Source organism: Chaetodon trifascialis, chromosome 11 (genome assembly GCF_039877785.1).
Source record: "Chaetodon trifascialis isolate fChaTrf1 chromosome 11, fChaTrf1.hap1, whole genome shotgun sequence".
Lineage (NCBI taxonomy): Eukaryota > Metazoa > Chordata > Actinopteri > Chaetodontiformes > Chaetodontidae > Chaetodon > Chaetodon trifascialis.
The window spans coordinates 795510-867598 of NC_092066.1; the positions used below are offsets into that span (position 1 = coordinate 795510).

General features: G+C 41.2%; 3 protein-coding genes across 6 annotated transcripts in view; 1 reads left to right on the top strand and 2 right to left on the bottom strand.

The window, feature by feature from the left end:
- Positions 1 to 1242: 1242 nt before the first annotated feature.
- Positions 1243 to 15353, bottom strand: LOC139338398 (M1-specific T cell receptor alpha chain-like). Its single transcript, XM_070973348.1, has 5 exons — positions 15307 to 15353; positions 2308 to 2514; positions 2041 to 2079; positions 1831 to 1938; positions 1243 to 1469 (listed from the first exon to the last, which is right to left on the bottom strand). Coding segments are annotated over exons 1-5 (396 nt in total). The 5' UTR covers positions 15347 to 15353; the 3' UTR covers positions 1243 to 1467.
- A 37260-nt stretch (positions 15354 to 52613) lies between these two features.
- On the bottom strand, positions 52614 to 69530 carry smg7 (SMG7 nonsense mediated mRNA decay factor). Of its 4 annotated transcripts, none has more exons than XM_070974075.1 (23): positions 69430 to 69530; positions 68451 to 68482; positions 65845 to 65962; positions 65598 to 65730; positions 64725 to 64896; positions 64564 to 64635; positions 64035 to 64185; positions 63682 to 63817; positions 63433 to 63598; positions 62971 to 63130; positions 62812 to 62882; positions 62269 to 62329; positions 62050 to 62169; positions 60752 to 61175; positions 60519 to 60660; positions 59760 to 60178; positions 58873 to 59235; positions 58086 to 58235; positions 56865 to 56951; positions 56384 to 56534; positions 56121 to 56291; positions 55862 to 56022; positions 52614 to 55682 (listed from the first exon to the last, which is right to left on the bottom strand). In XM_070974075.1, exons 1-23 carry the CDS (start codon positions 69453 to 69455, stop codon positions 55569 to 55571), a joined length of 3600 nt encoding a protein of 1199 aa, XP_070830176.1. In that variant the 5' UTR covers positions 69456 to 69530; the 3' UTR covers positions 52614 to 55568. The 4 variants fall into 4 exon arrangements, with proteins under 4 accessions (XP_070830176.1, XP_070830175.1, XP_070830178.1 ...); XM_070974074.1 differs by having other exon boundaries at positions 58873 to 59238; XM_070974077.1 differs by lacking the exon at positions 58086 to 58235.
- Positions 69531 to 71618: 2088 nt separating this feature from the next.
- nmnat2 (nicotinamide nucleotide adenylyltransferase 2) overlaps positions 71619 to 72089 on the top strand; it is a 16624-nt gene continuing 16153 nt past the window's right edge. The window contains exon 1 of the mRNA XM_070973346.1: positions 71619 to 71872. Coding sequence (XP_070829447.1) covers positions 71788 to 71872 — 85 coding nt within the window. The 5' untranslated portion in view covers positions 71619 to 71787. The remainder of the gene's footprint in view (positions 71873 to 72089) is intronic.

Here is a 72089-nt window from a genome sequence, read left to right on the forward strand (position 1 = left end):
TAAACAACATCTTAAGACGCATGAAGGGTCTTTTCTTTTCACCTAAACGCTGTTAACTTTGTCTTATCCGGCCGTTTAAACTCTACTTTGTTCATTTGTTTTGCTTTTATTTTGTTTTGTCACACGTGTTATGACTCAGCACTTTGTGTTGCATTTCCTGCATGAATTGTCCTATAGACATTATTATTATTAGAAGTGATCTCATCATTAATGATATTATTATCTATATTAGTTCCCTCTCTGTGTTTCCTGCTGTGAAAAGTCAAATAAATGTTTGAATCCACAGAGTCAAACAGATAAAATATGACAAACTCTAATCTGCTGCACCAGTGCGACCTTTAATGGTTTCACTGGGGCCTGCAGAGTCTGCTGTAATGAACTGCTTTGTGATTACAGAGGTTTGAGGGTGAGAGGTCCGTCTCTTTGAGGCCGTGACAGCAGCACATTCAGTCACGTCGAGTTTGGGCAGATTACCAGATTACGGGCCTCTGGACAAAGATGCCCGATTGGCCCCTCACTGTGTTAAATCTTCAATCAGAGGAGTTTAGGAGGAACCTGAAATCCACTCTGTGAAACGGTCCAGTGAATCAGTCACCTCACCTTGTCTTTGTTCAGACCCCTGAGCCTGATCAGTCTGATCTGCTGTGTTTATCAGCAGCATGCGTTCTTCTGTCTGCTTCTGCAGCATTTGATGAATATAATTCACTTTGATAATCGAATAAACTGTCAGTTATTGATGAAGTCAAATGTTCTGTTTCCTCCTTCTTGACAGATCCAAAAACATCCTGAACATTGTTTTACAATCTATATGAACTCCTGTTTGGGGTCCTTGGCCGTGAAACTGAACCGTCTCCAGCCCCAAATCATGTGACTAATCTTTTATTTTATCTTCAGAGGTATGTTTTAAATACATTTAGCATCATTTTAATTTCACGGTTTCCTCTCTGTGAAAGACTCTGAGAAAGAAAATGGATCTGTTCAAGCACAGACGTGAAATATTTCCCTTATTTGGTGAGATAATATTTTAAGTTCATTTATGTTCACGTCAGTTTGTTTTCAGTTTTCAGAGCAAAGGTTTGCCTCTTCAGCACGTCTCTACGTGTTGAATCAGGTCAGACGGCTGAATTAAAAAGTTTTACAGATACAGCAGTGAAGCCTCGTCAAACAACGAGGACATAAAGTCAAACGCGAGAGCTGAAGGAGGAATTCTGAAGAAAAACACGAGTCGCTCAGTCTGCTTTTCTGTCTTTACTGTCACACACAGCAGTTTTCACTGGAAGCATCAAAACGAACCAAAAAGCATTACAGGCGTTACAGGACGGTGCAGGTGATATGACATTTACACACATTAATATACAGGATGCAGACGTCTGATGAAAGACGAGGCGATGTTTTATCAGTTCAATCAGAAAATCGTCGTTTGAATCCGTCGTCTTGGACTTTTCTTCTGATGAAGGTCTGCAGAGTTTCTACAAGATAAAAAATGAAGAAATGTTGAATGAATCTGACACGAAACAGCTTCAACAAACTGGACGAAGATCTGCTGACGCCACACTAGAACTGCACGTCTCTAAATTCTAAAACACGACGTCACAAAAACGATGACATAAAATGTGTTTCAGTTGTTTTTAATCAAGATGTACAGAGTCAAAGCAGAGCCGAAAAACACCAAGAAAAAACTGGACAAGAAAAAGGTGAACGCGTCAAGTTAAGGGATTTTAGAAATGAATGAATGAATGAGTTCTGAATCGTAATAATTCCTGTATGAGCGGTCAGTCATCTGTAGTCTTATCTTATCTTATCTTATCTTAAATCAGCTGGTGTACTCACACTGACTGATCCACAGCCGGAAGGTCATCAAGACATTGAAGACGATGGTCTTGAGGAAGAGCAGTCTGAGGCCCAGCACGGTCAGAGACATGAAGTTCACCGTTGGATCTGCAGAGAAGAAGATGATGAAGATGAAGATGAAGATGAAGATGAAGCGGAACACAAAGAGACATTCTGAGCCTCAGACGGCCGTTCAGGTTTCATACCCACCTGGTTTAAAAGTATCGCCACACTGACCGGATTCGCCATCTGTAGAAAGATGTCAGACACGACACGTCATCGTTAGTTTGCACAGACATGAATAAAGAAGACATTCAGTCCAACTGGAGCTCATCGAGGAGCCTCACCAAAGAGCTGAGGTCCAAACTGGGAGACAGGATTTCAGCTGCTCCTGAACTGAGACTGAACTCCACACACGGCTTCACTTTTCTGTCTGACTTTTCCATTTCATTTATGAATGAGGACGCTCACTCTCACCTTTCTCACACTGCCCGTCATCCTCAGAGGATAGCCAGGCCACCTGGTTGTACAGGGAGTCCCCAGAGATCAGGGTAGCCTTGGTCTCGATGAACAGGTTCTTATAGCTCTCCTCCTCGGTTGCGTTGTGTCTGCTGAATCCAGTGGCCAAGCACACCTTGGTGTCACCACTTTCCAGTTTGTAGAAGGACGGCTTGTACTCCTCACCTGAAACACACAGCGGCAGCTCATCAACACGCCGTTCAATAACAGTCCAACATCGTCGACCATGGGTCCAGTTTCTGACTGCTGCCACGTGGTCGGCACAGAAACTGAGACATCAGCTTGACATCAGACGACTGCTGGGAAAGATTTCATCTTTCGCCTTTAATCCAGTCAGACACATTCTCACAGCCTGAGGGACTCAGACACCAGACTGCTGCTATCAGGCCGCCACAACAACACGAGTTCAGTCTGTGGTGAAACAGCGAGGGACCGCACAAAGACAGTCGCTGTCCAATGATGAAGACATGGTGCCGTCTGTTTCATTTTCAGGGTGTTTAAACAAAAATAAGAGAAGCATAACGATGTCTGAACGGAGACGATCCAAACACTGACGCCACACGTGAAGCACTTCATTCACACAGGAAGTAAACCAGTTACAAAAACCAGTATTCAGTCCAGAGTCCTTCAAGAAACTGTTGGCCTGATCATTTATGACGCCGTGACTCTTCTCTTTGTTGACAAAGAGTCATCAGTCGTCTCATTCAGTTTAGAGACGTCTGCCGTTGATTTGGGATCATATCATCTGATCGTATGTGGTCTATTTTACATCCGCTGACAGACTCAGAGAGAAGCTTCGTGTTATTTTACTGTATGTTTTCATGATTGAACCTGGTTTCACAGATTTGATGGTGTGAAATTTTAAAGGTGCTGCAGAGACCTTCACCTGCATTCTGTTCACCTGTGAGATACAAAAAAACTTAAGAAAAATGAGACCCGAAAGAAAACCTCCACCGTCATTGAAAGATTTGTATTGAATATTTGTTAAAACTCTTTTTTTTGGCTGAAGTTTCATTTCAGCACCGGATATAAATTTGGTGCATCACACATTGTTTCCACTCGTTTGGGTTCTTTAAGGAAAAACTGATGTTTGTACAGCTAATCTTCTCCACGAGGACGATCATCGTTTTGTATCCTGTAAGACTTTTCCTCCTCTGATGTGAGACACAAGAATTCAGTTTTGTTTTAATCAGAACGGCTGATCAGATCAGATCAGATCAATAACTGTCCATCATAGATTTAATCTAAAGTGAATAAACGCAGACGACGTGATGACGACTTTAACGGCAGACTGTGAAAACGTGCCGTGTTGCACAACGTTAAAAAATGAACGAAATGCTGACTTCAGTTCCACTCACTTGTCACGATGAGAAGTTTAATTCCAGATCCAAACACAGTCCTGATGTTGTCATTCACACACAGATTTACCTCTCAGCACAAACAGCAGCAGACTGAGCGCCGGGAACGTTTCTCTCTGCGCTTTATTTTCCAAATGTTCGTTCTGTTAAATGTCTTATTTTAGCTGCATGAACACCAAAATGACAAAATTCTGGTCTGAAGTCAAACTGGAAGACAAATTTAAAGAATTCATTTTGAGGTAAATCATGAAGAAAAGACAACAAGTCTGAAATGTTTAATTACTAAAGGAGGCATAACGATTCTTATTATTAGTAATTACTGTTCTGAATGGAACAAGAAGGATAAGAATCAGCAATGTCTTAAAAACGACTCACGTGACGATGAACTAACTTTGACTCCGGTTCCAAACACGAGCTTGTCGTTACGATTCACACAGCGAGTTCACAGCATCCAAAAAAAACAGTGACGAGTGACAAATCCACTTCTTTCCTGATCGACATTAACTTTACATTAACTTCAAAACTCTGAGCTGCATGCACCCAAAACCAAACCAACGAGAACAATACGAACTGTTTGTTATTCAGAGTGATGAAACAGTGATTTAAGAGTATTTCACAGGAGCACAAACTGTCAGCCAGTTTTACAGAAACCGTGATTTCAATGAATGAATGAATGAATGAATGAAGGTAAACATGTTGTGTTTGTCGTTGAGTCAGTTTGAAATCAAATAAATGAGCAGCTGGTTTGTTATCAAGTCAAACTTTGAGCAGTACGTTACAGCCGATGCTAACATTTAGACATTTACAAATTCAGGTAAGAGCAACAATACGACACGTTATCTCTCCTCTTCAGTGTTTTTGTAACATTCTTTTTTTTTAACGTTCGTGTTTTGTGTGTGATGAACAAACATTTTATCGTCTCAATAAAGTTGCCAGTTTGTGCTTTAATTCCTGCCAAAGTTCAAGTTAACGTTCACCAGACAAATCTTCTTGACTGTAACGTTTCCACTGATCACATCTTCGACTTCGCTACAAACTGACTGATCGCTTTCTTATTACGTCACCATGGCAACCATTAAATGCATTTTTGATAGATACAGAAGAACTTACGAGCGAGGACGTGCAGCTCGACGCCGCTGCCAAAAGTTAATTTGTAGCCGACATTCACACATTCATCGAATCCAGAACAAAAAAGCATGAGACACTGATGGGAACGCTCGCCGTCCTCACAGTGTATAACACGCTGTCGTTGGTTTATAGCTTTGGCGCAATGTTCAGTCCCACTGACGGACAGATGAGCCTCCAGGTCCAGTTCTGAACAGACCTGAACAGCAACTTCAGTTCATCTGCTGGTTCATTCACGTGTCCTGTTGACGTGTAACACTGGAACCACTTTGTTCCTTAAATGGTTTGTTGGGGTCACGAGAGGATGATTAAACTATTGTCAGATATTTTAAGGTGAATGTTTGATGAATTTTGAAATGTGACACAAAAGCAGATCGGACCTCTGTGGTCCCGTCGTCTGTCCAGAGGTCATACGTCAACGTAACACAAACTTCCTTTTTAAGCAGCTTTTTGTCGACGTTTCTACTCACGCGTCTGAATTTTCAGCTGAATTCCTGAACCAAAAATCATCTTCACGTTGTTGCTGTTCACACTGTGTATGGAAGCTCAACAATAACCTGTTAACGGGACGCTGAGGAAACCACCGAGGGTAGACCTGATCTTAACTTGGACCTTCATAAAACTCACCGTAAAAAGGCTGGAGGCCTTTGTGAGGCATTGAAAGTGACCATTGAACCACTGAACGGCTGAACCATGAACCATTAAATGATTGAACCAATGAATCATTAAACTACTGAACCATTGAAACAATGAAAAATTGAACCATTGAAACATTGAACCACTGAAACAATGAATTATTGAAACATTGAGGCGTTGAACCATAGAAACATTGAAAAACTAAACCACTGAACTATTGAAACACTAAACCATTGAATAATTAAGCCATTGAACATGGCTGATCAGCTTATGGAATGAAACAGGACTCACTTGTTTCTACAAAGATGTGGATACCTGATCCAAACAGGATCTTCTGGATTCCAGTTTGAGTCCCACATCAAAGAGAGCTTTAACAAGAACTGCAAACTGATCAACACTCACTGTGAATACTGCTGAACACTCTAACTGTGTGTATCGGTCATACTGTTTAATACTACAGTCATGCCAGATGACATGATTTATACTCCGTCCATGTCTTCATTAAAGTCTGACCTGGAGGCTGTTTGCAACTCTCATGGATGATTATTCATTTAAGTTCATTTGAGTCACAAACTGAAAAATTAACAGAACTTCCCTTTGAAAACTTCATTATTACTATTAAAACAGAAATCTTAGATATGAGACTCTGTCATGAGACCTTTATAGCTTCAGTGACTATTGGTGTGAATATAAAGTGTGATATTTAGAATTACTGCAGAAGACAGTTTTTTACTAGTTTCACTCGCCAACAATCAAAACACTGAACCAATGATTTTGTCACTGAACGAAAGGTCAGTAATGAAGTGGGTTTGAGCACAGATAAATTTAACATAAAATGTGCCATTGTTGAATCCTGATGTCATAAAAGTTCATTAGTTCACTCTCCATTAGTGAAGTAACACCCAGAGATTTGGTCGATAAAATCTTACGGTTTTGTATTTTCAGCTCAGTTCCTCGTCCAAAGATCAGCCGACGTGTCCCGTCATTCACACACTGAGACGCTTCATGGCGTGAACTCGGCGAGCGACTTTTTTCATTTTAATGCTAATTTACACGAGCTGCATGTCTGACTTTCATTGAAATATTTAGTGTTGAATGTTCATGTGAAGAGCTGCTGATCGGTTTGTTCAGATGCGTCAAGTCAAAGCTGATCCTTTTTAATCTTTTAGATTTTCAGTGGTTGAATTGAGCTGCTGTCCTGTTCAAACTCAGTGTTAACTGTTAACAGGTGAAATACGTATCAGACGTTAAAGATAACATTTCATATAAGGTTTTAGCTTTGAAGGGAACAAACGTCTGTTTCAAGTGAATCAAATCAGCTTCTACTTTTTAAAATAAATCTGTAAACATGCTTTTAATTTCTATCTCTATTCTTTGTACTAACTATATTAAAGTTTGCTTAACTTTACTGCCGCACATTTTTTCTTGTGTCATGCACAGTTTGATGTATTTTATCAAGCTCTCATTCACACATTTAAAAGCAAAGTGAAAGAAAAGCACCATTAAAAGACAAAAGGTGATAATGTGCTCGTTTTGTTCTTACTGGATTGTACGAAGAGTTTAGTTCCTTTCCCAAAGATGAGTTTGCGTGCAGCGTCATTCACACTGTATGTGTCCTCAACTCCAAAACCTCTGAACTTCTAAACTCTTACTGTTTTAATGAGAATAAAACATCCAATACTCTCATACAGATGACGAACACAATAATCTACTGTTATCGTCCACTTTGTTTCCTCGTGAAGTCAAACTTCAACATGCATGTCACCCACGTAACGTAATTACAGCCTTTACATTCATGTCAAATGTTCTGTGTTGATTTTACTTATGAAATAAACAAAAAAAGAGTAACTGTACTGATAAATGTTCTTATTCTATGAACAAATAATAATCACATATGAAATTTTACAATGCGTAAAACCTGTTTTAACAGAGTGTTTAAAGGGACTTACTGGTGTGAACTGTCAGCTTTGTTCCAGGCCCAAAAGTCAGTTTGTTGGCTCCATAGTTCACACAGTGTCACACTTCAGTGCAAATATGCCAAAGAATAAAATGTCCTCACTTCAAACCGTCAAAACATCCCCCAAACTTCAAATGAACAGCAAAGAAACGAGAGATTATTCCAGAGTAAAACAGCTGAACTTATCGGACCAAACTGAAGCTCTAGATGTTGAATTTTCTTGCCTGGTCTCATCGATTAAAAAGGTTTAAGTCCTGACTGACTGAATGGACGGTTCATTTCATTGCTCTGAGTCTAATAAGGTGAAATGGGGGATGGACAAATTTCAGTGATTCAACTAATGTATTAAAGTCTACTTGCTCAAGTGGAAGCCAATGGTTCCCTATCAAAACTTAGGGCCTCATTTCCCACAGGAATCTTTACTGATTGCATGGAAAAACTCACTGAAGAAAACAGATAAATGAGACTGGAACAGGAGTAATGCTAGGGTAGAAATGTCGGAATAAACATTCACACTGTACGCTGACGACACGAGTGTCTCTAAGTTACAGTATCGTTAAGGGACATTTGTCACAGAGTAACCCATCAGCTTGCTTTACTGTGAATCGTTTCTGAGGAAACGTAGATTTGTTGGTTACGATAAAAGTGGTTTCTTCACGTTTCCGTGGAAATAAACAGGTTTTACTCACTGTCATGAACGATGAGTTTAATTCCTGATCCAAACTGGAGTTTTCCGTAACCACTTGTAGTCACACAGTTCAGTATGGCTGAGCAAAAACTCAAAGGTTTCAAAGACTTCACAACTGAAAGGTTTCTAAATGATGAACATCAACACTGAGAGAATTATGGGGCTGTTTGTATTATGCTTTAACAGAAAATCTTCCATCAATAACTACAGTTACTACTGTTAAAGAACATCTTGTTCTCATAGGATTAAAGACTTTAGAGGTCAGTTAAAAGGAGAAATGTGTTTATTATCACTGCAGGCAAGTTTTTTACTCACTGTCATGAACGATGAGTTTAATTCTGGATCCAAACTGGATTTTATCCAAACCAGCTCCAGTCACACAGTTCAGGAAGGTGGATCAATAACTCAGATACTCAATCACAAACTTTCTTTATCCATCTCCTGTTTTCGCCAAGTATTGACTTTTATTAGAAATAATTTTGAATAAAAGTTGAATTCATGGATGAATCAACTATCATGTGATCAAAACATGGAAGATGGGCTCATGAACAAAAATTGCATCTTACTGCAGCGTTTAAGCACAAGCCCTGCAATCATTTAGATTCTTATTTAAACTGCCATTTATCTCTAGCGTCAATCATTGAGACAAATGTCCAGCAGGTTTGCCGAACTTGAAGGAATAATCTAAACTTCTCTTAAACTCCATAAAGCTAAAGGTGTTCAGTTGACGTTACTAAATGCTGATAACAGCACAGAAAAACACAAAAATCTGTACAACATTAATTCATCACCAATCATTTCTTGTCAATCAGGAAGATCCATATCTTTACAGTGTTTCAGCCTTTTTAAAGTGACTCACATGTTTTCTGCTTCATGAATAGAAAATCTTACTGTTTTCTATCTTCAGCTCAGTTCCTCGTCCAAAAATTAGCCTTCCACTTGCGCCTTTCACACTCTGAGATGCTTCACAACAGAAACTCACTGAGCAGCTGAATCCGATTATTCATAGTTTGCTTTTGTTTTTTTTTTACATTTTCAAAGGAAAAAAACTTAAAATGTTAATTTTAAAACATGAATCACCTGCTAAATGTTTTAAGTAAGTATGTTTAAAGTACAGATTTTTACTCAGGTCTTTAGATTTTAGTGAAATATTGAATTGGTTCTACTCTCACTGTACGTTGACGATGTCCTTTTATACATCACTTACTGAATTAATGAAAGCTATTAAAGTTTGACAGGGACCGCACGGGAAATGAAATGAGGACAAAAAACAAGTGTCTCTAAGTTAAAGTATCGTTAAGGGACATTTTTGACTGATCAGCTTCCTTTAGTGCCATTTTTTTTAAATCAAGTGCAGTGTTGGACTTTGTTTCATCAGACTGAACATTTGATCACGTTACACTTCATTTAGTTGAAAAGGATTTTGTGTGTTTCAGTTTTGTTCACATTGAACTGTTGCATCTGTGTTTGATCAATGACAAAATCAATTCACTCTTTCTTAACTGATAAGCAGGTCTACAGTGTTTCTGTCAGCTCACTACACATTTATTTATCTTTACGATTCACTTTCTGTTAAAGTTGTTTACTCACTGTCATGAACGATGAGTTTAATTCCTGATCCAAACTGGAGTTTTTGGTAACCACCTGTAGTCACACAGTTCAGGACGGCTGAGCAAAAACTCAAAGGTTTCAAAGATTTCACAACTGAAAGGTTTCTAAATGACGAACATTAACACTGAGAGAATTATGGAGCTCCCAAAGTAAATTATGATGTTTGTATTGAAAACATGAATCACCTGCTGAATGTTTTAAAAGTGCAGCTGTTGAATCGGTTCTGAGGAAACAGAGATTTTTTATATAAAAAGTCGGTTTCTCCACGTTTCCGTGGTAATAAACATGTTTTACTCACTGTCTCGAATGATGAGTTTAATTCCTGATCCAAACTGGAGTTTTTGAAAGTTGTTTGAAGTCACACAGTTCAGAATGGCTGAGCGAAAACTCACAAACTCTCAGATACTTCATAAATGCTCAAGAATCATCCAATGAAACCTCTGAAGCTCCAGTATTTTTATACTGATGTTTGTATTGTATTAACTTAATGAGAACCTATTTCTATGTACTACGTTACCTTTGCTTTTCATGTTATATGTAATTTAGTTTAAAGGGTTCTGTGTGTTTCCACTGACTGTAGATTTGTCTTAGTGTTAAATCTGTTTTTCACTTCAGTCATTTTTCATTTTATTTTTTATTTTTGCCATTTTTGGGTGAGATATGTCAAACTGACCCCCAGCACATGAAGCTGTGCTCACAATATTTTGTGCAGCCGTGTGTTCTGTATCGATCTGATGGAAATTATGATCACAGCCACAATAAGTTTCTGTGAAACAAGGAAAGACAGCAAGAAAACTGAGTTTAGAAACTGAATTCTGACACAGATATTAATATTAAATACTAACTAAATGAATTTATACTACAAATCTGAAGAAAGAGTTCAGTGAAAACAGGCAGTTTGTGTCTGTGGAATGAAGTCAATGTGACGACTTTACAAGTTCAACAAAAGTTTAAAAGAAACTTTTTTGTTATAAGATAAATGAGATTTGACTCACTGGTCTCAATGATTAGTTTGGTTCCTCTTCCAAAGGAGAGTTTTCTGAGTCCAGATTCAGTCACACAGTCATCAGCTTCAACCCCAAAAACTCAAACTGTGTTTTCTTAGTATCAGGATAGTACTAGTACGGTATACTATAGTACTGTTTGGAAATCCTTTCCTTTTACAATGTTGGATTGTTTTTCTTTTCTTCTTTCAGTGCTGAAAAAATAAAGTTTCCACTGAAATTTTTTTGTTGTTTCTTGAGATAAAATTTTTAGAGGATTAAAGAGATGTGACAACAAATGACCAAGTAAAATAATCAGATTTTTCTCTTCAGATAATCTTAAAGAAAATTATTTTCTTACTGATTTGCACAAACAGACTCGTTCCGCTGCTGAAGGAAAGTTTGGCTCCTCCGAAATTCACACAGCAACAACAGCAAGCACAAAAACTTTCAACGAAGGATCCAAACTTTACTTCACTGCTGATGAAGACAACATTTGAGAGGAGTTAAACGGTTACCAGCGGTTGAGCAGTGAGAAAATATAATAATAAACAAGATATTTTGTGTCCGGGGCAGATAAATGTCCTGAAGGCACTTATTAATGGTGGTGGACAGAAAATCATTTGACATTTCTGAGACGACCTCAACAAACCATTAAGGACTGACTGCTCACTTTGTTAGAATGACACAATCTGACATAAAAAAAAAAAACATTTTCATCTAAAAACATTTCAACTTATTTTCAAGTTTAAATGTTGATTATAAGACTTAATGTCATTGTCATTAAAGGCATGATTTGTCTCAAGTTAAAAGTTGAGAATTTGTCCATGAACCCAATGATAAGTCCTTTAAAAGAAACAGATTACTCTCACAGTTTGAATATTCTTGATTTGGTCTCTTTAAGTAATAAATTAGCATGTTTCCGTTCATACTTACTCATATTTGAGACTTTGAGAAAAACATTCAAACTACATTAAAGTGCCTGCAGACATGAGATCAACATAGGTGTTCAGGAGATGACAGGAATAAGACAAACTTACTGGGTTCAACTGTCAGTTTAGTGCCAGAACCAAAGTAGATCTGATAAAGTCCAGATCCAGTCACACCGTGACAACGACAGCTACAGAAACACTGAGACTGATCTCAGCTCAGTGTGACGCTGACGGACAGCTGCTGCTCTCAATCTAACATCTACAATGATTGAACTTAGAAATCCAAAACCAAAAGAATTAAATAAAACGAACTGTCACGAAAAATGAAGGACTGGAAAATGTACAAATATGTTTTCTATGTAAAGTAAAATTAAGTTTTACTGTGTCACAGATTAGTGTTTCCTTACGTGTTTGGACACACAGTTTGGTTCCAGTGCTGAAGAGCAGCTTCAGTCCAGCGTTCACACACCAGAAACAGACTGAACAAAAACAACTGCAGCCTTTCAGAAAGCACAAAGAAGAAACCAGCAGAGATCCATCACAGCCTGAGGTCTGCACTCATGAGGCTGGACGTTCATTAAGTTATGAAAGGGCAGAGTAAATAAAACTAACACATAAAACACATTTTTAGATGTTCCTGTGAAATCTGTTGAGTAAAGCGAAAAAAGACAAGATGTGCTAATATGAGAAAGGACACTACTGAAAAATTCAGTATGTTTTTAGATAATTCAAGCGTATGTTGTCCAGTGAACCAAAGATTATTCCACCAGGTCTTCAGTGAAACATGAACACTGACTTACTTGAACCAACAATCAGTTTCGTTCCACCAGCGAAGATGCTTTTGGAAAGCCCAGCGTCAGTCACACACTCCAAAACTCTCATACAAAAGACACAGACATCCACTGAAATCACACAGCTGCATGCATTTTAGGGAGTCTGAAGCGAGAACAATAAGTTAGATGTGCATCTTTAAAAGGGAAACAAATCTTCATCTATAGTTTAATATTTTCAGGCCGTAAATTACGATTTAATACCTACTCTACCCAGCAGGCCTAACAGCTCCAAACTTAGCCTTCATTTTGATTATTTTGATTAAGTGTTTTTAATGTAATCATGGATGTAAATATTTGCGTATTTGCTGTGTTCTTTTATATTTTAAAGTGTGTATCACCTTTGCTGTTTCATCTGTATTCATCTGTAATAAGCACACTATATTGTTCTTGTGTATGAAATGTGATGTGAAACAGATGAAGTGGCCTCTCCTTGGTGAAGAGCCATAATGTATTACAGTTTGTAGGTTGTGTAACCATCAAGGTAAGTTTGATCTATTGTTTAATCTGTTTTATGTCAACTAACCACACATGGGGTTCAACCCCATATGTTGAAAACCTTGTAGGTGGTTGAACGTTGTTCAGTGCAGACAATGTAGCATTGATCATTCATCAGGATAAGATCATGCTTTTTTTTTTTTTTTAGCTTCATTTTTTCTAAAAATTGTAAAGAAACGTAACATCATCCTAAATGTGCCACAATGTACTAATAAAGGGGCAGTACTCACTGGGTTCGATAGTCAGCCGGACTCCTTCACCAAAAGTGAATTTCAGGTTTGTCTTCACACATTGTTTCTGTCTTTAACAAAAACTGCTGTGCAAAGTTTCTCACATCGTCTGCAAACATTAACTTTTTCTGCTGTTATGTCTTAAGGTCGGTGCTTTCTATTAATGAAAAACACTTCCTAAAAATCAGTTCTTCTTCATGTCTTCACTGACTTCACAGCATTAATAACAGCATCTAATGCAGAAGTTCATTTTGGTGGAAATGTTTGAAAATGTTGAAATTTAAAAGATGACTGATCACTGATCAGTTTGTTAAGAACATAATTCATAAACGATAACAGGTATGATACTTCTCCGCGTTATGTAATCCAACATGTTGCTTCGTCAGAACAAAGATTAATTTACTTATTGAGTATTTGAGTATTTCTACTCACTGCTTTCGACAGTCACTTTGGTTCCTTCTCCAAAGACAAGTCTCCAGTTTGACCCAGAAGCAGTCACACAGTGGATCACATCTCAACATTAACGACAAACTGTTTCCTCTAAAGCTTCCAAAACACGAACAACTGACAAGATTTAACAGTCAGCTGTCAAAGTGTCTGATCCCCACCAATCAACCAATCAATCACTTTGATCCCTCTCCCATCAAAAACGAGCTCTGTTGAGGAATCAGTCTTATCTTTTTCTTTCAGGGCTAAAAGTTTAAATCTGTGACGTATGAAATCACATCATCTGCAAACAAGCGTATGTGAATACTGGATTTAACTGTATTTCTCAGCAGAATTTTCATCTGCCTAAATTATCTTATTCACCGATTTCCATTAAGATTTCTGTTACCTGCTCAGCCCATTTTTTAATCTTACTTTCTCATCAGTAAACAGTAAACTAAATCAAACTGGGTGAAAAATAGCATTGTTTCCAGATCGTTTGATCCTTTAATCGTTTTCCTCATGAACTTTTAAACTACTGTATTCGTGATTTCTATTCTCTGCTGTTGCTTAAAGATAAACAGTTAAACACAGGAATCATCATAATAATATTTGATATCTATTGAGAAGCTGCTCATGAACTTTTCAACAACTGTACAACCAGCTAAAAACTGCTGAATTCAGAGTGTGACACGAGATCAACTTACTTGATTCAATGTTCAGTTTTGTGCCAGAACCAAAGATTAGCTTTGTATTTGTGTAGTCAGTCACACAACACAAAACGCAAGCACAGAAACACTGGGATCAGCAATCAGTGGCATGGACCATTTCCCTGATCTGAATCAGTTTTAAGAGCAAATTCTGTCAGGAATAAATAATCTAAATTGAAATAAATGTTAATCTAGTGTTTTCTTTTGTATATGAGCTGTTGGTGGACATTTCAGCCACTGAGGAGTCTTGTGAAAAAAAAAAAAAAATCGGGTAAATTACATCAAACAGTTCAGTAACTTACTTGATTCAATACTCAGTTTTGTTCCAGAACCAAAGATGAGTTTGTTATTTGAAAAGCCAGACACACAATACGAAAGCCAACTGCATAAACCCCGAGGTCAGAGATGTGGACTGTGAGAAACATGAAGCTACTTGACTTATATTTAAACAAGTGATAGGCAAAATAATTCCGGTATGTACATTGTACATTTGTATAACATTTCAGCAATGAAACATGTACAAAAGCTGCTTGTGCACATTTGAGTAACAGCAGGTTAAAATGCTGAATTCAGTTGCATTAGTTCAAACAGCCGTCCAAACCAACCACCAAATTAAGAGGATACCTTACCGGATTCAACTATAAGTTTGGTGCCAGAACCAAAGACGAGTTTCGTACTTGAGCTGCCAGACACACAATAAGAAATGCAACTGCACAAACCCCGAGATCAGTGATCCTGACTCTTTTCTCATTAGGCACTTTATATGTAACAGATATAAACATCTTATTTAATTAAAATAAATTGGAATGAAACAGCTTTTCGGAGATTAAATCATTGCTGGAGTTTTAAAAGCTTAAAAGTCTCAACTAGGTTTATCTAGAGGTTTCTATTTTCCATTTTACTGAATATTTAAGATATTCAGATGAAAATGTTGAGTTTAGAAAGTTGCTTTAGGTCAAATAAAATAACTTACTTGATATGATTCTCAGCTTTGTGCCAGAGCCAAAGACCATTTTTGAGTTTCCATAACCAGTCACACAATGAGAAAAGCAGCTGCATAAACCCAATGTAAAGAGATCAATGATCAACTATTACAACTATTACACTGATTCCTCATGAAACTGCTTGATTTATAGTGAAAAGGTGACTAACATAGTCCTAGTTATTCTTATTTGGCTTAAAGGGAGGTTAATTTAAGGATGAGCACAGCTAAGTATGACAATGTGCCACCATAGTTGTGTACACAAAAAAACATGAATGTGCACACAGGGAACCTTCACAAACGTTAAAAGGACTTTAAAAGCTGCATTTGTGTCTAAAGTAAAGGTAAACTTTGTTACTGAGAAAAAAAAAAACTGAATTCAAAGCTTAAACAACAGTCAGATGAATCAAGTAACTTACTCGTTTCAATTTTCAGTTTGGTGCCGGAGCCAAAGATGATCTTGTCCCCGTAACCATTCACACAGAAAGAAATCTGATGACAGAAACTGCGAGTCGGAGAGAAGAGTCTCTGAGGCATCAAGCAACCAGTTCAGCAGCATAAATACTCTAAAATACTAAATATTTTAGTACGACTTTTTTGTTGTACATAATTTCGATGTCACTCAGTGGTCTGGGAAAAGTCATGGAGGGGTACTGTGAAACAAGCTGACCGATGACTCATAAACCAGGTTTGGGTCACATTTGCAGCCGTGTCCTGCTGATGTCCCCTGTCCTGATATTCTGTCCCTCACTGAGGTTTACAGTGAATGAGGACAGCAGTCACAGATAAATGGATCAGCGTACGAAGTAATAATGTGTGAATATTTGTTCATACTGTACATGGGTCAGTACTTGCTTCTTGTTGTAACCGACCTGTCATAGACAAAAAGTTGAACTTTTGATTTGCTGCACAGTCAATTAAAGAAAGGGTTAAACTGAAACAGCTAAACAGCTGATGGACCAGCAGATATTTATCCTGGATTATTAGCTTACGTCTGAGTCCGCTGTGGAATCATTCCATAAACTGGAGATGATTTACAGCAACAATAACTGAACTTACTGTCCTCCACCATCACTTTGATGCCCTTTGCAAAAGTGATTTTCTTCCAGTTCCCCATCACAGACACACAGTGTTTGTTCTGAAGCATAAAGAGCTCAGCATTAACAAAGAGCATCACATCGTCTGCAAACAGCTGCACCTTCGCTGACCGATAAGTGTGTGGAAACAGGCTTCTGTTAGCCGAAACACATTCATCATCTTCATCAAGATATTCTCATTCATTCTGAGTTTACACGTTGCATTTTAAAAACCCACTGATGTTTCTGTGACTTTGTTTTTTTCCATAATCACAACAATTGTGAAAAGACCAATGTAATGGCAAAGATTTAATGGCACAAACAGTCCAACAGATATCACATGACCAAAGGTTTACATCCATCATACTCACTGATTTCAACTGTTAGTTTGGTTCCTTTTCCAAAAACCTGCCTCGTGTTTCCTCCAGCAGTCACACAGTGGATCTAATCTGAACAATAACTACACGGATGATGGTGTCACTAAACGAGACGAATTAAAACAAACTACTTAAAAAGCTGCTTTTTAACCATTTCAAGTGAGTTTTCATTGGTCTCATCAAATCAAGACAAAAGAAATCACCATCTAAAGATCATCAAGAGGACGACGTCTGCCAATGCAGCACAACGACAAAAAACACTTACGGCTATAAAAAATATGAGACATTTTGGAAATAAAGCCCTGAAAGGGACTTAATGATTAGTTTTTTATTGGTTTGTTTGTGTCTAATTATCTACTACATTCTTCCTGTCAGACAGAAACCATGTATCTGAGCTGATCTCGTCTGATCTACATCAACCCAGCTGGACATCAGTGCAGCTACAGGTTTAAAATTAAAGTGAAATCATCTAAATAAGATCATTTATTTTCACTTACTGGAGCAAACTGTCAGTTTGATGCCGGATGCAAAGATGAGTTTGGATGCTCCAGAGTACTTCACACTCTGAGAAGTCCTACCGCATAAACCCAGATGGGGACTGACTGGATTATTGTTTGTATTATTTCTATGAGTCCTGAAGAACATTGGAGATTCTGGATTTAAAGGGTTTCACACAACTAATAATAAAACTAATTGAATGGACATCAGAGGGACAGTGCTGACAGCTTAACTTAACTATACAAGCTTTGTCAACATGTTTAAATTGGACATGTTGACCTTTGAGGGACATTTCTGATTTTGGGCTATAAGAACATGGACTTGACTTTTGTTGCATCAATATCAAATAATAGTTAGAATAAGCAGTCAATAAAAACACATTTGAGCTCTTTTAAATCCTTTGAAACATGAAATTTAGATACTCACTGATTTCTACAGCTAGTTTGGTTCCTTGTCCAAAAAAGAGTTTAAAGTTTCCTCCTCCAGCAGTCACACAGTGGATCAGATCTGAGCAATTACTAGGAGGACGACTTCATCATGAAGCTACGCAGTTTTTTAAGCTTTGCTGAAAACAATCTGCAGAAAAGATATACTTTCTAATCATTTATATCATGTTACATTGTTTCCTATCTGCAAACATTTTAGCATTTTTGATAACATTATCCAAAGCTGCCGAACAATAATTCATATCATCATTCAGTGTATTTAAAAGTATGAAAATCTCCTAAACTGGTGACATAAGTGATGCAGTATATCACTCTTTTTCATTTAATTCATCACATTTATTTTTTTATTTGTATTTTAGCTTCCAGTGGACATTTAAGTGACTGAAATGAGGCTATAGAGGTTAGCATGTTCAAATTTAATAAGTGATTAACAACGGCAGCATTAGTAGAAATGTGTTTAGTGAACTTTGTGTTTTTTGAGTTGCTGAAAGTCCTTTAAAATGTGAACTTTACCTACCGATTAATAAAATATTCAATAAATATGAGTCAAGTTTTAAGTTTTGTCAACAATCCGTCTTTCATCATATCCAATGAAAATTAAAGCTAAAGCAACACTCACTGTCCTCGACAGTCAGGTGGACTCCTTCTCCAAAGAATATTTGGAGCTGTCCAGCTGTCCCAGCACCAGTCTCACACTGTGTGTCCTCACAACAATAACTGATGTGTCACAAAACAGTGACAGATTTAAGTGCATCATCTGCAAACACTGATATTTGTATCTCAGACATAATTAGCTCGTTCACAGAAAAACACTAACATCAAAATAACATGAAGTTCAGCACTGAAAAATGCTGATAAGCATCATGTTCTCTCAAAATGACACCAAACGAACATGATAACGATCATGTGATGTATAATGATCAAATTCATTTTAGGACGGAGGATTCTTAATACTCACTGGTTTCTACAGTTAGTTTGGTACCTTCTCCAAAAAAGAGTTTCAGGTTTCCTCCAGCTGTCACACAGTGGATGTGATCTGAACAGTAATTGCATGGACTGCTTCTGCTTCATCCCACACCATTTAAACCAGTTAGTAACAGATAACTTAGTTATTACTGATTAAGATATCAGAGCAGTTAACACAGTTTCACTTAAACAGCTCATTTCATAGTCAAACATGATGATGAAGTGCAGAAATGTGTTGGTTAAATAAAATCTAAATTAAATAAATAAAACCTGATATTCAGCTTCTTTTTTCAGACTGTCATAATCTGTCACTAGATTTATGAATGTTGATTTTAACGTGAAAAATGTGTTTTTACTTTGAGTTCTGTCAACACTAAAAGGGTCAAATACCTGAAACTGAATGAAATGTCGATAAATATACTTATATATACTACTATACATACATTTTGATTCTCACTGGTTTCTACAGTTTGATCTTTTGAGTCAATGTTGAATTATTAAGTAACAAATTTACGACAGACATGAAACTTAATTAAGATAATTAATAAAGCTGTTCGGTCAGTGATTTTTACGACCGACATCCTAACAGCTGACGAACAGCAGGAGTACAGGCGATCTGCGTGTCTTTTTTCGTTTGCAATGTTTGTGTTTCGGATACTCACTGCTCTCCACAGTTAGTTTGATTCCGTTTCCAAAAATGATTTTCCAGTTTCCAGATGAAGTCACACAGTCACTCTGATCTGAACAATAACTACATCAACTATGTCCTCCACAGATACACGAGATACAGCCGACAAATCAGAGGTTCATTTAACAAATGACTGCAGAGTGAATGTTGAGAACTTTCACACTTTTAACAAAAGATTAAATGAAAGATTTGATGAAGCAGCTCAGGGTGTTTGGGGTTTTATTTTAATAAAATAAATGTCAGACTTCCATTTCAGGAGGCATCAGAAAAATTTCTAAATGATAATTGATAATCAGATCAACTGCAGAGCCAGATGTTCATGGATAGACCGGACCGGTGATGCAGTAAATACACTGAGGTGTTTGAGGCAAAAACTACATTAAAATCAGTAAAACTGACTTTTTATCATCACAGAAACAAATCTGGGGTTTAACATTCAGTACATGTAGAAATGGAATCAAATATCAGAAATGTACTATTTGTATTTTGGCATGTAAAATCTTGTGTCTGTGCTGTTTAACATCTAAATGCAGCTGAAACACTTTTAAAATAAAGTAATACTCACTGGATTCAACGGTAAACTGTATTCCTTCTCCAAAAAGTAATTTTCTGCTTCCTGTCGTCATCTCACAGTGTTTCTGGCCTCATCAGTAACTACAGAGCTCACACTCATGAACAGAATCACATCATTTGCAAACAGATGGATTTTTAGGATATTTGCTTATTCTCTGTTTTCACTTTTCTAATAAAACCAACAGATTAGTCATCATTATTCCTCATAAGGGAAGTATTCCAGATGTCTTGTGCATAATTTTTACACATCTTTAGAAATGAAAGAAAAATGCTGATAAAATTTAAAATAGTGTGAATCAATGAGATGGAGCCACTTGGTTTAAGAAGGTAAATCTCCTGAAAATCAAACCCTTCCATCACTGCTGTCGTGTTAAATTTTAATTTTGGTTATTCTTCGTTTTGTTAGAGAAACAACAAATGTTATATATCATGCAGCTAAAATGCTGCTCTTCCTCCATTTCCTTATTTCCTTATTCATGTTGATTTTTATGTGTGTGAAGCAACTCGTAACTGTGCCTCTTATAAAAAGTCTGACATAAATAAAACTTAATTTATTTCCTTTTATCCAAAGGAGTTGACATGTTGGAGAACACTTAAAAATATTAAATTCCTCTCAACTCTCAACAACTTTATGCTGAAATATTTGGCCAGAGATGTAAATTTTAGAGCTGGCAGATCCAAACCTTTAAAGATGATTTTAAATACTCACTGCTGTGAACAATTAGTTTGGTCCCTTCTCCAAAAAGGATTCTGTAGTTTCCAGAATTTGTCTCACAGTGAATTTGACTTGATCAATAAGTACATGAGCCATTTCCTTGTGAACATACACCATTTACAGATATGAAAGATAAAGGTCAAGGGAAACTTTAACAGTTAATTTGTGTTTAACTGGATAATATTTGGAATTTAATTATTAAATGTGACGTGTTTCAATACGTTTCCGTTCCCAAACATTCAAACATTAGTTAAAGACTTAAAGATTACGTTTTTTCTTCCTCCAGCTTTGAGATACAAGGTTTTTACCCGACAGCAGTGATGCCATTTGTGATGGCATTTAAAAGCGTTAATCTGAGTCGTGAACTGACGGCTGAGGTGAGTTTAAATCAGGTGTCCTGATCTTTAAAGATTTGAGATTCAGCTCGTCTGATGTTCGTTTGTGACAGAAAGCCATTTGGATTCTGAATATTGAACGTTTGATAGTAAAATCTGGACTCACTGGTGTCAACGTTCAGTCTGACTCCCGACCCAAAGATCAGCTTGTATGTTCCAGTGTTCACACAGCAGAACACACCACGACATAAACTGCAGAGCTACGACTGATGGCCCAAATCTGGATGTGTTACCTGCACAGGTACAAAGTCTGTTCATCAGTGTTTCACAGCTGTGATTCACAAACAGTCAAAATGAACTCGGAGCTTTTTAGAAATTTGAGCTCAAACCTCCTTTTTAATCAAGTTATTAGTTCAGTGTTAATGGTATAAAAGTCACATGACACTCTTTCAGTATCAAATTAACATTACTGTTTGATATTTGATGGTTTCTGTTTACTTCATTTCATTTCCACCAAACGTTCAGAAACTGTATTTAAACATGGAACTTCATTTCTTTGTAAAAAGAAAAACCTGATTGATGCAAAAATCACTGATTTTAATTAATTAATGTGTTACCACAGAAACTCCAATAACTGTTTATAATTGAATCTTCTATCATATTTTTATATATTTATAAGGTTTTTGTGCTTATTTTATTTTAAATATTAGTTTCATGTTTTATTACGTTCTCATCATGTTGCTTCTGTATCTTGAATCTGTATCTGGTATCTTGTTGGAGAATGTTTGAACAGTATTTTGTGTCCGAGCTCGTCGACTTTAACTTTCAACAGACTGAAAAGAATAAAACTTACTGCCATCGACATGAAGTTTGGTGCCACTTCCAAACACGATCTTGTTTGCAGTCACACAGTTTGAAGCCTGAGTACAAAAACATGGCTGATGCAGCTCTGCAGCCAAACTCAAACAAAACCATTAAACAGACGGTGAGCCATGGAAACATCAGAGCTTCAGTTCAGGTCAGGTCATGAAAAATAAGACGTCAGGGTCAACAGTTGGTTCCAGGGTTTACGAGAGTTTGTGCTGCTCTTAGTGGAGAAATCATTGAAAACTGTTTCTATCACGTCAACAAACTCCAGCTTCACTGACGAGTTTAGCAGCGTCGTATTTGGGCCTGATTTACGATCAATGAGCGAGCGCTGACTCAGTCGTCTGTCCAACAATCAGTCTGTGATTAACGATCAAAGTACGACCTGCCTGAAAATCTGAGTGTGTTCAGGAAGGTTTCAGCTGGTTTTCTCACATATTTTCAGACTTGAAATAAATTTCAGTGAGTGAAGGTTCAGCCTGATTCCTCAAGGATTTTATCACCATCACTGATAAAAACCCTGACAGACACTAAATACACTGAGACCTGCAGACAAACTGAGGGCTAAAAACACAACTGAAGGTCGACACACACGCTAACGATAACCAACAAATCTTTTTCTACATTAGAAGTGATCTATATATTTCCTCCTTTTATTATTGTTCACATGTTGTTTGGAATGGATTTTATTACTCACTGGTTTCAATGGTTAATCTGGTTCCACGTCCAAAGATGATCCTGAACTGATTTCCAGTATTCACACAACACGAAGCAGCAGAACACAAACTGAACCAAACTTCTTCTTGAAAAATTACTTTTAAATTAAACTTTTATTGAGTTTTTGAAAAGTTTATGTTTTAGATTATTTCACCAACAATTATTTACTGAATTATTTTCTACTTCCACTGATTTTATGATTTATCATCAGCATCAGTACTTACTGGTTTCAATGGTTAATTTGGTTCCACTTCCAAAGATGATTTTATATCCACTGGCAGCATTCACACAACACGAAGCAGCAGAACACAAACTCAGCAGACCGTTGCACTGCACCAAACGTCATTTAAAAAAACATCTTTTTAAAATGTGAGACTTTTACGACTTCTGTCCATCATAGACATTAAAGCTGCTTGTTTTATTGAAACACCTGATTAACGTGAATCAGAAATAATATGGAGACAAAAATGGAACAAACTGTTTTTCTTTAACACTTGTCTGGTTGATATATTTAATATTAGTGTTATAAAAGCATCTTTGAAACTTTAAAGATGATCCAGACAAAACAAAAATTGTCTTTTTTGTCAGTTTCTGAAATACTGACATTTGGACAAACAGAGTTGTACTGAATTATTTTCCATTTTGTACTTATGTAATGAAAATCTTTCCATCACTTTATCATTTTTATCTTCTGGTCTGGTTTTGTCTGACTAACACAAGTAAAGCTTGATTTTATCGATGCTCCACAGAAATAATATTCATTTTTTAGTATTTTGTAGTATTTAGAGTATTGATTCTGTATTTCAGTACTTACTGGTTTCAATGGTTAATCTGGTTCCACTGCCAAAGATCATCTTAATTCCAGTATTCACACAGCATGAAGCACCAGAACACAAACTCAGAGTGACGAAATGAACCAAAGTTCACTGGAAAAAATGTTCTATTTACACTTTAAATAAAAGGTCAACTTTAGTATTAACTGAGCGGTAGAGATATGAGGTGTTTTAGTGTTCATGCTCTTGATCAATGAATTGATTACTGTAATCAAAGTATTCAATTAAAACACATAATGTTTGCTTTTAGAGACGCCTCATATAAATATTGATTATGATTTAGTACTTACTGGTTTCAGTGGTTAATCTGGTTCCACTTCCAAAGATCACCTTTTGATTTCCAGTATTCACACAACACGAAGCAGCAGAACACAAACTCAGAGCAACAAACTGAACCAAACTCCATGTAAAAAACAGGATTTTTAAATTTCTGACTCCTGTCCAGTTAAGAGTCTTTATTTTCATGAAATTAATTATTGTTTACTGTACAATAGAGATATGGAACATGAACCAAACTCCATTTAGAAAATAACAGTTTTTACATTTGAGAATTTGTCTGAAAGATTACAGTCCTGTCACAACAATAAGCTGCTATTTGTTCATTAAACTTATTGTATATATTCTAATATTATTTGTATATTACAAATAAAATTCATTTTTCTATATGTACGGTCCAGTAGAAAACAGTTTTAGCGATGATGCGCTGATTAATTGATTTTTTGATTAATACATGCTCAGTTGATTAATATGATTAAGACAATCTTTCAACATTTAGGTTTATGAAACCCTTGAAGTCTTTGATTAACTCCAAACCTGCAAACTCTGAGTTCTAATCTGTATCAGTACTCACTCGGTTCAAAGTTTAATCTGGTTCCACTTCCAAAGATCATCTTGTATTGATTTGCACCTCCAGTCGCACAACATGAAGCAGCATAACACAAACTGAGCACTGAACCGAACTTCATTCAAAAAACATAGTTTTGAACATTTGAGACTTTCCTGGAGAGATACTGACCAAAGTGTTTCAGCATTCATACTTTTAATCAATATGTGATTGATTATCTTTCTCGGTTGACAGATTTGATGATTATGATCAGCTGTTCACTCATCAATGAGTCCAGTCTGTTCTAGTCTCGTATGTTTAACAAGTGAAGTTGGTTAAACGTTTTGCTCCATGTAAATAGTATTTATTATTACTTACTCGGTTCAACATTTAATCTGGTTCCACTTCCAAAGGTGACCTTAGCTGCACCTCCAGCATCCACACAACAGGAAGTGTCCTGACACAAACTGAACCAACCTTCATTCAGAATGGTTGAGTTTTTACAGGAGAGTTCTTGTGGAGGGATTACGCTCCAGTTTCATAAAAAAGACATTTTAAAGAAAACCTTGTGATATATTACAACTGAAATCTTGAGAATGAATGTACTGTAGCTTTGTGTGCTTTGATCATTTCTGCTCCTGAAAACATCTTTAAATCTTTGTTTTAGCTGAATGAGAACATTTTGGAGATACAGGTTTTTCACCTGACAAGTGTTACACAGTTAGTTTATCTTCTGTTTTGTGTTGATTTGAATCATTTCCATCAGTGTCGACTGTTCACTCATCAGTCACATCTTAATCTAATTTCATCTTCTGTGGTTTCGCTTGAATTAAAGTAAATGTTTGTTTCTAAACTAAAAATTTGTTTTTGAAAATGCCTCATAGAAATATTGATTATGACCTATAGCAGTACTTACTGCGTTCAATGGTTAATCTGGTTCCACTTCCAAAGATGAGCCTTCGATTTCCAGTATTCACACAACACGAAGCAGCAGAACACAAACTGAGCAGAAACCAACTGAACCAAAGTCCATTCAGAAAAACGTTATTTTAACATGAGACACTTTTGTCCACTTACAGTCACTATTTTCATTCTGAACAAACTGTTTTAATGTTCAAGCTTTTGATTAACACATTGATGACCTGAATATTATGATCAAGACAATGTTTCAACAGTTTCTGCTCATAAAAACATCTTTAAATCTTTGTTTTAGCTGGATGATTTTTCATTTTAGATAGTTTAAGTTTATTTACCTACTAATATGGTTTTGTACACATTTACATCAAACACTACATTTATATAGATCAATAATATTTCTGATCTTGATCAATACGCTGATTTGTTATGAACACGTCTACCTGACAGCTGACATATTTAGGATTTTCTGATTATTGTGGATTGTTTTTAAAGCCGTTTCATGTAGAACATCAATGGTCTTCTATATCAGTACTTACTGGTTTCAATGGTTAATCTGGTTCCACGTCCAAAGATCATCTTATATCCATCATTCACACAACACGAAGCAGCAGAACACAAACTGAGCAGCAACGAACTGAACCAAAGTCCTTCAGAAAAACATTATTTTTACATAAGACGTTTATGTCCAGTTAAAAAGTCTGTTTTCATTGAAAATTCTTGATTATTAATGTCTGTAGGTGATATTTACTGAACACTAGAGAAACTGAAGAGTTTTAAGTCTTTTCATTAACACGTGCTTGATCATAATAATCTGATCTTCAATGTTTTAACAATTTCTGCTCATAAAAACGTCCTTAAATCTTTGTTTCAGCTCGATTTTTCATTTTAGATATTTTTATTATTTCAAGTTTATTCATTTCTCGACTAATCTGGTTTTGTGCACATTCACATCAAACCCATTTGTATAGATCATAATTATTTCTGATTTATATCAGTACTCACTGGTTTCAATGGTTAATCTGGTTCCACGTCCAAAGACGATCTTATTTCCACTTCCATCATTCACACAACACGAAGCAGCAGAACACAAACTGAACCAAACTCCATTCAGAAAAACAGCTCACGACCGTAAACATCCAGATTTAACAGTTTACGATCTATTTTGCTTTGGATCATCACATTAATTATTCTAATAAACGCTCATTCATTGAATTTCAAACTTGTTTAAATCTTTGTTTTAGCTGGATGATGATTCTTTTTTCCCATAGTTCTCGACATTGTGGAGATACAAGTTTTCCACCTGACAGCAGTCATATTGAATTGTTTTGTTCTTTGTGGTTTAATGATTCTGAAGAGTTGAATGAATCATTTCCTTCACTGTCAGCAGTTGTTCTCCAGTCAGTCCGTGCAGATGACTGCATGTTTTTAGCTTTTTTACATTGGTTTGCTGAATATTTACGTCAAAAAGGTGAAGTTTGGTTTGAAAGACGCCTCATAGAAATATTATTATGATTTTTATCACTACTCACTGGTTTCAATGGTTAATCTGGTTCCACGTCCAAAGATGAGTTTATTTCCAACTCCAGTATTCACACAACACGAAGCAGCAGAACACAAACTGAGCAGAAACGAACTGAACCAAAGTCCATTCACAAAACTGAGAAGTTAAGTTCACTCTTAAATATTCACATTTAATTCTAAAACAGCTGCTTTAAAAAGTTAAATGTGGCCAGTTTGTGAAATAATCATCATGTTTACATTTGAAATTCATAAGAAGCTGCTTCACTCATTTTAAATAAATGTACGATTTTATACATTAAATGTAAATATTTATATTTACTGCACAGCAGAAACACTGAATGAACTTCTGTGTCTCAAATGTTATTTTATGTATTTCTGTAAAATGCTGTAAAATTAACTTTTAAAGTTGCTCCATATGAACATTAATTATGATCACTTACTGGGTTCAATGGTTAATCTGGTTCCACTGCCAAAGATGATCTTATTTCCAGTATTCACACAACACGAAGCAGCAGAACACAAACTGAGCAGTGACAAACTGAACCAAAGTCCTTCAGAAAACACAATTTTTACATTTGAGACTCGTATGAAATTAAAAAAGAAAATGCAATTTCCTTTCAAATAATTATGGAAAAACATTCTGAATAAAATGGAAATGTTTGTTTACAACAGAGACACTGAACAAGCAGTTTTAGTGTTCATGCTCTTCATTCATACATTGATGAGCTGATTGTTCTGATCAAGACGTTTCAGCAATTTCTGCTCATCAAACGTCTTTAAATCTTTGTTTTAGCAGGACGATTTGGGTTCTGTCAGTCTTCTCAGACTCTCAGTTCTTCTCTTCTGATTCTGAATTATTTTCTGTTTTGGGCTCATTTTATCAAGCTGAAGAGTCGAGTGAATCAATACTCACTGGTTTCAATGGTTAATCTGGTCCCACGTCCAAAGATGAGTTTACTGACACCTCCAGTATTCACACAACACAGAGCACCATGACACAAACCAAGCAGAAACAAACTGAACCAAAGTCCTTCACAAAAGCTTGAATTTCATTTCAATGAGTATTTCCTAATTCCTAATTATCCTAATTATCATTTTTACATTTGAGACTTTTACTTGAATTATTGTTTTGCAGCTTTGGTCCTAATTTTCACAGATGAATATTGTGAAGAGAAATTAAAGACGTTTGAAGCTGCGATGTTTACTGTACAGCAGAGACACTGAAGCTGTCTGAGCGATGCTTTTCTTTCAGACTTCATTCATCATGCAGATTAACTAATTAACTGTTCTTCATTTATACAAAGTACTTTGGACATACAGGTTTTCTACCTGACAACAGAGTTATAGCGGATTATTTCCTACTTTGTGCTGATTTTACGAGTCTGAAAAGCTGAATGAGTCATTTTCTCTAACTTTGGCTTCTTATTGGTTTTTCTTCTTCCTGCAGGTAAACTTTGCTTTCAGACGCCTCATATTGATAATGTTTAAGTTTATATCCACACTTACTGGTTTCAATGGTTAATCTGGTTCCACTGCCAAAGATGAGCCTTTGATTTCCAGCAAACACACAACACGAAGCAGCAGAACACAAACTGAGCAGAAACCAACTGAACCAAAGTCCATTCACAAAACTGAGAAGTTAAGTTCACTCTTAAATATTCACATTTAATTCTAAAACAGCTGCTTTAAAAAGTTAAATGTGGCCAGTTTGTGAAATAATCATCATGTTTACATTTGAAATTCATAAGAAGCTGCTTCACTCATTTTAAATAAATGTACGATTTTATACATTAAACGTAAATATTTATATTTACTGTACAGCAGAAACACTGAATGAACTTCTGTGTCTCAAATGTTATTTTATGTATTTCTGTAAAATGTTATAAAATTAACCTTTAAAGTTGCTCCATATGAATATTGATTATGATCTGGATCAGCACTCACTGGTTTCAATGGTTAATCTGGTTCCACTGCCAAAGATGAGCCTTTGATTTCCAGCAAACACACAACACGAAGCAGCAGAACACAAACTGAGCAGAAACCAACTGAACCAAAGTCCTTCAGAAAACACAATTTTTACATTTGAGACTCGTATGAAATTAAAAAAGAAAATGCAATTTCCTTTCAAATAATTATGGAAAAACATTCTGAATAAAATGGAAATGTTTGTTTACAACAGAGACACTGAACAAGCAGTTTTAGTGTTCATGCTCTTCATTCATACATTGATGAGCTGATTGTTCTGATCAAGACGTTTCAGCAATTTCTGCTCATCAAACGTCTTTAAATCTTTGTTTTAGCAGGACGATTTGGGTTCTGTCAGTCTTCTCACATTCTCAGTTCTTCTCTTCTGATTCTGAATTATTTTCTGTTTTGGGCTCATTTTATCAAGCTGAAGAGTCGAGTGACTCATTTCCATCAGGTTCGGCAGCTTCGCTCATCAAACAGTCCAAATAACTGAAGCTCAATACAGCAAACAAGCTTCATCTGTCTATTAGCTGTTCTGATGACGTGGCTAAAGTTTGTTCTTAAAGACGGCCCTCATCAATAACGTTTATGATATGAATCACTACTCACTGGCTTCAATGTTTAATCTGGTTCCACGTCCAAAGATGACTTTATATGCACCTCCAGTATTCACACAACATGAAGCAGCAGAACACAAACTGAGCAGAAACCAACTGAACCAAAGTCCATTCACAAAACTGAGAAGTTAAGTTCACTCTTAAATATTCACATTTAATTCTAAAACAGCTGCTTTAAAAAGTTAAATGTTAAAATAATCATCATGTTTACATTTGAAATTCATAAGAAGCTGCTTCACTCATTTTAAATGAATGTACAATATAAAAGATTTTAATTAAATAAAGATTTAATTTAAATGATACTCTGTATGAATAATGATTATGACGTATATCCACACTTACTGGTTTCAATGGTTAATCTGGTTCCACTGCCAAAGATGATCTTTACAGTATTCACACAACAGAAAGCAGCAGAACACAAACTCAGACTATCAAACTGAAGCAAACTCCATTCAGAAAAACAGGATTTCTACAGGAGAGAATTCTGTCAAGCTACTATATTCGTTAAAAGTAACTGAAGATTAATGAATGTTATAAATGAAGTATAAAAGGTGATATTTACTGAACAAACTCTTTTATTGTTCATATTTTTGATTAATACATTGATGACTTGATTATTATGACCAATCAGCAGTTTCTGCTCATTAAAACTTGAATTTGAAGTTGAAATCTTAGATAAGATAATTTCAAATTTTTGATGTCTTCAGAAAAAAAACTTTCAGTTCCTGACATTTTGGAGATACAGGTTTTCCACAGGCGGCAGTGTTATTCTGGATTATTTCCCATTTTATTCATTCCTCTTTCATTTTCTGCTTTATGAGCCTGAAGAGTCGAATGAATCTTTTCCATCACAGTCAAGAAACTTTTCATCTCCTCTTCTGGTTTTCTTTGTGTTCTTATAAAACACAGGTGTCGCTTTCTATCAAACATTTAGAATTTATCTCTGTACTCACTGGTTTCAATGGTTAATCTGGTTCCACTGCCAAAGATGAGCCTTTGATTTCCAGCAAACACACAACACGAAGCAGCAGAACACAAACTGAACCAAAGTCCATTCAAAAAACTGAGAAGTTAAGTTCACTCTTAAATATTCACATTTAATTCTGAAACAGCAGCTTTCAAAAAGTTAAATGTGGCCAGTTTGTCAAATAATCATGTTTACTTTTGAAATTCATAAGAAGCTGCTTCACTCATTTAAGATAAATGTACGATTTTATACATTAAATGTAAATATTTATATTTACTGCACAGCAGAAACACTGAATGAACTTCTGTGTCTCGACTGTTGTTTTATGTATTTCTGTAAAACGTTGTAAAATTAACTCCATATGAATACGTATTATGATCTGTATCAGCACTTACTGGTTTCAATGGTTAATCTGGTTCCACTGCCAAAGATCATCTTAATTCCAGTATTCACACAGCATGAAGCACCAGAACACAAACTCAGAGTGACGAAATGAACCAAAGTTCACTGGAAAAAATGTTCTATTTACACTTTAAATAAAAGGTCAACTTTAGTATTAACTGAGCGGTAGAGATATGAGGTGTTTTAGTGTTCATGCTCTGATCAATGACTTGATTACTGTAATCAAAGTATTCAATTAAAACACATAATGTTTGCTTTTAGAGACGCCTCATATAAATATTGATTATGATTTAGTACTTACTGGTTTCAGTGGTTAATCTGGTTCCACTTCCAAAGATCACCTTTTGATTTCCAGTATTCACACAACACGAAGCAGCAGAACACAAACTCAGAGCAACAAACTGAACCAAACTCCATGTAAAAAACAGGATTTTTAAATTTCTGACTCCTGTCCAGTTAAGAGTCTTTATTTTCATGAAATTAATTATTGTTTACTGTACAATAGAGATATGGAACATGAACCAAACTCCATTTAGAAAATAACAGTTTTTACATTTGAGAATTTGTCTGAAAGATTACAGTCCTGTCACAACAATAAGCTGCTATTTGTTCATTAAACTTATTGTATATATTCTAATATTATTTGTATATTACAAATAAAATTCATTTTTCTATATGTACGGTCCAGTAGAAAACAGTTTTAGCGATGATGCGCTGATTAATTGATTTTTTGATTAATACATGCTCAGTTGATTAATATGATTAAGACAATCTTTCAACATTTAGGTTATGAAACCCTTGAAGTCTTTGATTAACTCCAAACCTGCAAACTCTGAGTTCTAATCTGTATCAGTACTCACTCGGTTCAAAGTTTAATCTGGTTCCACTTCCAAAGATCATCTTGTATTGATTTGCACCTCCAGTCGCACAACATGAAGCAGCATAACACAAACTGAGCACTGAACCGAACTTCATTCAAAAAACATAGTTTTGAACATGTGAGACTTTCCTGGAGAGATACTGACCAAAGTGTTTCAGCATTCATACTTTTAATCAATATGTGATTGATTATCTTTCTCGGTTGACAGATTTGATGATTATGATCAGCTGTTCACTCATCAATGAGTCCAGTCTGTTCTAGTCTCGTATGTTTAACAAGTGAAGTTGGTTAAACGTTTTGCTCCATGTAAATAGTATTTATTATTACTTACTCGGTTCAACATTTAATCTGGTTCCACTTCCAAAGGTGACCTTAGCTGCACCTCCAGCATCCACACAACAGGAAGTGTCCTGACACAAACTGAACCAACCTTCATTCAGAATGGTTGAGTTTTTACAGGAGAGTTCTTGTGGAGGGATTACGCTCCAGTTTCATAAAAAAGACATTTTAAAGAAAACCTTGTGATATATTACAACTGAAATCTTGAGAATGAATGTACTGTAGCTTTGTGTGCTTTGATCATTTCTGCTCCTGAAAACATCTTTAAATCTTTGTTTTAGCTGAATGAGAACATTTTGGAGATACAGGTTTTTCACCTGACAAGTGTTACACAGTTAGTTTATCTTCTGTTTTGTGTTGATTTGAATCATTTCCATCAGTGTCGACTGTTCACTCATCAGTCACATCTTAATCTAATTTCATCTTCTGTGGTTTCGTTTGAATTAAAGTAAATGTTTGTTTCTAAACTAAAAATTTGTTTTTGAAAATGCCTCATAGAAATATTGATTATGATATATAGCAGTACTTACTGGTTTCAATGGTTAATCTGGTTCCACTTCCAAACTTGAGCCTGTTTTGATTTCCAGTATTCACACAACACGAAGCAGCAGAACACAAACTGAGCAGAAACCAACTGAACCAAAGTCCATTCAGAAAAACGTTATTTTAACATGAGACACTTTTGTCTGAATGATTACTGTCCCATCACAATAACTTGATAATTGTACTTTAAATATGTATTTTATGCTATGATTGTTCATATGTGATAAATGTAAATGCTGCATGTGTGGAATAGTTAGCATTCTGAATGAACTGTCCTGACAATGACGCACTAAATAAATGGGCCGATGCTTCAATACATGCTCGGTTGATGGACAGTATGATTGTGATTAATATAACTGCAACAATGTGTCATATTAGTGATATTAATGTTCTATTTACAAGGACTTACTGGGTTCAATGTTTAACCTGGTTCCACTTCCAAAGACGATCTTTCCACCTCCAGTATTCACACAACATGAAGCACCAGAACACAAACTCAGCTGATGATCAGCTGAACCAAACCAAACTGAACCAAATTCTGCTGGAATTATTACATTCCCGCCACAGAAATAAAGCAGTTTTAATTCAAAACAAACGAACATTATAAAATTCCTAAAAACTTTTTTCCTAGACTCTGAAAAGTTAACATTTTGGAGATCCAAAGTTTTCACCTGGACATTATTATACACTTATGATCTACTTTGATTGTTATGATTCTGAGGAGATGAATGAACGTTTTCTCTGCTGTCAGCAGCTGTCCAGTCAACAAACAGTCCAGATAACGGCAACTTTTTATCTGCTTTGGTTTCGGAAATGTTTGGATCAGGTACCGTATAGTTTGTTTTTGAAGATAGCTCATAGAAAGACTGGTGATGATCGATGTCTGTACTTACTGGGTTCAATGGTTAATCTGGTTCCACTTCCAAACATGAGTTTAGCTGCAGCTCCAGTATTCACACAACACGAAGCAGCAGAGCACAAACTGAGCAGCGACAGACTGAACCAAAGTCCACTTAGAAAAACAGGATTTTTACATGACAGACTTCTGTCCAGTTAAAAGAAGTCAAATAATAATTGATTATAAATATACAAATATAAACTTGTTGAAATCTTTGTTTTATCCACACAATTTATTTTTGATGCCTTCTAAAAAAATGATGATTTGAAATGATGCTGATTTTATGAGTCTGATGAGTTCAATGAATCATTTGTTGTTAGCAACTGTTCACTCACTCAGTTCACATAACTACACATTTCTACCTGATACTCTGGTTTTGTAAATATTCACGTTAAACACTGTAAAGTTTGCATTTAAATATGCTTCAAATAAATAATGTTTATCATCTCTATCAGTACTTACTGGTTTCAATGGTTAATCTGGTTCCACGTCCAAAGATGATCTTAACTTGACTTCCAGTATTCACACAACACGAAGCAGCAGAACACAAACTGAGCAGAAACAAACTGAACCAAAGTCCATTCAGAAAAACATTATTTCTACATTTGAAGAGTCAGTAATTACGTTAAAAGTAAAAGCATCTTTTCATCTCCTCTTCTGGTTTTCTTTGTGTTCTTATAAAAACACAGGTGTCGTTTTCAATCAGACATTTAGAATTTATCTCTGTACTCACTGGTTTCAATGGTTAATCTGGTTCCACTGCCAAAGATCATCTTTCCAGTATTCACACAACACGAAGCAGCAGAACACAAACTGAACCAAAGTCCATTCAGAAAAGCTTGAATTTCATTTCAATGAGTATTTCCTAATTCCTAATTATCCTAATTATCATTTTTACATTTGAGACTTTTACTTGAATTATTGTTTTGCAGCTTTGGTCCTAATTTTCACAGATGAACATTGTGAAGAGAAATTAAAGACGTTTGAAGCTGCGATGTTTACTGTACAGCAGAGACACTGAAGCTGTCTGAGCGATGCTTTTCTTTCAGACTTCATTCATCATGCAGATTAACTAATTAACTGTTCTTCATTTATACAAAGTACTTTGGACATACAGGTTTTCTACCTGACAACAGAGTTATAGCAGATTATTTCCTACTTTATGCTGATTTTACGAGTCTGAAAAGCTGAATGAGTCATTTTCTCTAACTTTGGCTTCTTATTGGTTTTTCTTCTTCCTGCAGGTAAACTTTGCTTTCAGACGCCTCATATTGATAATGTTTAAGTTTATATCCACACTTACTGGTTTCAATGGTTAATCTGGTTCCACTTCCAAAGATGATCTTATTTACGCTGACAGTATTCACACAACAGAAAGCAGCAGAACACAAACTCAGACTATCAAACTGAAGCAAACTCCATTCAGAAAAACAGGATTTCTACAGGAGAGAATTCTGTCAAGCTACTATATTCGTTAAAAGTAACTGAAGATTAATGAATGTTATAAATGAAGTATAAAAGGTGATATTTACTGAACAAACTCTTTTATTGTTCATATTTTTGATTAATACATTGATGACTTGATTATTATGACCAATCAGCAGTTTCTGCTCATTAAAACTTGAATTTGAAGTTGAAATCTTAGATAAGATAATTTCAAATTTTTGATGTCTTCAGAAAAAAAACTTTCAGTTCCTGACATTTTGGAGATACAGGTTTTCCACAGGCGGCAGTGTTATTCTGGATTATTTCCCATTTTATTCATTCCTCTTTCATTTTCTGCTTTATGAGCCTGAAGAGTCGAATGAATCTTTTCCATCACAGTCAAGAAACTTTTCATCTCCTCTTCTGGTTTTCTTTGTGTTCTTATAAAACACAGGTGTCGCTTTCTATCAAACATTTAGAATTTATCTCTGTACTCACTGGTTTCAATGGTTAATCTGGTTCCACTTCCAAAGATCATCTTAGATCCACTTGTAGAAGTCACACAACATGAAGGACCACAGCACAAACTGAACCAAACTCCATTCGAGAAACGTGATCTTTAGTGTTGACAATTCTGTCCAGTCAAAGAAAGTGCTCATTTGATTTTATGATAATTAGATATTAATAAAATGTTGATGAAGCTGCTTCACTCATTTTAAATAAATGTACAATATAAAACTGATTTTCATTAAATGTAAATGTGGACATTTACTCTGCGAAGAGACACTGAATGAAATTTGATAATGATCTGTATCAGCACTTACTGGGTTCAATGGTTAATCTGGTTCCACGTCCAAAGATGATCTTATTTTGATTTGAAGTCACACAACACGAAGCAGCAGAACACAAACTGAGCAGAAACCAACTGAACCAAAGTCCATTCAGAAAAACGTTATTTTAACATGAGACACTTTTGTCCACTTACAGTCACTATTTTCATTCTGAACAAACTGTTTTAATGTTCAAGCTTTTGATTAACACATTGATGACCTGAATATTATGATCAAGACAATGTTTCAACAGTTTCTGCTCATAAAAACATCTTTAAATCTTTGTTTTAGCTGGATGATTTTTCATTTTAGATATTTTATTTATCTAAACATGGTTTTGTACACATTCACATCAAACACTGTACATTTATATAGATCAGAATTATTTATGATATCTATCAGTACTCACTGGCTTCAATGGTTAATCTGGTTCCACGTCCAAAGATGATCTTTGCAGCATTCACACAACATGAAGCAGCAGAACACAAACTGAACCAAACTCCATTCAAAAAACACTATTTTTACTTTGGGGGCCTGAATGGTTACATTTCACTAATGTGCTGATGTTTTCGTGTTTTAGTGACGAAGCTCTTGATTCATCTGCTCTCAGCTGATGTGTTTTTTCTTAAACTTTTTAAGCTGAGCTCTTAAAATGTCCTCTGCTCATTTTGCCCCTCTCAGATCTTCACCACAGAGCGTAAATGATCCCACTTACTGTCATCAACGAGTAGTTTCGTGCCGCTTCCAAAGATAATCTTGTTACCAGCAGAGCCGAGTGTCACACAGCCTGAAGCTTCAGCACTCAAACCGACTGACCTGCAGCAACTTTCACGTCATGCAAAAACTGACTTTCCTGATTTCCATCACTAACAACCGCTGCTGGCTCACCTGAGACGTCTCTCAATCATGATTTTTACATAAAAACAGATGAAGCAGAAGATGAGACTTACTGGACTGAACCACTAACACAGAACCAGAGTTTCTAAAGTCCACCAAACATCACAACATGAGAGCAGTGAACACCACAGATTCACAACAAGTTTCACCTGAAGTCCAAACTGTAAAACTGCCCAGAGGTCAGAGGTCAGAGGAATCAGAGAAAAACACACTGAAGGCGTCAAATTCAAACTCTGGATTGTCTTTGTTTGGTTCAAGCTGGATTAAATAAACCTGGTTTAACAGATCTGTGGGATCCTCCATATGAATACTGATTATGATCTGGATCAGCACTTACTGGGTTCAATGGTTAATCTGGTTCCACGTCCAAAGATGATCTTACTGAAACCAGCATTCACACAACACGAAGCACCAGAACACAAACTGAGCAGGAACGACCTCAACCAAACCTCATCTAGAAAACTATCATTTTTAAATGTTTTTCCTGCTGCTGTTTAAGAAACCAGTCAGGAAACACACACACACACACACGTATACAAATATCAAATCAGTATCATCTACGTTATGAACATTAGAATTAAGTCCTCAGTTACTCACTGCTGTCAATAATCACTTTGGTTCCTTCTCCAAATAAAATCTTCCATCCTGCAGCAGAAGCCTTCACACAGTGATTCTGCTCTAACACAGAATCTGACTCCAGATCAGCTCAACAGGAACGAGTTCAAACGAGTTTGATTTGGTGTATTTACATCAGTAAACTTCAGTTTTGTGGTCTTAAAGTGTAATTTCTATTTCATGTTTTGTGTGCGTCGTGGTTGGATGAGGTGGATTAACACATGGACTCTGTAAACTGTCACTGATCCAGGCTTGATGGAATCAGGGTTGAACTGAAAATGGACAAAAACACTGAAACTCACTGGACTCGACGGTCAGTTTGGTCCCGGAGCCAAACAGGATTTTGTCGAAGCCACCAGTTTTCACACAGTGTCGAGTCTCCTTCCAAAAACCTCAAACTTAACGAGCTCATCGACTGAAAACCATCTGAAAAGAAAGTCGACTGTAAAATAAAGTGAAACACGTCAGCGTCACCTCAAACATCGCAGCAAAGGAAGTCTCAGTTTATATTTCACCACTTTAGATCAGCGAGTTTCAGAAAAAAAAACTCAATTCTTGATGTTCGTGACATCAGCTTGATTTCACAGCGTCAAACGTCCAAAGCTGAACTGAGCACAAAGACCAACGAAGGCAAACGAACAAAGTCTGTTTAAAGCATCTGTGGACTCAGATCAACAGGTCAAACTGTCAAAGCGGTTTTCAGTGAATGTGGACAGAGAGAAGAAACATGGCCAACTTACAGGAGTCCACAGTCAATTTGGCTCCAGCTCCAAACAGGATTTTATCTTCATCAAAACTCTTCACACAGCAACACGACACATGACGAAAACACAAAGATTCAAAGCTTCAGATGAGCACAGTCCTTCAGCTTTCACAGCACGTGAAACAGAAACATGTCGAACATCTCTGAACATCTCCAAACATCTCCAAACATCTCCAAACATCTCCAAACATCTCTGAACATCTTCAACATTTCTGAACATGTCGAACATCTCTGAACATCTCTGAACATCTTCAACATTTCTGAACATGTCGAACATCTCCAAACATCTCCAAACATCTCTGAACATTTCTGAACATCTCTGAACATCTCTGAACATCTCTGAACATCTCCACTTTCAGCCTCTTTAAAATGAATTTTTCCAACAGGCTTCTGTTCATGAAACATCAACGATGCTACAAGCGACTGAATGAAAGGACGGGAAGGTCAGAGGTCACGTTCATCCAAATGATTCATCAATAAATCTTTTAGATTCAAAAACCGAAGGCGAGCCTTAAACCTTCAGCTTCAATCTGAACAACAGTTCAAGTATCAGTTAAGGAAACTCAGGACTAACTGATCTCAGGTTGAACTGGAGAATTCTCTCGTGACAGAAAGCGAATGCTATATGCTTTCAGTTAGTTTCATTGTGTTTTCTGCGTCAGTCGGACAGAAAGTTCTTACTTGATTCGACAGTCAGTTGAGTTCCTTCTCCAAATATCATCTTCTGTCCTCCTCCAGTTTTCACACAGCAGGAAACACTTCAGCAAAAACAAGTTTTCATCAGAACACAAAAGTCCTGCTTTGGTTTCCGTGTCGTCACAGTATTTAAACTTTTTACCTTTAACAAACTATTCAGAAACACTTCAAAAGTCACTTTTTTCAGTGTTTCGTTGAAACTAAATCCTGTGAATCCTACGAAAAGAAATAACTGCTGAACTGAAAACTCAAAATGACAGAAACACGTTGAAACAGGTGAAGAACGTGAAAAAATGCTCACATGAGCAAAATCTCTGTTTGATGTCAGATGTATTAAACCGCCTGCAGTCTGTGTTCAGCAGGACGTGAATCAAACCAGTTTTTCTCACCAGAGTCGACGATCAGCCGAAAACAAGCTTCTCTGTTCGTGTCGTCCACAGCGACGAAAACCTGACAGCTTCAAACGTTAACAGAGAGGAACAAACCTGAACGAGCTCAACGAGTCTCACCTGAGCAGCTTCAGACCACAATATTCAGAACGACAAGATCCAAACCAAACAGATCCAAACCAAACAGATCCAAACCAAACAGATTCAAACCAAACAGATTCAAACCAAACAGATCCAAACCAAACAGATTCAAACCAAACAGATCCAAACCAAACAGATCCAAACCAAACAGATTCAAACCAAACAGATTCAAACCAAACAGATCCAAACCAAACAGATTCAAACCAAACAGATCCAAACCAAACAGATCCAAACCAAACAGATCCAAACCAAACAGATCCAAACTAAACAGATCCAAACCAAACAGATCCAAACCAAACAGATCCAAACCAAACAGATCCAAACCAAACAGATTCAAACAGATCCAAACCAAACAGATCCAAACTAAACAGATCCAAACCAAACAGATCCAAACCAAACAGATTCAAACAGATCCAAACCAAACAGATCCAAACCAAACAGATTCAAACCAAACAGATTCAAACCAAACAGATCCAAACCAAACAGATCCAAACCAAACAGATCCAAACTAAACAGATCCAAACCAAACAGATCCAAACCAAACAGATTCAAACAGATCCAAACCAAACAGATTCAAACCAAACAGATTCAAACCAAACAGATCCAAACCAAACAGATTCAAACCAAACAGATCCAAACTAAACAGATCCAAACCAAACAGATCCAAACCAAACAGATTCAAACCAAACAGATTCAAACCAAACAGATCCAAACCAAACAGATTCAAACAGATCCAAACCAAACAGATTCAAACAGATCCAAACCAAACAGATTCAAACCAAACAGATCCAAACCAAACAGATCCAAACCAAACAGATCCAAACCAAACAGATTCAAACCAAACAGATCCAAACCAAACAGATCCAAACCAAACAGATTGAAACTGAGCAGACTGAACCATTAATCTGTCTAAGTTTTTCAAAGACTACAGAAACAGGATATGAAGATTTCACATTTTCTCTCAGATGTTAATCTGGTTCATTTTTCTGTTTGTCAGATTAAAACCTTTGAATCTTTCAGACAAAAAAATTCTTTCTTTCTTTCTTTCTTTCTTTCTTTCTTTCTTTCTTTCTTTCTTTCTTTCTTTCTCTTCATTAAAGACCGAACAGTTTTCTTAAAATCTGTCTGAATTCTTCAGTAGTCTGAGGTTTTTACACAGTTTGGGATGAAGGTAAAGTCTGAGGCAGATGATCGTGTGTTAAACTCACAGCTGTGGACGTCCAGTCTGCTGCCTGATCCAAACACAAGTTTACCGTAACCTCCTCCAGAATTCACACCGTGAGACACAGCGTGACGAAAACTGAGCTCAAATCAGCAGCCTCACCTAAAACTTCTTGTTCTTTTCAATCTAAAATCTTCTCTGATTGAACTTATTCTTCCTCTCTCAGCTGAACTGAACACATTATCGGGCTCAGACTATTATCTGAAATTATTCATTGAATCCAAAGACTGAAGCAGGAAAGTGTTTTGGTGTTAAACTCACGGCTGTGGACGTTCAGTCTGCTGCCTGATCCAAACACAAGTTTACCGAAAGTCCCAGAATTCACACCGTAAGACACAGCGTGACGAAAACTGAACTCAGATCAGCGGCTCGTCCACAGACGTGTTTTATTCTGAACCGATCTGACATCTGGAGCCCTTCACTGTGTCGTCTTTTCTCTTATTTGTTCATATTTTAAATCTGAATGAATGAAATCAAAGTCTGGAGGCAACTTTTCTTAAAATGAGAAAAACTTTATTTAAACTCATCGATGATGTCACGTTTCATGTGTTGCTTGATCTGATTTAATCTAAGAAGGTATTGTTTCTTAAAATCTCACTGAAGAAGAGAAGACTTTAAAGTCTCTGCTCGTCTGATCGTAAATTTAACTGATCGACGATCATTTTCTCTGCTTTTCTGTCTCAAAACCTCAAACTAACGAACTCTCCTCCTGTTGTAGATTTGATATGTTTTTAGCTTTAATTTGATAATCAAACGTTAAATATTTCTCTTTGTTCGTTGTTTGTTGAGTCAGATCACTTTCTGTTCACACTCCTGAAATATTCTCAACATTTGTTTTTGACTCAGTCACAGACTAAGAATAATCAACTTGATGGAGGTTTTTTTGCAGTGTTACATTAAAAATAGTTTTTTTCCTTCTTTAAAAACTGATTTTTGGCCTTTGTGTCTTACCTGAGTTGACTCTCAGGTGAGTTCCTCGTCCAAAGTTCATTTTCTCTGCAGCTCCTGTCACACTGTGACGGACCGCCGACCGAAAAGCTTCACGCAGGATTTTAGTTTTTCATCTGAGCCATTTGATGGTTTTCGCTGATTTTCAGTTCTTAAAAACACAAAAGTTCTTGATGTTTTATTTTATTTGGTTCTTTCGCTCAGACACTTAAACCTGCATTAAATAATCTGGGTTTTATCAGTTAGTTTGTTTATTTGGGATTTAATAATAAGACTTTCTCATTTTAACCTGAACAGGTTGAATCACTTCAGCATGAAGACAGTTTTAATCTCAGAATCAACTCGTGATCCTGGATCTGTAGAGCACAAACTAAAACCCTCTGATGGACTGAGTCTTTAAGATAAGACAAGATAAGATAAGACTTTCTTAAGATTTGAGCTATCAGACAGTCTGATAAGTGTCGGACGATCTGCTCTTGAATAAAGTGTGAAGTTAAAACTGGTTTTAGTGGTGACTCACTGGTTTGCACAGTCACTTTGGTCCCTCTTCCAAACGTGGTCCTGTAGCCTCCCTGAGCAGTCACACTGAGACTCAGCTCCCAGCAAAAACCAGTGTGAGCCACAGGCTGTACTGGGAGCTCTTTAACGTCCAGTAAAACCTGATTGTCTGCGACGAGCCGACACACTGACAATAAAAATGGGATTTACATGAAAATGTCTCTGATTTTCAAACATGAATGTGTTCACTGACCTGCCGACACAACGAGCTTCACGCCGCCGCCGAAGGTCAGTTTGTTTCCAGAAGCATACACACCGCCACACACACTCATACACAAACCTCACACACACACTTACACAACAATAAGTCATCCTGTTTAGAACAGTAATACTTGAATCAGTTTATCTGTGAGATGTTTGGTACAGAAGCCTGTTGGTGCCAAGAAAAGATCAAATGTCGTAAATGAATTCAGTCCTTATTCCAAACGTCCAAAAATCTCATTCTGTTCTGTTCTGACTCAATAAACCTCATGACTGGGATTTATTTTATCTTTCTTTTGACTTTGTTTAATTTCAGTCACAGATTTTCCTCTTTTTTCCTGCAGGATGAGCTTCCATACATTCAGATTTCTTTCTGTTGCTTTAATTTAATCTGCTACACTTTGTTTTTTGTTTGTTTTTGTTTTTTTGCTTAATCTGGTTTTAACTTGTTATTCAGTTATTTGTCGTGGCTCATTTTAATTTTAGCTCGTTTGTTGTGTTGTTTCCTGTTACATTGAACCTTTCGTCACTTTCTTTGAACTTTTTCTTGATTATCACTCCACAGTTTTACATGAGTTTATGTATTTTGAGTCACAACATGACACAATAAGCGTTTTTTTCCATAAAATTTATGTCTTACCAGTTTCAACAGTCAGTTTGGTTCCGCTGCCAAAATAAATTCTGTTTCCTGCCTGATTCTTCACACTGTAACGCGCTCTGTGACGAATACTGCTGCGCCTCCTTTTATCCATTTTCATGCTGTTTTCATCCTGGAATCCATTTTTTGACATGAACGTTTTCATTTGTTTGTTTACTGTTACTTTTATTACTATTGTTTACTGTTTGTAATAATATACAATATAATGTACATAGACATAGTTTTTTTCTATCCTGTATCTTGCAAACTTTCATATATATATATATTTTACCTCTTTATGCCGCTGTGCTTACTTTTTGTAACTTGCTGGCTGTAACGACTAAATTTCCTCAGTGTGGGATCAATAAAGTCCTATCTTATCTTATCTTATCTTATCTTATCTTATCTTATCTTATCTTATCTTATCTTATCGTATCTTATCTTGTGCAGCTGATGTTTCATACAGTTTTTCTGCTGTTTCTTTTTCCACTTTAAACCAGTTTGATACTGCTTTATAGTTGATTTTAGCTTTAAATTCATCACTACTCCTCAGGATTTTCCTAATTCCTGAATGTCTGCTGTAGAATCTGCACATAGAAAAACTGTATAAACTTGAACTAAAGTGATGAATTAAAAACTTCCTTGGACACATTTTAAAGTGTGAAGGCATGAAAAATGTTCATCTTACCAGTTTCAACAGTCAGTTTGGTTCCGCTGCTGAAATCAATTCTGTTTCCTCCCTGAATGTTCACACTGTGACGCGCTCTGTGACGAACACTGTTGCCAGAAATCCTCATGATCGGTTTATTCAGTCTGTTTTAGTTTTCCACTCATTTTTATCTCAGCTTAGATTTGTATTCCTCATTTTCTCCTTCTTCTTCTTTCAGCGTCTTTGATCATCTAAAAGTGAGATTTTCCTTTTCGGTCCTCGACAGCAGGTTATGTTTCCACATATCAGCACATTTCCACTCACTGCAGGTTTGTTTTTATCTTTAGGAATCAGTCGTGTCTCCTACAAACCTTCGTTAACATAATGAGGAAATGCTGTCAATCACCTGGCGAGTCACAGAAATGTTCACAACGCTGATCCAGGCAGTGACATCAAAAACATCACTGAGTCCAAGAGGCAGATGTCTCTGATAAACGCTGGTCCTCCGCATCCCATAATCCAGTTCAGGTCGGTCTCAACTGAAGCGTTGCCTGCGTCAAACTGAAGTAGCCTGAAAGCCAACAGGAAGAAATAAGCTAAAATGCAGAGAAATGAAACGAGGATGAGGCGAGGAAACAGTGTCGTCTGCATAGAGACGGATCTGAGTCACACAGGGAAGAGAAAAAACAGGAAGACGAACAGAAGACGGACACAGTTTGATCCCTGTGGCACAAACAAAGAGCTCATTGGATCATTATTCTGAAACTGAAACGTTCTGTGTGTTCGGACGCTGTTAGACGATCCAATAACAAGCTAAGGCCTTGACCTCATTCAGCGGCTCAGAGCGATACCTCATGTCGTTATCCACGTTAGCGCAGTCGAGCTGTCGCACCTCACAGATCTCTGCTCACGACTCCTCTTTGGCTCCTAGTTCTGATTTCTAGTTCTGTAGCAGACAGGAAGGAAGGAGCAGAACTGATGTGACCTGTTTATGGAGCAGACGTCACCTGCGGCCTATAAAAGCATCAGTCAGAGACAGTTTCTCAGGTGGAGGACGATGATGCTGCTTCCACTCGAAAACTCATGCCCGACCTTGAAGCATCGCTGTTGTCAAATCTCACGTTCAGTCAGTTTGTCCGTCTCTCAGCTGCTGTCTCACTTCCTGTCTGTAGACCATTGGTTTGAACTATTTTCAGCGGTGGATGAATCCACATTGCAGTGAGTGTGTGTGGCTCACTGAATGGGTTTCATAACAGTTAGCATGTAAGCTAACGTGTGTGAGACTTTAATGGTTTGTATTCACACAGTCAAAGCTGTCAAACAGCTTCAGTCTCAGCTGCTGCAGCCTTGAGGTAAAAACTGTCCAGAGGTCAGATTCAACATCCAAACTAACCAAACTAAAAGTCTGAAGTCCAAAATCCTCAGAAACAAATAGACCAATGAGGTGAGAGCGTTCCTGTGTCCACAGCAGAGGTTTGGGCTGATGTTTGCAGCTCATTCACTGCACATCCAATGAGTGAGTGAAAACATTCATTCAGTCACGCTGTCTTCCACCAGATGGCAGCATGTTTTTGTTGGACCTCAGTTTGATTTGATGACGCTTTTTTTTTTCTGGTTTTTCTGGCTTTCCTGCCTCATGATGATGGCAGTGAAGAGGAGTGTTAAACTAAATGAGATGAAGATCAAACAGAATCATATTCTCATGTTTTCTCTTCATTCAGGTAGAAATAATATCTGATGTATTCACAAATCTGCTTTTTAGACATTTCACTGCTGAAATCACAGAAAACCTTAATAACTGGTAGATTGTTCCATGATGGATGTGAGCTGACTGACGTAGTAATTGCTCCACCCTTCCAGCATTCTCTGAAGAACAAAACTACAAACTTAAAAACCAGAAATTAGACCAGAATCATGAGAGGAAGCAGGACAGAGGCGGCTGAACTTCATGAGGGTTAAAGATGCAAAGCTTCATAACGATGGCGCTGAGAGGTCGTCTGTGACGTCCCGCTCATGATGAGTTTTTACATTCACATTTTAGTGTTGGCTGACAGCAGACTTTAACTCTTTAATGTCAGTGTTTCTAAACGTATTTCACAGTAAAAACAGTTTGAGAGTCCGGCTGTGAAACGCAGAGCTGAAGAGTTTCTGCTGCAGAGAAACGAAGCTGCTGTCTGTTTGTTTCCTGTCTGATCTTTATCTGCACTGTCGGCTCTGACTGTTGAGGCGGTTTCAGCTTCTGTTGACATGTGGTTTCAACTGATGAAGCTGCTGCACACGCACGCACGCACGCACGCACGCACGCACGCACGCACACACACACACACACACACACACACACACACACAGGGAACTTCAATCTAGAACTGATTCACTGATTCACTGTACACATGAAGACATGAAAACATGAAGTACAGCAGCTGGAAACTTTATTAGAAATTAAACAGACAACATTTTCAACCAGGGGACACGAAACTGATCGAAGAGGAAGACCTGCAGAGTGTGTTTGAGTTTGTTTTTTTCAAGCGTTTTTCTCAAACATCAATAAAAATCTTTGGTTTGTTTCCTGGTTTCTTTCTTTTTTTCCCTTTTCTTTGTGTTTCAGCAGCATCTTTGCAATCAGAGCTTATTTCTTAACATAAACATTAATAAGAAGAAACTTTATTTGTGTTTCATACAAAGAAATGCAGATCAAAGCCAGTTATAGCGAAGACATCACATGACCAAAGAAACGTGATTAATAAAAGAAAATCTGCAGATTGAGGTTTATGATGAATGAATGAATATCTACAGCGTTTGAAGGCCAACTGTCAACCATCAAATGTAAAGACAGAAACAGCGAGCGCGGTGACGGTTCAGGCCTCGATCCATCGATCCACAGCTTCCTTCTGAAGGATGGAGGAGGAGGAGCCGGCCTGGTCTCAGTGTTAGAGGAGCACAGCTCTGATGGTGAAGATGGTGCTGAAGGCCAGAGTTTTGATGAAGACCACTCTCGCTCCATTCATCAGCAGCAGGAAGAAGTTCAGCTTTGCTTTCTCTGCACAGGAGAGAAGAAGAGTTCAGCTTCTGTTCAGCGTGAGCGGTCGCATGAAAGAAAGGAGCTGAAGCCTCAAACAGGCAGGAACACCTGAACGCCTCGCGCTGCCATTTGACGGCGTGCAGCAGGGCGCTCAGGTGTGTCCGACGACTCACCTGGATGAAGGTCGGCGCACTTGTCGACTGCATGGTGAGAACAGAAAACACATTGGTCACACAACATTAATAATAATTCATTCAGCGTCCTCTACAACCTGGATGAACGGACAGAATCGATCAGTAATCAATCAATCAATCAGAACTCCAAAGAACATGTGAATTCATCACATTTCAACAGCACGTCACATGTTCAGAGTTCACATGTTCAGAGTTCACATAAAACATCGATTTTGAGCTTTTCTTCAGAACTCGATCGGGATGTCTGTTGTTATTCACGCTGTAAAAAGTGAGTGAAAACGTGATGATTTGGAAAACGTGATCTCGATACTGTATATATCCAATGTGGAGAGGCTGAAGCAGATCTGAGTTTCAGCTTTGAACTATCGTGGGACTTCTCTCACCGTTGTCGTTGTTGGCTATGGTGGTGTTCAGCTTACAGGGGTAGGGGGTCTTGCCTGGTGCTGCTGTTGGATTGTGTGCAGCAGGGCGCTCAGTTGTGTCCGTCGACTCAGTTGGATGAAGGTTGGCACACTTGTCGCCTTCTTGGTGAGAACAGAAAACACATCGGTCACACATTAATAATTATTCATTCAGTGTCTTCTACGACCTGGATGAACAGACAGAATCGATCAATCAATCAATCAATCAATCAGTCAGAACTCAAAGGAACACGTGAATTCATCACATTTTAACAGCACGTCACATGTTCAGAGTTCACGTGTTCATATAAAACATCAATTTTGAGCTTTTCCTCGATACTGTATATATCAAGTGTTGAGAGGCTGAAGCAGATCTGAGTTCCATCTTTGAACTATCGTGGGATTCTTGTTACCGTTCTTAGTCACGGTGTTCTTCAGCTCGCAGGAGTAGATGGTCTCATTGATGAATCCGGCATAGAAGTAGCCTTTCTCAGTCCGGGACATAACGGCGCTGTCGGTGTTCAGGTTGACCTGACGATCCTTCACGTTCAGAACCATTTTGCCTTCCTTCGGATAGAAACCGGCGGCCAGACAAACCTCATCGGCCCGCGTGTCCGGCGGCGCCCCCTCAGGCTGCAGAGCACTCAGGATGGACAGGGTCGGTTCCACAGAGGACGTATCTGGTACAAAGAGAGGGATGAAAACATCCATCTGTGCTCTGCAGCTGATTCTTAAAGAACCTAAATCCGTCGTCTTTGAACACAGACAGTTCAGTCTGAAGCAGGAGACTGATGGATTTTATGAAGACCACATTTTGTGTTTGTGTGACTTTTAAAGAGCTCAGTCACAATGGAAACTTAAAGCAGATGAAAACCAGGTTCCATACACGGATTTAACATTTCTTCACTATTTTTTATTTTTTAATTCTTATTATATTCGCTATTTTTTTAATTATATGACTGCACTATAATACACATTAACTGTGTTCATTCATACAGTGAAAATATTTGCTCAGGTGAATTTCAACTTAAGGTGCAATATATCAATTCCTATGTGCAATATAGGAATCTATTCACGATCAATACTCCAGTCAGGAGTACTACCATTCAATGTGCAATATCAGTACTGATTGTTCGTATTCATTATTCCTTGTTTATATTGTTTGGTTTGATATTTAATGTCCTTTTACTGATGCCCTCTATGTTTGTTATCCACTTTTGCTGCTGTAATACCTGAAATGTCCCCACTGTGGGACTAATAAAGGTACATCTTATCTTATCTTATCTTATCTTTTAACTTTGCTGCTTTTTCATCTGTGTCCATTTTAAATTGTTTCCTCGAGTTGTTTTTATGTGAAGCTTCATTGTGCGATTGGCAACGATAAACTTTATTAGTAGTAGCAGTCGTAGATTTATCAGAATGAGCAGCACAGCAGACACGTTAAAGACTTTAAATCTATACGGGTTCAATGGTGAATTATTTCTTCAATACAACATAGTTTAGACAATAAGAATCATCGAACCTTCAAATTCATCCAGACTCTTTGATGCAGTCATACAGGATTTAACGTTTCAGAAGTTCATCGATATGCAGACGATACTGTTCTATAATTCTAGCTCTCGTCTTTTTTGTACATTTGATGGACAAAATCTCTACGACACTTTTTCATTTTTACATTTTCTTGTGCAGTCCATAACGTAGTATTTATTATGAGTAGGAGTGTCAATACATTAATTACTCAGTCAATTTCCTCGCAGACAAAAGACAAGAAACATACAAATTAACTTTAGCATTAATCATAATTACTGTAATTAGGGAGAAAAATGCACCAAGAAACCACTTTTCAATGAACTTTAAGAGCTGATATATTTGATTTTTCTAAAAACCACCACCAAATCTTCAAAACCTTCAGCAGCAACCATCTTCACTGAATTTAATACTTAGTTCATACTATTATCATCATTATTATTATTTTTGTTGTTGCCAGTCTGAATTTTGAGAGAAATGCAACAAGAACTCACATCTTCAAATATTTGGATGATTTAAACATTTCATTCATCACATTTCAGGAGAATATTCAGAGACTTTTTGGGACGTCCAGCTGCTGTTCTGCCTTCAGTGAAACGAGGACGTCGATTCACTTTCAGTTGCTTTCTTGTTTGTAGTTGCATTAAATTAACTTTTTATGACTCGATGTCAATATTTATCCTCACTATGAGAGACAACAAAACTGAACTTCTTTAAAAACATGTCAGGACTCATTAAGTCGCTCTGAATTCAAATATCTGAGTTTCAGCAGATTTTCCCTTTAAAGTTTGATTTTTGAGTTAGATTTTTAAAAATGCTCATTATTTCTTACAGTTATTATTAAAACTCTGAATCATGCTTTTTTCTGCAGACAAAACACCACAAGAGAAACAAGTCTGCACATTTTAAAAACGCTGCTTCAGTATTTTTGGAGGATTTGAAGATGAAGATTTTTCATTATTGTTCATCATCATTCGTCGTGTTACAGCCGGCTAGACAGTGAGCAGGACCTGAACGGCTGCAGGTACCTGGTCAAGACAGAAAACGCTCCGGGACGTCCAGCTGGGTGAACACCAGCTGGTTTGTCTCAAACCCACAGTTTTGTGCATCTGACCGATGTCTTTCAGGACGTCTGCAGCTGTCTCACATCAACTGATCCTTTAACTTTAAGCTTTGACAAAAATCCAAAACCACCCTGAAAACATGATTAATCCTGCTGAAGGAGGAAAAGGTGTGTTTTCTTACCTTTAGGTTGAACCGTGAGCTGGATGGCTTTCCCAAACACTAAATCATCACAGTGATTCAGCCTCATACAAAAACCTCCGAGCTGCTCGTCCTCCTCAGAGAAGCTCAGAAATCTTAAATCCACTTCAGGTCGACGCTCTCTGGGTCGTAAAACACAGACGAACACACTCAGACATCCTCAGCTGTGTGTTTCTCTGCTGAATGAAAGAATAATCCACGTTTAGCAGCACAGATGGCAGCGCAGCACCGACACAAAGCTCAGCAAAATGAAGAAATGTGACAGATTCCAGGCAGAAAAGAAGTAGCTGAGGACTCACCTGAAGCACAGGTGAGTCTGATCCTTCATTAGTGGGTTCTGGACGTTTGCTGAGCGAGAACAGACAGTTTAGAGCAGACGGGAGGTTTTTGTTCAGCTGTGTGTGGATGTTCAGTCAGTGTGGAGTCCACCCATCACAGTGAGAAAACCTCGTACAAAAACCTCCCACAGCTGCTGACGACAAGCTGCTGCTCAGAGCTCAGATTCCGGCAAAAATCCCAATCCGACGGACGTCTTTCATGAGTCCCGCTGCTGTCTCACGCCGTCCTTTTATTTCTTTTAGCGTTTCTTTGATGAAATGAGAAACTTTTGTCTCAAAACAAAAAGCACTTTTCCTGCGATAACGGGTCGCCTCCACGACATGAACCTGTTAAAAAGAGCAGATTTAATCTCACTGCATCATTAAAGAGTTTGTCATCAGAAGAACATGTATGTCCATGTCCATGTGTCCAGTTTGAAAAAGACAAGTCTCATGAAAACTGTGGTCTGTTTGTTAGAACAGCTAAATGCTAACATCAGCATGCTAACATGCTCACAGTGACAACTATAACATTCACCTACTCTGGTTAGCATGTTAGCATGCTAAAGATTTTTAGGGATGTTTCATTGTGACTTGATCTCAATTTGTGTCAGTTATTCTTCACCAGACCAATTTCTCATGTTGGGAACCTTCCATGTTTTCCACATTTAACTCCAGTAAGCTGTGATTGGCTCGTTCCGTCGCCTCATCCTTCTGATTGGATGCCAGCTGTACTGAACGTGGCTGACTTACGGCAGGACATCCGGACGGTGTTTGGCTCAGACAGAGACGAAGCACCACAAAGGACGACTGAGCGTCCGCAGTGGAGACCCAGCTTTAAATATGCTGCAGGTGGAGTTGTGATGAGCCACAGGTGTGCAGGTGGGGCTGGTGGCCACGCCCATCTCAGCGGAGACAAAGACACACAGAGAGACAGACAGGACACCAGAGGAAGGATACAGAGGAACCATACAGAGACAACTGTCTAGAGGACACCGGGGGTCCATGTCACATCATTGAATGATGGATAAACAGGCGAGGTGACAGATTACAGACCTGAAGCCTGTAGGGGGACGCTGGAGCCTCTCAGTGGCCTGATTGGTCAGCTGTTACTCGCTGCTTTCTGACTGACAGATGACAGACCTGATTCATGCTAGAAAACAAGGCCACAGACCTGCAGTTATTCAGGACTTCCACAGGAGGCGTCCAATCTGCTGCACGCTGAGCTTTCGACTGACACCTCACTTGACCAATTAGGATCTTCCATTCCATCTCCACGCTGACAATAGCCAATGAGAGTCCATGTTGAAAAGAAGCTCTTCTCATCGAGCCAATTGCAACTGACTGTGCAGATGACGGACGCTTCGTGCAACCAATGAAAGTCTGAAAACGAGGTTCTGCCGCTTCAGTGGGTCATTTTACAGCCAATCAGGGAATTCAGAGCAAACGTGTACATTACACAGTTTGAAATGATGAACACCTGCCTGAATGTAAATCTAGATATTTGTGGAAGTAAATAGAAATAAAGGGCTTTTGTTGAGACACAGTTAAAACATACATTTCTGAGTAATTGTTATCAGTTTGTCCAAACTGAGCTCAGGTGTTTCAGGCTCACTGAGGGCCGAATCAGCTGACCAGCGAATGTCAAATGTGTTGCGACATGTGGGCAACCATCATCTCTGCTGGGATTGTCCCAGTCTGTCCACCAGTGAAACAAGTTTCTAGAAGTTTTCTACAATCCTGTTTCCAAAGCGCTGACGTGGCCGAGGCCCCGAGCTGCTGCTTCACAGCTCAAACGCTTTGTGAAGAGTCGAGGGGTTTTTGTCGAAGCGTCAGACTGACTTCAGTCACTGTGGTCCCAGTCCATAGACACGATGAAAAACAGCCGTACAAAAACTGTTGAACGGTTTCTCTATAGACGAGTGCAAGCGGCAGCAGCTGAACGCGGCTTGAGGTTTTTCCCATCAGCCCCTGTGGTCTCTTTGAAGACAGGAGGTGTCTTATCTGATGGGACTCAACAACAGCCTAAAAACACACACACAAAAAAAGAGTGTGACGTCTGAAAGACACGAATATGATGAGGTCACATGACCTGATGATCAGAGCGACTGTTTCTAGAGGCTGAAAGCAGATTTTTGAGTACTTCTACTGCATTCTGTGGTGCCTGTACTACACTCTACTGCGTTTCTTTACCACGCTGTGCTGCATTCTGCGCTTCACATGCTTTTGCTGGGACATTTTGCCTGAATGGAGGCGTCACGTGACCTCGAGGTCTAATCAGCCAACAGTTAGAAATCAGAGTTCAGAGGGAAACACTGAAAGTTTCAGCCCACTTCGATCATTCGACACATCCAGTTAAAGAGTCTTCACACCTGCTCAGCCATGTCTGATTGGACCTCTCCTCAGGTGAGCGGTGATGTCAGAACAGGGTGGGTGTGAAGGAGCAGTCAGTCCAGCTCAGCACCAATTACTTTCAGAACGCAGGACTCTGATGTACAACTACTTCTACACCATAGTACTGCCACTTTTACGGGTCCAGTGTGTCGTTTTGTACTTGTACCTTTGTTCCAGTGAAGGATGTGAATACTTCTTCGCCGCAGACGGCAGTGAAGACAGAGGAGTGGACACAGTGTGGAGGGAGAACATCGTTTAGCTTTATTTAAAGGCTGATTCCACCAGAGACAGAAACACACAAGGCCTCACAAGTCAAAGCTCAGTTCTGATGTTTCCTGTCAGAAACGCTCCGGCGCCCTGAAGCCTCCCGAACGTCTTCCAGAGCGGAGAGTCGTCCACAGACCGGCTCGGGTCCACGAGCTCAGCTTAAACATCTCCCCTCGATGCTTCTGGCCAAATTCGTCCTCACATTCATTAATATTTTCTCTTTATTATTTTTCAAATACATTTTGTAAATGCGACATGAAAAGCACAATCACACGGAAAATAGACACGTCTCTTTGAAGTCTGCTGTAATAAAAGTCCCGTGATGGGAAAATAAAAACAGGCTTTTATTTTCTTGAATCTCTAGGAACTGAACGCAGAGTTTGTTTCACTGTGAGGGTAGAAAAACAGCTTTCTGCTGGTTTAAACTGGACAGGAAGCCACAGAGCTGCACCGTCACAGCCTGAAGCCTATTGGGCGGGGGGGGGGGGGGGGGGGGGGGGGGTGGCTGGAGCCTCTAAGTGGCCTGATTGGTCAGCTGTCACTGCTTTCTGTCAGCTGCTTTCTGATTGGCTCGAAAACAACCAGGACTGACGCTCGTAAATGCTCTACGAGGGTGAAACCATAGAAATAAAGCCCCTGAAACTCAGCCAAACTCTTCCAGCCCGTTTCCACCTCAGGAACCTTTTCAGGAACTCAGGAACCTTTTCAGGAACTCCCAAAAGTTCCATTCAGTTCGTGGATCTAAAAAAGTCTTTGTGAGGACGCCCAGAACGACGGGGGTTTGGTTTGTTGGTCAGTGCTGCTGCGCGCCTGACGCCTTTCAAACAGAACGCAGGGCACACTGCAGGAGCAGAGCACCGCTCATCACTTCACCATTCATCCTTTCATCCTGGCTGACTGCAGCCCGTCTGTCATCCTGACTGATCAGACGAAAGTCGTAAGTCGTAAAAACTACGTGATTAAAACGAACGAAGCTACAAGTCGATTAACTGAACGACTTTCAGTGACAGTAACAGACTCACAGAACCAGCTTCAGGGCGTAAAGGTCAGGCGCTGAAGACGTCAGCACGACGTTTTCTAAACCAAAGAATGAATCAATCACTGAAGAAAATAACGAGTGAGCTGCAGCCTGAAGACGAGGACGAGGACGTCGTTTGTGTCAAACAGCTTTTTCTAATCTGTCACAGGACGAGCTGCTTCAGCTTCACGCTTTGTCAGATGTGGGGTAAATGGCACTGTACAAAAAGGGGCTTTAGGTCCTGGTTTTGATCCTGAGGCTCACAGTTCCTGCTGCGACTTTCCGGCTGGAAACGGGCTTCAGGTGCAGGTCCAATAAAAACAGAGTTCAGGCTCTCCAGACGCTACGATTCATAAAAAATCTGCTGTACAGGGACGAGCTGCAGTCGACTTACTGAAGAAAAGGTAGAGGACGTCCAGCCGAGCCACGACGAGTACGCACATACCTGTCCATCTGTCTGTCTGTCCATCTGTCTGTCTGTCCGTCCATCTGTGGGTCTGTCCATCCGTCTGTCTGTCCTCTCTGTCTGTTCGTCCGTCTCTCTGCATGTCTCTTCGTCCGTCTCTTTGTCTGTCCGTCTCTGTCCGTCTGTCTGTTCGTCTGTCTCTGTCCGTCTCTCTCTCTGTCTGTCTGTCTGTCTCTGTCCGTCTGTCTCTCTCTGTCTGTCCTAACCTTCACAGCAGTCATGGACAGTGAGCGCGCTCAGCAGAGTCGACAGAGCTGCTTCAAACATGAGGAAAAGGAAACAGTAAAAGCGGGTTAAGAAAGCGAGCAGGGTTACATCTTTTGATTTTTTTCCTTTGTTAAGTAAAGAAATAACAGGAAGAAGAGGCCGGAGAGGAAGAGAAGCCCGAAAACATTCAAGCAGGAAGCTAATAGACATACCTGTGTTCACCTCAGAGGGCGAGAAGCTAAAACTGCTACCAACAAATCACAAAATACAGTTTTTGTTAATGTCTGCGATCTCTGAAGCTAACGGTAATACTATCCCTAAGTGTGACGGGGTCGTCCTGTTCTTAGCCCCTCCTTCGTGCGTGATGTTCGCGGCACCGCGAGGGCGTCCCGTCGTCGGGCCTCCGGGCTCTTCCTCCCAGGTGACGTCACACACCTGGCCTTCAGTCCTCATCCTCCCAACACAGCTAAGAGACGAGGCCCATTTAAAGTCCAACTATGGCAATATATATTTATTTATATATTTATATAGCTGTTCATCCCAAACGTCCTCCTTTCCGTCCTTCATTCACCACTAAACTACAGCCAGCCTTCTTCTTCCTCCTCCTCCTCCTCCTCCTCCTCCTCCTCCTCCTCCACAGCAATGAAAATGAATGAGAGATCAGAGGGTCCAGTCTGTTTTGACCCCCAGTGCTTCACCTGACCTCCCCCCCAAACCCGAACACCACACCATCCTCGCTCTCTCACCGCGCCCCCACTTCAGTCTGCGGCGGCGGAGACGCTAAAAACAGGCGCTCCGACCGAGCCGAGCAGACGTCCAGGAGCTGCTTTTTTTTTTTTTTCTAAGACGACGTTCTTCCAGATGAGAGAGGAGCTGTGGAGATGTGGCGTCTGTCCAAAACCGGGGGGTCAGAGGTGGTGGGGGGGTTGTGTTCCTCATTGTTCAGATTTCCGCGGGTTGGAGGAAACCCGGCGGTGGCATGGCGCGTGGCACCGCGGTTGAAGAGATCCCTCGCCCTCCGGTCCAGGAGGGGCGTCACCGCTCCTCGACAGCCGAGGGGGGTGGGGTGGTGTTTCAGCCTCGTCGGGGGGTCGTGTGGCCTCCCCAGCCTCCACCGTTTCTCACCGGTTTAATTTTCCATTTTAGTTGGAGCTCGTCTTCGTCAAACTTGTTTTTCCTCCCGTTTCTCCTGGTGGTGGTTTTGTTGACGTCCGGACACAAAGCGCCGCCTCGGCCTGCCGTTCAGTGAGGCGGGTTCATGGCGCCGTGACCTCGCTGCTGCTTCTGTTTCTGCTGCAGGAGGAGCTGCTCCAGGGCCGACGGGCCCGGCTGCATCATGGAGCTCGACCAGATCGACTGCAGGGGAGAGCAAACCGTTAGCATGATGCTAAAAACATCTACAGCGTTCAGAGTTTGGTCTGAAGATTTTTTTTTCCAAAGTATAATTCAGTTAATCGCATTCAGACATCTGAACCCACAAAACACACATCAACAAATGTAAAACTGTGATTCATCGTCTGTGAGGACGCTCCAACCTTCAGGCTGTCGAGCAGCACGGTGGAGGACGACTCCTCCATAGGAGACTCCTGACTGGTCCAGGAGCTGCCGGCCGGTCCGGCCTGGTGCCAGCTGCTGTCTGAAGCTGCAGAGGAGGCTGCAGCCGGCAGGTAGTCCAGCCCGAACCCGCTGACCGTGCCTGAAAGACAGCACAGGGACCATGTGTCAACACCTGGGATGAAACATCGCAGTCCATGTGACCCCCCCTGACCCCCCTGAACCCCATGTCGTCCTCACCGGTCTTGTCGGCCTTCCAGCGGTCCACCACCCTGCGGTCCCGGCTGTCCGGAGTGCCAATGGGCCCGAAGTTAGAGAAGGGCATGGCTCCATGGTTGTGTGTGGGGGGGGAGGACGGCAGGCTGCTGGGGTTGGAGGAGTGAGGGGATTGGCTGGCCGGGGTGGAGTGATCTGCCAATCAGAACAGAGTTAACACATCAGAGTCGTGCTTCTGTTTGGTGCTGAATATAAAGAGATTCCATTTGCTTACAGGTGTGACGTACCTGAGCTGGCGGGGAGGGAGGGGGACCAGGGGGTCCCTTCAAACAGGGAGTAGAGGGACGGCTCCTGGTGCATCATGGGAGCGTCAGGCTTGGAGCTGGGGGGCAGGTTCTTGCCGTAGGCCTGACTGAAGATGCTGTTCTGGTTATACTCCTGAACACAGAACACATGGAGACGTCACAGCTCTGATTGGTCGGCTACTGAATGATCTCTGATCAGAGACGAAGACGCACTGATCACACATCGATCGTCTGAAGCTGACCCCAACAATTCAAGCCTACATTTACGTGTGTGTGTGTGTGTGTGTGTGTGTGTAATGTCGTGTCTGTTCAGTCAGTCTCCAACATAAAGACCTGCACCAGCGGGCATTATGGGAAATGTAGGCCATCTCTGACGATGCTCGGTGTGCAGGCTGGAGGCAGAGGTGTCAGCAGGTGTGTGTTTGTGTGATTAAGGGAACTTTTCAGATGGGGGGGGTCTGACCTGCATGGGGAAGCCAGATATAGGCAAGAGAGAAGACGACTGGCTGACCACCTCGGGACCACTCTCCATCCTGGTCTGGTTTGGCAGCTGCAGAGACGAAGGACAGACGTGATGAGGACCAACGGACGGCGGCCATTACATCACGCACACACATTTTTCACACACATGCTGCAGAGCTGAGCTGCACCATTCATCCTCTCATCGCCTGTGCTGCACAAATAGAGGCTGGTTTCAATCTCATCTCCGAAAGTAAAAATCTGTTTGAGTGTTCAGTGACGCAGACGAAGGCCAACACGTCAGAGCGACTGAAGCTGTGAAGCAGCCGCTCGAGACGACAACTCATCATAAATCTGGATTTGTTTTGGATGGAGAAAAACTGAGGACCACCGAGGTCCTTTCAGCTGGAGCCCACCGGTCACGGCTGCGTCTCGTTCCTGCTGCCACATGAGTGTCTGCGATGACCACAGCGTGTTTCAAACGACACAGAGGCCTTAAAATACGACTGTGATGGAAGCTGCATCACACTGCACAGAGCAGGCAGGAAGTCAGACACAGAGCGGCAGTTTTCAAAATAAAACCGCCGGTGCAAATTCTCCCCCTAAGAGATGCTCTGAGGGGAACGAAGCCGTGAAGAGGACACAGCGTCCTTCACACCAAGCGTGAAGCAAACTTTTCACGCAAAGCGATTATAAATGAAATCAATGCAAAGACACGCCGCGTGTTTATTCATGGTGGGCGACGCAAATGAGCAAAAGTCTCACAAACTGAAAATATTCAACTCGAGAGGAAGCGATACGAACGGCAGGTGTTAGCAGAGCGCTGTGTGCAGAGGACAGAGGGACGGACGGAGGGACGGACAGGTCTTCTCTACAGGGCTCCAGATCAGACTCTCTGTCCGTCATGGTTCAACTGATGTGAAGTCTCCTGTCTCCAGGAGACATCATGTCACTGTTAGAGGACACTCGACATGCATTTAAAGCCACAATCTGAACGTAAATCCTAAATCCACCTGTCCTCTGACGTGGTCACAGACTGTGTGACTGGATTTGTGAATATTCATGTTTTAAATATCTTTGCCTGAATTTGAGATCTTTCATTATTCTACACAACAACAAGTGAACAGATGGCACATGATGAGCAGAGTGTGGCTTTAGGTCTGGATGGATGGGACTGGATATTGGGGGGGTGGGGGGGGTGGAAGCAGAAGACAGGGCTACATACAAATATGTTTGGTCCAGGAGCAGTGCTAAGAGGGCCGGCCAAGGCCTGGAAGAAATCAGGAGGCTTAGTAAAGACGAGCTCTTCCTCCTCCTCAAAATCTGCTAGAGTTTTTAACAGGTCAGGAGGGAGAAGAGGCGAGCTCTTGTTGTCCTGGTGAGAGATGAAGCAAGAACAACAGGAAGAAGAAGAAGAAGGAGAAGAAGAAGAAGAAGAAGAAGAAGAAGAAGAAGAAGAAGAAGAAGAAGAAGAAGGAGAAAAAGAAAGAAGGCAAGCCGGTAAGACAGAGGTGGAAAGAGGGAAAGTTATGCTACAGAAGCTTGAAGCTTAACACAGATCAGATCAGATCAGAGCCAGTTCAACATCAGAGGACAGCAGAGAGACAGAAGACAGCCTGAATAAGATGGAGGTGGACGATCACAGTCCAGACTGTCCCTGCTGTCCCCTCTCTGCTTCAGTCTACACACGCTTCCTCTCTGTTCCATCACACTGTTCACATATCAACAGATGAGTGTTGAGTCCTGGTGACGGCTTCACCACACCTGAGCCGAGCGTCTGAGGGACCATCTCCTTGGACATTGTCTTAACACCATGCCACGTGATGCGTCCACCTCTGCTAACCAATAACCTGATGGATCCCAGACGGCTGCAGGCCCCGGCTGGTTTTTGTCATGGATTTGTTCAAATAAATTAAAAACAAACTAAACATTGCATGAAAAAGAAGCAGAGAGACAGAAAGGCAGCAGGACAGGACCACCTCCTCCTTCACCATCACCTGAGACCTGCTCACCTCAAACGGGGGTCCCCGGGGCCCAGCGGAGGGGTCCTGCTCAGAGCAGATACCGCCTGGCGGAGGCCTCTTCATCCTGTCTGCCATCACAGCCAGCCCGTCCCCTAACCTGTAGGACGGCTCCCAGTAGAAGTCCTGCATCTTGACGTTGGGGTACTTGATCTTCTTGTCGAGGTTGGACAGTTGCGGCTGGGCGGGCGGCTGCAGCTGGTGCTCGTACAGTTTGAGAGGGTCCTGAGCCGCCATGTAGAAGGCCTGCTGCTGCTGAGGCTGCTTCATGGACATCTGCATGGGAGAAATCTTCTGCAGAGCCGCCTGAGCCTGGTTCCACATCTGAGCCGGCTGATCCTGGACCTGCATGTACTGCTAAGAGCAGACACACAGAGTCAACACCACTGCAGCGCTCAGGGCTCACCTACCTGAGGCCGTCTGAGCTCACGCACTCGACTCAATACAGACATTCAGAGGAAGAATCTGCTCATCTTGGTCTACAAAGCTCATTCACACTCAGACCAGCAGTGAGTGGATCTGCCAACACTTCAGTCTGACGGATCTTCTTCCTCTGAGTTCTTCATCACCATGAACACACAGTTTATTCTGACTCACACTCAAACCGACCTGCACTGTTTTAAAGATTTACATCTTCAGTGGGAGCCAATGGGCCGCAGACAGGAAGTCAGACAGGAAGTGAGAGGCGCACTGACCACCGGACTTACTGACATCAGAACAATAAGAATATTTGGTCACACACTTAGTTTCAGATTTACTGTTCCTGTGCGTCAGCAGGAACAAACTGGCCCATCAGGCATCGTCCCAGCTGCCCCAGCTCTAACTGGTGCCGATGTTTGGGTCCATGTGCAGCGTGAGAGGAAGATCGACAGACTGACCTGCTGCATCCCCGGGTGGTGAGGTGGACTCTTCCCCATCCCGACCTGCTGGACCGGTTTGGTGGGAGACTGCTGCTGCTGGCTCAAAGCCTGCACCTGCAGCTGGACCGACTGTTGCAAGGCCTGCTGGGAGGGCGGCTGGGACTGGGGCTGCTGGCCCTGGGAGGGTCCCTGGCTCATGGGCCCCGAGCCCTGGCCCGAGGATCCCGGTCCCTGACCTGGACCGGGACCAGAGGGCCTCTGCTGACTGTAGGGAATGTGGGACTGCTTCCCAGCCTGGGCGCCGCCCTGGGTGTGGACTCCTGGCTGGAGGAAGGGTCCGGGGACGGACACCCCGGTGGAGAAGGTGAAGCCCGGATTCACCTGAAGCCCTGGGAACGCCACCGGGGGAGGGATCACATAGGCTGAGGGAGGGAAACCTGCAGAGGAAAGGTTACTGCATTTCCTTGTCTCACTGACGCTGTGTGGTCTTCAGTGTCTTTGAGACAAAGAATAAACAAAATGTCTGACTGTCACGAGAACAAACATGGAGCCCAGAAAGTCTTCTACAGTTGACAAAGTGAGGACAAGTTCAGACATTTGAAGACAATTTTAGACACTTGACTACACAAAGCGCAGCCTGTGTGGACACCTGTGTGGACACGCGTCTCATTGGACACGTGAGACGATCGCCTGACACTCGAAACGCTTCGAGTGGAAACGAGAGGGTGTGTGTGTGTGTGTGTGTGTGTGTGTGTGTGTGTGTGTGTGTGTGTGTACCTGGTCTGCTGGGCAGGGGGGGGAAGGCTCCCGGGTGATGGATGGGGATAAACTGGGAGGAGCCGGTGGCTTGCGTTTGAGTGACAGGAGTCTTCTTTGCCTCAGACACCGGAGTCTTCCTCAGTTCCGTCTGCGCCTTCACCTGAACGAGACAAAGGGAGAGCGACGTTGTCATCGGCCGCTTCGTTAACGCGCCTCATGAACGCACCGTCAGCGCTGAGGTCACACGTCACCTGTTTTCCGGCGTCAGCGCTTTTCTCATGGCCGGCTTTCTTCAGCTCGCTCTTCCTCTTCGCGTCCCTCTTCAGCTCTCCTTTCCCAGCAGCGCCGTTGCCTTTGGTGAAGTCGCGGCGCTCCTTGCCGCTGTCTTTCAGATGATGGTTCCGCGTCGGCTCGCGGCTCTGCTCTCTGGGTTTGATGTTCTCCTTGAAGGTGACGACGGGTCGGTCGCTGCCGTCGGGCCACGAGCTCTGAGTCTTCCCCGCCGAAAGCACCGACTTCAGGCCGGAGTGTCCGACGTCGTTGGCCGTCTGCTCGCCATTGGACGACTCCTGCAGCACCGGCGCCTCCTTCTCCTGCGGCTCCTCGATGGCCTGCTCTGGAATGTCAGAGAGGAAGACGAGGAGGCCGTCCTCACTCACCCTGCACTGGACCAGCCTGCAGAGAGGAGACAGAGGTCACACACTGAGATACTGTCGTGGTGTTTTGACCTCGCTCAGACTGTGAGGTTCTCAGTGGGACTCGCCGGTCCACGTCCTGTAAGGGACTCAAAAAGCAAACGATCATCGGCAGCTGGTGGAAGACAAAATATCTTCTTTCTTTAACAATCACAATCAGTCATTTACAGACGCTTTGATCCAAAGCCACGTACATATGACCTCACACAGCAATGCCGCACTTTGGGGTTCAGTATCTTGTCCAAGGATATGAAGTATCGTGTGGACTGAAGCCAGGGATCAAACCACTGACCTCCTGACTAGCAGACGACCGCTCTACCCCCTGAGCCACAGCCGCCCAACGTTTCCACTGAGCCTTTAGCAGCATCAACATAAGGCAGAGAGACGCAGTGTCTCCACCTGCTGGACAATCTGCTCTGTCCTGATCATTAGTTTCTCCATTATTTCTTCTTTTTGTTTATAGAAATTAAATGAGCAAGGGACGTCCAGAATAATGTCCCACAGTCCAAGCTGCCATCTTCAAAGGACCAACCAGCAGCCTTAAACCCACAGATCAGTTTTCTGTGATAAAACAACAGACAGAAAATCCTCAAACTGCAAAAGCTGCGACCAGGAAAGTGACTCAAACAACGGATCGATCATCACAACAGGTGCTGAATCATTTCCTGTCAGCCGACGTGTCCGTCAATGATCGTCCACTCGGCTCTCCTCTCCTGTCTGTCCAGGAGCTGGAGACACAATCATCTGCTGTCTCTCTGAAACAAGTTGCACATTGACTGAAGCCTTCTGGCAGCATCTTCTCTGGGAATGGTTTGGTGTGTGAGAGCTAACAGACGCAGCTGATGAACACTCACCCCGGCTGGTTGTCGGCCACCCATTTGCCCAGACTGACGAGCCTCTGGTGCCGAGTGTGGACCGGCAGGCCGTCCCTGTCCACCAGGATGCCCTGATGACCTTTAGTGAAGTCCAGGGACCTGAAACGGCAAAAGACGTCAAAACATGGAAACACTGTGAGTTCTACAGCAGCACACGGCTCAACATTTATCCCACGACTGATCGCCTGAGCGCCGTACCTCAGAGCGGGCCGCAGCGCCAAGAAACCCTGCAGCTCAAACTCCTCTGGCAGGGGCATCACTGTGGGGAAAACAAACACACCCTCAGCGACAACAGCTTGAAATCGTCTGACAGTCAAACACACACAGTTAATGTGGCAGTGACAGGAAACCTGCACACACAATCAGAAACAAGAGAGCTCAAAGGTGGATTTTATGATTGGCTGAGATCACAGAGAGTCAAAGACATGTAACAGTAAAGATGCTGATCTGTCACTGCTCTCAAAAAGCTCCACTTCAGCGTCCACACTGTGACAAGAGGTCCACTCCTTCGTTTGAAAAGCAGTGATAACCACACTGAACCACACTGAGACTGAAGGTGACGCAGACGTGTGAGAAGCTTCCTGAGATGCTGCAGGCAGACAAAGCTGCGTCATGTCGTACTAAACAACAGGACCACTGGTCCTCCTCACACCTGACTGACTGCGACTGGAGCAGGACCCAGACCAGAGCTCCCATCGATCACTGGGCTTGATAAAGAATCAATATCAGCGGGTGTCCTACCTGAGGAACAGGACACGTCGTCCTCTTTGGGCTGGAAACTGTTGAGGATGGAGACCAGCCAGGGCCAGATGCTGAGAGACAGGAAGAGGAGTTGACATTGACTGAACAGCAGAAAGACAACTGGGCACTGATGAAAAGACAGAAGGACAGAAGGCTTACTACTGCCTCTGGTCGACGGCGGCCTCATGGAAGACGCTGGGTCTCAGTCTGAGCCAGTCCAGAGAAACTTTAATGGCCGGCAGAGGACACTCGCCCATGATCTCCTCCCCTCGGTTATTGTTGAGCAGAGCGCGGCTGCACATGACACCCAGGAAGGACACTGAGGGGACAGGACGTCAAACACCATGAGCAACCAACCACCAGACAGCTTCATGTCAGCCCTCAACACAGCAGGAAAGACATGTGAGACAGCTGATGGACAGCGTGAAGCTGCGTCACAGCGGCGCTCAGGTCACTTCCAAAAATGCACACAGACACTGGCTGAACGCTCCGCTCTGATTGGCTCAGGCCGTCCATTGATACCTGATACCTACATAGTTCCAGTGACAGTCAGAGTAAGCATGTGAACAGGGACGCAGTCAAAGCACGGACAGCGTGGACAGTGTGTGCAGTGTGTCTTACTGAAGAGTCCGAGCAGCTGGAACCAGCTGATCTGCTGCTCGCCGCTGAAGCTCTGCTCGCCGCCGCCGTCAGCCGTCAGGTCTCTGAGGTGGTGCAGCTCGAACAGGTTGATGACAGTGATGTGGACCAGCTGCTGAGAGCTGAAGGCCTTCTGCAGGATCAGCCTCTGCACACACAGACAAAGACTTTAGAGGACTGAAATCACACTGCGGACGAGCAGAGACGCTCTGGAGGACGTCTTGGTCTCACCTGAAACTGCTCCTCCAGTTTCTCCCGCAGAGCGTCCAGTTTGTCCAGACTCTTGCTCAGGTAGACGTGACCGTGAAACTTGATGAAGGCCCTGATGAAATCTGACACGCTCCACTTGGTTTTCACCTCATCACGGCTGCGGGGACACAGCAGGACAGCAGAGGACAGAGGACGTCACACAGGAGAAACACCAGAGAGACAGTCTCACATCTCCAGAAACTTTGTCTGTTCTCAGAGGGAGCAACAACGAACAACTGCTGCAGATCCCTCCTGATCATCAGACCATTTTCCTGTGATTTAACGTGAACGTGGACAGAAACGTGGGACGTGTTGTGAGCTGTGTGTGGCGTCACCTCTCCAGAGCTTTGGACAGCGCCTTCTGCAGGTTGGTGGAGGCTGCTGGGAAGGGGAACTTAACCGCGATGCTGCGGCAGTAGTAGAAGATGGTGGTGAGGTGGTCTCCTTTGGAGGAGGCCAGGATGGCCAGCTGGTTGTACGGCTGACCTGCAGGAGACACAGAGGAGCATCCGATGAACACCTGAGCGCGTCTCACCTGCTGAACGTTCAGATGTCAGAGTTTAACATTTTAGGAATCCGCCTCATCACGTTTAATGAACGTACAAAATGTGATCGTCACATCTTAAAATGAAATCACTGCTGTTCTGTCAGAGTTAAGCTGAGGCACATCATCGGGAGGTTGAACTTGATCAGGAGACACAACATCATTTGGACGGATCACATTTCAAAGACAAAAAGCGCCGTGTGGTCCCACGTAAACGCTGCGATGGCCGAGCTCAGCGCAGACCGGACGCAGGGAACTCCAGCTCGAACACACACCGAGGAGAGATGTGAGGCAGCCTGCAGAGCAGCCATCAGACTCACCGTTTGACGGGACCAGCTGAGCGGCGTGTCGGTAGTAAGACTCGGCCTGGCTGGTCTGGTTACGGTAGCGTGCTGGAAGACAGAAACGTGGACAAAATGAGGAGCGGACACTCGACCTCCCTCCACTGAGCTGTCTGAAGAAGGGCTGCCGGTGGACTCACCTATGTCTCCGAGGTGGACGAGGCAGTGCTGGCAGATGTAGGAGCAGGAGCTGGGCTGCGGGGTGACGATGGCGCTGGTGTTGCTCTGTTTATTGCTGATGATGCCGAGCTGAGACGACTTGACGCGACACGGCAGGTCCACGTTGAACACGGTGCACAGCTCCTGCAGCAGCTGAGAGCAGCAGTTCAGCAGTTACCCAGAGGGAGCGAGGACCATGTCAGCGACTCTATCGCCCTCTGAGGAGCGCTGTCACTGTCCTGACTGCTTACTTCATCCCACAGACCGTTTCTGAAGTAATATTCTAGAGGATTATCAATGCTGTGAAGTGGGACTTCTCCTTCACTCTGACACTGCACTACAGCAACATGAGCTTCAGAGTTCACTACAGACACACTTCACATCGCTGCCCTCAGTCTTAAGGCAAAGACAAAACTGATGATCATGCAGGTCAATTCTGACAAAGCTCATCTGGAATAGAAGAAAACCTGTTTTCACATTTTCTCTTTTCTAAAATGCAAAGGTACTTTGTGCAGCAGGTGGGAGGAAGCGGGCAGCCGTAATGCTTCACAATCAACTCATGCAGGATGTTTAATGGAGGAACACCGAGCAGACAGAAACTCCACACGTCAGCTGACAGGGAAGCTCTTTCACAGTCAACGAACCAAAACTCCAACACTGCTGGCAGTTTACGGCTAACTGAAGACTCAATCTGCAGGAAACTTCAAGTGATTTTACTTCAGTATATTTGATTCTGTGAAACTGACTGGACAAGAATCATGACGAGGATTCAAAAAGGACTGAATTCAATGACCAGAAGCAGAACTGATCCAAACCCTGAACCTGAACCTGTTACTCTGCTGCCTGAATCCTACCTGTGTGTAGAAACCGCTAGCAGCCTCCAGAAAGAGCGACAGGTTGGCCTGGACCTCGCTGCGGTTGGGGTTGGCTCGGTTCTTGGCCTGGCTCTGCAGCGTGGTGATCTGGTTCTTAAAAGCATGATTCCACCTGCAGGCGGACGGAAGAAACACCATCAAGACCAACAGCCACAACTCACTCTGCACTGGTTTCTCATCCAGGTGCTTTCAGTTGCTCCATGTGTGTGGAGGCGCAGCAGCTTACAGGTCTTGTTCCACCTTCTTGTCCAGGGCGTACTCCAGGTCCGTGACCAGCATCTTCTGGTACAGGTCCTGCAGGGCCTGCCGAGACGTCCACACCTCTGCCGCCCCCAGCTTTGAGTCTAACACACAGAGAGGAAGCAGCGTGAACCAGCTGGAGCGTTTGTGTGGTGGAAAGCAGGACGGCAACACAGCGACCTCAGTCCTGAACCTCGGGACTGAAGCTCTGGACTGAACCTCGGCTCAGGCTTGTCCTGGACCAGCCCCTAGTTATGCTGCCATAGGATTAGACTGTCGGGGGACATCCAAAGACACACCGAGCTCCTCTGTCCTTCTGTCCCTCTCCATCTGCACGCTCTCATGTCCTACCACGGCGTGTTACTAACTTAGCTCCTTCCCCGGAGTCTCTGTGCTTTGTCGTCTTGCAGGTTCCCATGGACAGTGGCTGAATCTGGATTGTGGATTTCAGCTGCGTCTCCTGCCTTGGCCCTGCCTGACATCCACTGCAACTGCTACTGCTGTTATTACATCCACTGTCACTGTTACTGTGACTGCATGTCTGTCTGTCTGTCTGTCTGTCTGTCTGTCTGTCTGTCTGTCTGTCTCTCTCTCTCTCTCTCCCTCTCTTGCTCTTCCTCTCTCACCCAACCGGTGGAGGCAGATGGCCGCCCACCCAGAGTCTGGTTCTGCTCGAGGTTTCTGCCTGTTAAAAGGAAGTTTTTCCTCGCCACTGTCGCCAAGTGCTGCTCATGGGGGAATTGTTGGTTTCTTTGTAGATTAAAGAGCTTGGTCTGTACCAGCTCTATATGGAAAGTGTCCTGAGACAACTTCTGTTGTGATTTGGCGCTATACAAATAAAAATGAATTGAATTGAATTGAATTGAACCTCAGGACGTTTCTGGGCTTCAAACGTGTCCATAGACCAAACATCAGAACCTGAAACGTCTGGTGAAAATGCTCACGGCTCTGATTTATTCTGAGATCACACAGCTGCTGGTTTTAGTCTGTTCTTGTGTTTCGAACACATTGAACAAAAAGCATCTGTGGAGGAAAAGCATTCACAAAGAAAGAGTTAAAAAAATGACTGTTACTGTTGAGACTGAAGCTCACATCAGCAGCGATAACTAAAACTCCAAACTACTGAATTTAACTGAAGCTTATTTTGATTGAATGCATGTTAATAAAATATAATAACCATGTGGGACATGAAAATGTGTTGGCTGTGTCACAATCCCCCTTCAGTCATCGCGCTGCTGGACGAGGAAACTGTTCAGAAAACGTTGTGTTCATGACTGTCTGCTGACGACAAGCAGCCGAAACAAAGAGTGAAAGGTTGTGGGATGAAGGCCGAGCTTCAACGCCTCCTCCTCCTCACGTCACAACATCTGCTAAATTTAGGAACGCTGACAACAAGCAGCTGCAAATTCTGATTATTTTAATCATTAGCTGATCTATCAGTGGTGTTTGGCTCACTACCTGATTCATTGACTCACCTGATAAAAGATGGAAAAACGACTGAGTGACTGCTGAGCAGGTGTGTCAGGTGTCGCAGCATGAGCACAGTAACAACCATGACTATTCTCCTCTCATGCAGCACACACAAACTACACATGATGGCTGTTTTAACTGACCTGCCCTCCTGAGTCACGTGACTAACCAGAGTCCACGTTTGAGCAGGAAAACACAAACCTGCGACTGGAGACAGACGCCACAGATTTAATGAGTATTTGGGAAGTTTGAGGACGGAGCTGAAGGAGCAGCTGCCACGACTGAACCAAACACGCCTGTCTTCTGTTTAGATCCTCAGGTGTGTGAGGCAGCCTCCAATCAGATCACATCAAAGCACAAAGCATCCGAGCGCTCGGGCCCGCAGGCTGAATGTGGTTTCTCCCAGCAGACGCTCTGGCTTCATACCAGCAGCGTGTGAAGCTGCGGCTCTGTCCCAAACATCACACAGGCTGGTAAAAATAGGTAAACTGAGAGCGTGCCAAACAGTGAGGTCTGTGGGAAAACAAATCAATCCACAGGTCTGCTGTTACAGCTGCTTCAAACATCAGCCATCCGTTAACAGCAGTGACACTTAATAACAGCTCAGATTAAAACAGGTTGATCAGTTAATCAGTGAACACTTTCAAAGAAGCTTCCAGACGAGGGAACGGCTGCTTGTCATGGGAAAACGATGCCCGACTGCCAGCGCCCAGACCTGAACCACCCGCTCTACACGGACCACGTCTCATCTAACAATGAACATTTCTTATCAATAATCAATGAATCTGCCCGCTGACATCTGGATTAATCATTCAGTTGATGTGAGAACATCATGAAAAGTCATCTCAGCTGATCACACTGACTAACAACCGAAAACGTACAAATACAAAAAGTCTGCTTTTAAACAACTTAAACTTCTTAAACATGTCCATGAAAGAGAACGCTGAGTCTCCACTCAGCTGTGATCAGGACCACAGCTGACAAGTGGAGACACAAGATTTGCCTGCATGTGAATAACAAAGCAGCAGAGTGTGAGTGCAGGAGTCCACCTGCAGCGTGCACATACAGACTGGACAGGTGCATTCACTGAGCTAAGTGTTAGAGGTGATGGTGCAAACCTACCTGTCATGTCAGCCTTCAGGGCCTCTGCCTGTCTGCTCGGATGTAAACAGAGAGGAGGAGGTTAGGCAGGTCCATCAGAGACACACATGCAAACACACACAGCATGACAACATGGCAGCGCTTCACCGTCACATGCTAACAGCATGAGTAACACACAGCACTTCCTTCTATCTAACCAAGCTAACAGCTAATGACAGAGACCGAAACCAGACAACCTGACTATGAAGCTACTATCACGTACAGCACGATCCGCGTTGACTTCATTAAAACATTTAACAGCTCGTATCAAATGTCTACAAGAGGGAACAGTGGTGATATCGGGCTCAGACTACTCTCTGGATCAGAAATGCGACGAAATATATACAAACAATCTGTTACATACCCGTGAGCTAACGTGGCTAACATCTTCACACCAACTACTCACTGCTAATTCACATATCGATCTTAATCTAAATGACGGAAACCCTTAAAACGTGGCTAATTAACGACTGAGTGGTATCAAAAGATGGAATAGGCTGGTGCTAATTAACCCAAATCACATTTCATATGGAACAGCATCGGTTCTCTAATGCTAACCTGACATACGCAGAAAGACACTAGCAAGCTAAAGCTAACTAGCAATAACACACTGAGTTACACATTTCTCTGTGGCGGGTAAGGACAAATCTAGCCTTAAATTCACACCAACGACGGACAGCAAACATTTAATCTGCCTATAACTACACCAGCTTGTATAAAATATACCACACATTTGACTAGCTTTGAGCGAGGTGACGGCAGGCGCTAGCATCGATTGTTTGTTGATATGTGAGTTAGCTAGCGCCAACATTTCGCTAAGGGGGTGGTCCCCTAGACCAGCCGAGTTAGCTTTAGCGTTAGCAACCGAACAAAACAATTGACCAGGTGGACTTAAAATGTTCCTTTCTAGCAACACCTGTAGCGCTGGGCGAACGGACAGGTGATACCACGATGAGCTTACCGTAGATATTGGGCGCAGAGGTTCATCCTGCCGGATAGCCGGTCTTTCAGACAACGACTGGTCGAGAAGCTAACGCTCCTCCCGGCGCCATATTGTTCCTGTCTGACCCACAGAGGCCCGGAACGGGGAGGGGGTGAGCGGTGTGTGTGTGTGTGTGTGTGTGTGTGTGTGTGTGTGTGTGTGTGTGTGTGTGTGTGTGTGTGTGTGTGTGTGTGTGTGTGTGTGTGTGTGTGTGTGTGTAATAATATTAGTATTAGTAATGTTAACATGACCATTTCAAGAATAAAATAAATACAATCACACAAATGACCTTTGTTGATTTGGTGAGTTAGATTCAGTCCCAGCGGTGGAAAGTCACAGCTGTAACGTACATTACTGTCACTTTACTTCAGTATTTCCATTTTCTGCTAGTTGTTCTTTATTGGTGCAGAAAAAAACCTTTGATGACTTCACAGAAAGAAAGGTAAAATACGCAAAGAATAATAATAATAATAATCATTCAAAATGATAAATATCGCGAAGTTACTGTGATGTAGATGAGTGTAACTACCCATAAGTTTCGTGGAAACCTGTTAAATATGCCACACTTGTATAATTGTGTCTATAGGAGAGAAAATAGTGGATAAAACTGCATGTTTGGAAAAATGGATGATCAGTATGAAATAAGAAAAAGACATGTTTTATTCAGAATAAAGGAGGGAAAATAATAAGGGAAGAATGAAATAAGTAAATGAATAGTTTGGAGTTGGTATTTTAAGCGTCACTTCCTGTTGTCATGGCCGTGACCGCCCGGCCCGCAGAGGGTGGTGCTGTCAGTGAACGCACCTTCACACGTCAGCTTACACACCTAAAGGACTTCACAGCAGGTGAAGGTTCGTTAAAGACCTCGATCTGACTCTGTGTTGCAGTCAGGAGGCGTCAGCAGAGACGATGAGGAGGAGTTTCTTCCTCCAGGCCATCCAGGTCCAGAGGACCTCACACGTCAATTATACCTGACGGCTGAGTTCATCCACCTGTCGGACTGACACCATCACCACCGCTCATGTGACGTGCTGCTGAATCCTGACACATCAGGAGAAACATACTTATAGAAATGAAAGGTCATATTTTGAGACGATCATTAATTATTCACAGCTGCTTCTGTCAGCGTGACGTTTCCCCGCGGAGCTCCTGGTTATCACACAGTTTGAGACACTGACACGTGTTTTTACAGCTGTGACGCTGGAAATATTTCAGCTTTCAGAAATTCTCTCAGAATGTTTCCAAACTGTAGAAAGAAGAATAATGAAATAACCAAAATAATGTGCCATAACTAACAATGTGTTTTAAACATCATGTTGTTACCAGCTGCTGTTTGAGCAGCTTTGCTCTCTGTGGCGCCCCCTCATGGTTGTGTTGGGCACATCACTTGTCTCACCTGCTGTAAGATCAGCTGCTGTCCCCTGTTGACCCCCAGTTATCATAATGACAATAAGAGTATTTAAATATATTTATAGATATAAACCCAGAGACGTCAAGCTGCTCCACAGAGGACAAACATACACGGTGCGTGTTTACATCACACACATAAACCAGCTGCGTCCACACATGATGACACACTTTCAGAAGAGATGTGAAGGTCTCCCACCGCAGAGCTCAGCCCCCGTATGTCTCACACCTCGACACGGAGACAGTCTGCAGGGTCGTGTCCTGTGAGGACCTGAGACTGTGTGCAGGTCTTCGAGGACACAGAGACACAGACAGAGTCTGTGGGCATGACGTGCTTTAAGTTCAGCTCGTTATAAACTGGTGTCTGAATGCTGCCTGCGAGGAGCGAGACCACGTCAGAGAGCAGAGACAGTGTGGGGGGGGTCAGAGTGGGACAGGCAGGAGGGTCTCACTGCCCCCGAAGGAGCTTCACCCAGCCTGTGCTCTGTGTGTGTGTGTGTGTGTGTGTGTGTGTGTGTGTGTGTGTGTGTGTGTGTGTGTGTGTGTGTGTGTGTGTGTGCAGCTGGTTTCTCAAAGCAGCTCCAGGAGGAGTACTGAAGTTGTGTAAAAAAGGCTCCAGAGGTGGAGGTAACAGGACACACTGAACACAACCCAGATCCCAAAAACACTTTGACTGTCAGCCGTAAATACAGCAGGATGTGTCCGCGCGCACGGCGCAGGAGTGCGCTCACTGTCAGATGTTCCGCTGTGAGTGTCTCTTTAACGCACTGACGCTGCTTCCTGCCGCAGACGCACCGACCTCGCCTCTCTCTCTGCGGCGGCTGCCTGCCACAAACAACCGACGACCCGGCGACACAGAACCGCACAGGACCGGGACCGGACCGGACCGGGACACAGGAAAACGGTAGAAGACAGACATCGAAAGAAACCATGACAGAAACCACCAAAACCCACGTCATCCTACTGTCCTGCGGCAGCTTCAACCCCATCACCAAGGGACACATCCATATGTTCGGTGAGCATCCGCGCTGGAAGGGTGGGGGGAGGGGGGAGGGCGGAGGCGTGTTGTTACGGGATAAAGATCTCCCGAAACCTCCCAAATAATAATCGCTACACATCTGAGCTAAACATGAGGAACATATCAATGAGCTTTGGCGTGTTGTGCCTGGTCGCTGTCCAGCAGGGTGGTGCTGAAATGGGCGAGGGCTCCACGTCCGGCAAATACGCAGATA

What these genes read in the sequence shown, in the direction of transcription:
- LOC139338398 (XM_070973348.1), bottom strand. Translation starts at nt 15,346, where the DNA reads ATGGTCTTTGGCTCTGGCACAAAGCTGAGAATCATATCAA. An exon ending in AAAGCTGAGAATCATATCAA is followed by an intron (nt 2,515 to 15,306) that starts GTAAGTTATTTT and finishes TGTGTGTTTCAG; the next exon opens with GTGAGGAGTACAAGCCGTCC. An exon ending in TGACGGGCAGTGTGAGAAAG is followed by an intron (nt 2,080 to 2,307) that starts GTGAGAGTGAGC and finishes ATCTTTCTACAG; the next exon opens with ATGGCGAATCCGGTCAGTGT.
- smg7 (XM_070974074.1), bottom strand. Translation starts at nt 69,455, where the DNA reads ATGAACCTCTGCGCCCAATATCTACG. An exon ending in CTCTGCGCCCAATATCTACG is followed by an intron (nt 68,483 to 69,429) that starts GTAAGCTCATCG and finishes ACATCCGAGCAG; the next exon opens with ACAGGCAGAGGCCCTGAAGG. An exon ending in GCCGTCGACCAGAGGCAGTA is followed by an intron (nt 62,883 to 62,970) that starts GTAAGCCTTCTG and finishes CCTGTCTCTCAG; the next exon opens with CATCTGGCCCTGGCTGGTCT.